The 60,948-nt window shown below is 38.7% G+C and overlaps 1 protein-coding gene across 1 annotated transcript; it reads left to right on the top strand.

Annotated features, from left to right (window-relative positions):
- Positions 1–2,980: 2,980 nt before the first annotated feature.
- kitlga (kit ligand a) lies at positions 2,981–29,820 on the top strand. The gene is made up of 10 exons (XM_085283023.1): positions 2,981–3,293; positions 18,488–18,598; positions 19,119–19,175; positions 19,976–20,128; positions 20,740–20,920; positions 22,826–22,870; positions 23,804–23,901; positions 24,098–24,204; positions 26,410–26,473; positions 26,557–29,820. The coding sequence occupies exons 1-9, from the start codon at positions 3,279–3,281 to the stop codon at positions 26,438–26,440; spliced, it is 798 nt and encodes a 265-aa protein (XP_085139149.1). The 5' UTR covers positions 2,981–3,278; the 3' UTR covers positions 26,441–26,473; positions 26,557–29,820.
- The last annotated feature ends 31,128 nt before the right edge of the window (positions 29,821–60,948 follow it).

Below are 60,948 nucleotides of genomic sequence, written 5' to 3'. Positions count from 1 at the left end.
TACTGATCCCATCGTATCCTTTTAATCCTCTCTGCTACTCAACATTCTGCATCTAAAAAAGATTTTGAAAGCTGACTGTGAAATATGTCTGCATTCAGTCAGTTCACAGAAGTCTCACACAGGCAGTGAAAGGGCTGAAAACTTTAAATGCGATTCTCAAGAACTGTCAGATTCTCCAGAACTGTCAAACCAGTTTGTTTATCCTTGAAGGCAGTCACCACACCTCCGACAGACTAACAGAAGTCTGTGTGCTTCAATTAGACCTTTCTCACTATGCACAATAAATATAATTTGTCACACCAGCTCGTTTAAAGATAAAATTGTCTTAACTTTTGCTTATCGTCAGAAGTGACCATATTTGGATGAAAGGGTAAAAGCAAAATTTTGGAGCTTGTATATGTGTTTATATGCTGTAAGAGTGCAGTACATGAACACTGATACTTGTTAGTTCCACCTAAAACTAGATTTGTTTTCTTCTGTTTTCTTTTGGTCCAGGAATAACCAACGGTAGCTTTTATAGACTGCAAACATTTATCGTATGAAGTAGGGCATTTTAAACATAGGAGTCTGTGGGACTTGATTCATTTTCTGGGCTCATCTTAAGTGGCCATTAGAGGAAGAGCAGTTTTTCACATGTCCACACTGGCTTAAAACATAGCTGCCTGGGCCTCCCTTTCCTCCAACAGAGCCCTTCCATGGGGCTAGCAAGGATTTTCCAGGCCAACCAGGAGACATAATCTCCCCAGGGTATCTTTTTTACATCCCATTTAAATCACAATTATTTTGGAAAAACGTTGTGCCTGCATTTGCCCCAGGGTCTTCCCTGTCTTTGTCATGCAGCATCTCTCCACATAGACATTCTGGCACACGTTTAGATGAACGTATTTAAGGAAAATGCAGTGCAACCTAAACAGACTGTTAGTGTTAGCCAAAATGTTAAGAATGAAGGCTCGAACTGATTTACCAGAGCACAGTTTTCCTCACCTCTCCAAATACCCTTCCTTTTCATTTGATTTTTTTTAAGCAATGCATTTCCACTGCAGAAAAAAACAACTGGGGAAATATTTTAAAATAAGAAGTACATATTTTTAACTGATATTTTCTTAAGTAAATTTCTCTGAAATGAGATGTCCTGGAGGGCACCACAGTGGACATGTGTCCAGTCTTTTTTTTAGAATACTTTTGTTTTTAATTAGGCAACTGATTTCAACTTTTAAAACAACCTGTGTCTTATTGTTTTATGTACTTTCTTGTCTGTCACCATGTAGGTCTAATTTTAATTACTCTGGTGTTTTTTTTTTAACTGGTTTTGGCACTTTACTTTTGGCAAGGACATAGCTCGACTGGCCATCGGGCATACCGAGCATTTGCCCGGTGGGCCGCTGGCAATTTTTTGTTTTTATGGGCCGATGATTTTAAGCAATCACGTGATTTTCGCGCATTGCATGCCGGGAACTAGTGGCAAAACAATCCAAGTACCGCATCAAATGCAAGCATTTGCAGCACCGCAAAACGTTCATTCTCCGGTTCCAATACCTTCTTGTTTTTCTTTGCCGCACAAAAAAGGAATGTACAAAACAAAAGGAGAACAATGCCGGTCCGTACAAAGACAGACTCGACGAAAAGACAAAGAAAAGATACGAGGAAAAATCAAAGGAGTGAAAGGGTCAGACCTTTACGAGCACACAGAGTGGACCAAAGACGTTAGCGTGCTGCCCAACTTTCACCACGCTCAGATTTATAATTATATGGTTCTTGGAGTGAGTGCATGCACTCATGAAGTTTAGTAACTTCAGGTCACTGCAACAAGCCCAGGTACAGTTTACCGACGGATGGGTACAGGACCTTGAAATGCACCGTGTAGAAAGTAAAGACCATCGTACGAACAAAGGTAAGTTTACCAGTCTAGTTCACCAGTCTACCAATTAGTGATACAAAACAACTGTTTTATCCTGTGAATAAAAGTATATGGTTTCTTTTTATCGCTGTGTAACTGAGTTCAATTGAAAGCCTGCGTGCGCTAGCTAGTACCTCTTGCCACAAGTTCCCAGAATCCTTTGCGGTTTTACCCCTGAATGGGTCGTTCTAAAATCACACTTAAAACAATGTAAGTAACTTTGCAAAAGATCCCACCCTTGCTAATTACACAACCAATTGTACACATAAGTTTCTTATCAGACAAATCTATGTAACAAAAGCTAGACTTTCAGTTTGACTCACTGATAAATCTCTACACAGCCATTTGGCTATTGACATTTTGATAGGCATGGCAGATAAAGAAACATACTCTAACAAAGCTTTGCTTTAAAGTACCAGCAGTAACTATTTAGAATTCCATCCTCAGTGTCATAAACATGTCATACTAAAACCAAGTGAAAGCTGCAATGCCCTAATTGCTCACTCTGTTGATTGCTTGAGAAAATACTTTTTTTTGGCACAGTCCAGTGACAATATTCCAGAGAACCCATGACAAACACTTTGACTCATTCTTGAACTGAGTCACTCCACTCATCACAGAAGGGAGAAGACTGAATTAATATGTCAAAGAGATTTTTTTTTGTTACAACGCCCATGCTTTCACTTTACAGTCTAACAGTCTGATTGATTAAACGTGTGTCTGCTACATATAACGATGCGACGTCTGCATAGCATATGACATAGTCGAGAGCAGGAGGTAGGCTTAAGTAATAAAACCGCATAGAAAAAAACGTATTAAAGCTTTCCAATAATAATTACTATTGCCATTATATTATCAACACTGAACAGGCCAAGCACGGCTTCAAGCGTAAAAATAATTGCCATTTAGTACTCAAGAAACGCACTATTAGGAAAACACCTTACAGAAGCGCCGAGACTGTTTTCATAGCAGATATGTTTAAAGTGGCAGTAGTGGTTTGGAGAGCACCTCTTCACACTGTAACTCGTCAGAGGGCGGCTCTTGGACTGTTTTTTTTACGTATCATTATAAAGGCTTAACTCCCTCCCTCTGCGCGTTGTCCCGCTCCTGTGCTGCAAGCGCTCAGTGTCTGGATCTATGTTGTAGATAGCTGGGCTATATGCCACACATTATTAGCCTAGAGGCTGCACATTTTAAAAGTTAAATATCACGTTTTTTTGCCGATCTTCTCCTTTTGGGCTTTTCCTTTTCTCCTCCACTTGGATACTGCTGACTTGGGCATTGGATATGTGCACACAGGATGATGACAACCCCTTTCCTCCCCGTAGAAGTAAAATAAAATAGGCTTTCGGACACACTGGATTTGCTCCTGTCATTCCATATGAAGAAGTCAAAAGTAAGTAGATGTTTTTGTTTGTCTGTTCGTTGGTTTTGCGGAATAAATAGTTTAATCTGCGGCTTACGCAGCGGGACTTGTTTCTCCTGCTCTCGAGTAACCGGAAAACCGTATAGATCGGGCACGATTTTTATTTTTAACAAGTTTGCGTTGTATTTGAATAAACCGACGGGACATGTTTCCGACTAATTACAGGATATAAGTGACAGCGGGATCAAGTCGTCTGGGTCCCGCTTCCTTTCTTCCTTTGACGCTGTGATGTGGCTTGATTTGGTTGCCAAATGGCAAACCTGATTTCCTCCTTAAAGTTATGTTTGCTAAAAATGTTCCACCTGTGCACACTGTATGATGACTGTGGCACATTTGCGTCTTCCTTATTTCGCTGGAGGAGCAGCGTCCTCACTGCACCCCGATTAGTAAGTTTAACCACGCCGCCCTGTCACTTCAGCCTTCACTTCTGAGAACGGTTTGCGCCGTGCGTAACTATTCAGCGCTAATTGTTAAAATGATTGCACTTATGCGTGAAGCGCATGGTGGTTAAGTAATTTTCAACCTGTAGGTTAGAGTTTATGATTGCTGCATGCACACCTTCGTAAATGGACGGTGTTTCCGTTTGAGTTGTAGTTTAAAGAGTAAAACTACTTTACTCAGTGAGAATGGTGATGCTTGCAGAATTACACGGCTTGATGTTGAGGCCATATTTTATCCACCTCGCCAGGCTGACACAAATCACTAGTAGGTAAATTAAGCCCAGGTTATTAAGGTGCAGTGTAGGACAGCGTGTCACTGTATTTCTTTATGTGTGCATATGTCAGTGGCTCTTTGTTTGTTTTCTGGTAATTGATATGCTCTTTTATCTGCCGTTTTTCCATGTACTGCAGGTTATTCATCAGCCTGCTTTATGTGCGCTGCAGGTCCACTTCGAGCTCCGTCTGTGAGCCTTGACACTGTAATCTCTGACCTATGACCTGGCTGATTGAAAACTGTAGGCTACAAGCAGAAGACTAAATGCACAGTTTAACATCACCATTACTTTTGGCAAATCAGTGAATTTCTATTTAATTTTGGCATTTTACCAATCTGTCATTTTTATTCCCGCCATGAAAGATTTGAGCCTCCAAATCTATACCGGCAGGTCCTCATCTGAGCACAAGCAACTGCTTTATACAAAATTTTAACATTTCATCTAAATTGAAGCCCGTTTACATTGTTAGAAACCATGACTATATCTTGATGTTAGGAAGTCTGCTGCATGAAATGGAAAGCATTTAGTTTGGGTATCTGCGTGCTGCGCCTGTTGGCTAAACTAAACATAGGAAGGTTTAAACTAAATCTCATCTCCAGGCTGTGTAACTGAACCCTGTGCATTTCAGGTTTTTGACTAATCTCAGCCTCACTCTGCTTGGCAGTTTAAGCCCATATTAATGACTAAATCAGATTAAAAAATAAATAAATCAAAGGACATGAAACATGTCAATATGGATATACCAGGGTGTGTACGTGTATGTCCATGCATAAGGGACGTCTTTGAAGTTTCGCAGACTAAGGCTGGGCATGTCTGCCACAGTTAATCTCATTCTGAGCAGTTTCCTTTATTCTTTTTTTTTAATGAAGTTATACAGTAAGTTGTGCTGTGTGGTTGGACACCTTCCATCTTTTCTTCATGCACTGATATTGCAGCAGTTTGAGGTGTGCTCCTCTGTTATCAGAAGTAGAAAATAAAATAAACATTTTATTTATTTTATTTATATGTATCAAATCTGTTGAAAAAACTGAAATATTTCTGGTATTCCTTGGCGATGGAGAGCTCCTTGTTTATTCCTCTCATAATTTTTACGAATGTTAGGGCATGTAGCAGTAGATTAGTATATGTTTCAAATGCACTTTAATAAAGGTGTCATTTGTCAGAGAGTTTTGAATAAACTCGAGCATTCATAAAAACAAGCTATGGCACACAAATGTGGGGAAACAAGCATGAGTACTGGCTTGTTGCATCACACCACAGAACATTTGGCACCAGTAGGGAGCGCTAGTTTTCTGATGCTAGCCACGCGGGGCTTTGAGCTGTGTGAGGTTTAGAGAGACATTGTGTATCTGGTCTCCTGTGCCCTTCCTGACACACTAAGGAATTTAGCTTTTTATTGTTAATTCAGCAGAAAGATTGAAAGATTAAAGCCAAATATTCAGACAGCTAACATTTCGACAAGTCATCTTGTCAGCTCCAGATAAGATAAGATAAGATAGAACTTTATTAATCCCTCGGGTGGGTTCCTCTGGGAAATTCGATTTCCAAAAAAGCACAGCACCGACAGAAGTTACAGAGTTATACACACACACATATATATAAATACAGAGACAATATAAATAAAATATACGAAGGGGATAAATAGAATAAATAGGAATAAAAATAAAAATACAAGTGAATTGCACATTTCAAGTATTGAGTCTATTGCACCGTTGACTATTTACAAAAGTATTGCACAAAAGGTATTGCACAGTAGCTCCCTGCTCCTCCAAAGATCCCTGCGATGTTTTACAGTCTCCTCCTGTATACTGACTGTGTTGTTTGCCCAGATTAAACATTTCAATCCAAATAAAGTGACACAAGGCAGGTGAAGAGGCACTGGAGTATTTCAGCACCAGGATAATTTAGACGCACACATGGTTTGGCTTTTGGAGCCAAGTCCAGCACAGGCTGTAAATCCAAAGGCCCACAGCTCACATAATCCAGGCTCAGTTTCCTTCTACTTTATTGTTGTGGCCTCTGGCCTGCTGAGGACCAGCATGCAATCGAATCCCTCAAGTAAACTAAATTTCTCTATCTCTATCTTTGTTTTTTTTTGTTTTTTTTGATGTGCAGGAAATATAAACTTGAAGGTTCTGACTTGAAGACAAATCACAAAATCGAATGACAGGCCTCTGAATAATTAGATTTACTGTGTCATGTTCCAGAAGGCATGCTGCAGGTAGGCGTTGTAGCAAAGTGGGTGTTAATGTGTCAGAATTACACTCTCCAGTAATCACAGCTGAATGAATTAGTTAACAATGAGATTATATTAGCAGCAGGAAAGGAAACACAAAGCATTAAATTAGAGCCCGCATGCTGGGCTGTGTGAAATCCATTCAATGCATAACGAGGTGTTGCTGCTGTTGCATGACATATTTAGTGCTTTGAGATGCTTATGGCTTTTTAGAAACCGCACCAGACTATATTAAAGTCAACACTAGTTTCCACTGGCTCTTTCACATTCATTAACATCAGCAGCCCAAGGGAATTTATGCCACCTATGAAGATAAAGCATTAAATCACTGAAATTCCCAGGTAGGCTGCCAGTTATGTTAGCTAATGTCTTGTTTAACACATGAGTAGCTCACGCTACTGATGAGTGTCTGTTTGTCAGTGCTGCATATCAAGTCGACCCTATGACTCACATTTTAATCACAGCCCATGCATCACTGCATATCTATCCACATATTATTTGCTTTGTTGTGAATGACACTCATCACTGCTGAACTTTTGTTTGGCATTTTAACTGAACGTATCTAAATGCTTGCATAGTTTTTCAGATAGTCGTCCTGTCAGGTTTATTTTTTAACTGTTGCGCCATTACATTGATTAGATTTATCGTCAATCATTTCCCACCTGCTCTTCTGTAACACAATCTGAATGCCTTTAAGTTTAGAATAAAGTTCTGTGTGCTGTGGTTTATTTGACAGCAAGAATTAACTAGTTTATGAGCACGCTGGTCTCTGCAGTAACTTGTGATGATTGAGCCACCTAACTCGAGGTTGCATGGGATTGGAGAGGTTTATTTATCTTAAGGATCACATGTTATTGATGAAAATGAAAATGAATCCGCTTTGGTTGTTATTTTGTTTTTAGGCCCTGTGGGAAATGCTTGAATAATTGACTCTGAGTATAACTGAAATTGCTTCATATCAGAGTATTAGTGGTTAAAGACTGATATTGCAAACATGTTTAATCTCATCATAGCCCAATGAAGTGAAACCTCAATCAGGGGACATTCATAGAACTGAAGGACCAATTTGAAGGTCTTTTGTGAAGAAGATGAAATAGCCAAAAGCAATGTTTTAGCAGACAAAGCTTGCACAGTTCAGCAACTGTGAAAATTAAAGAAGACAGAGCTGATGTTCAGTTGCAAAATGCTCACCCCATATGCACCATCCAGGTCCAAACAGGAGGAATTCAGTACTTCCTAGAATTTAAGCCTTTTTTCAAGAACCAAAAACTGCTGGAGCCAAAAAAGAAATGCTTGTTCTCTCAAAATGATTTTTTCCACCTATAAAAACCATTCAGAACATCAGCAATATTGAAGGGAATGTACAGGAGCTAAACCTACAGCTATTAGATGACTACCAAACCTATGTTTTATTAGCGTGTGAGTGTGTGTGATTTTTCTTTGTTTGCAAAGTGCTATATTTTGCTCTACAGCTCTGTGTAATTATGGTCTTAAATGGTGACTTTGCCCTTGTTGAAAAAGATTTGTAAAGCAACACCATAAAAGCAACGCTGCAAACCTGGATTGATTTACAGGATTTTCTTCTGTCACAGAGCCCAGGCCTCGTGTCTGAGCGTTTGATGTCTTATTTCTGCAGGAACAAGACGTCCTGTCCCAGATTCACCAAAGGCCTTGTTTTTATCCCCTGTCTAACCTAACGCTCCCATGAAGGGCACATGTCTTTGAGTGCAATATTTTGCTAGAAAGGTGCCTGTGTCTATACCTGCTTGAAAATCATTCTTGACTTCAGTGAGGTTTGGGATACAGAACCGCTGAGCTCCTCTCTTCCAGTCATCTTTTATGTGTCAGATGACCTTAAGTATGTTTGTCTTTATGCAAGAGTGTAGAAGACCTTTCACAAGGTGCTCATACAGCCAGCAAGGAGAAAGAAAACATGATTGAAGCAATTCCTGAGAGTTTAAAATCAATGTTTATAGAACTCTGATCCATTAACCACTTCATGCTGAGGTCTGTCAGTTAGGAATTCCTGCAGGCTTTTTCTAACTGATGTGCAAGCCTGAAATGACTGGTTGGATCAGTTCAACGATTTATCAAACCTGGGTTTGGTCTCTATACAAAAGGCGCCGTGACTTGATGTCATGTGAATGCAAACATTATTGGGGAAATTACCGTCACAAGGAAGAGGGTACATGACCAGAGCCAAGCAGATGGGTCTGTTCTGTAGATTGGCAAAATATTTTGAGCAGAAACCATAGGGATCTATTTGTCAGAAGCAATTAGTAGCAGCAATTAGTAGCAGCCCTTTTTCATTTTCCCTCTTTAAAAGTCCAAAAATCTGTCTCAAATGATCCCTTATTTGCTGTTTAGTATAATGTACTGGACTGGTAAGTGTAGACTTGATGCACTGTGTGTGGCCTTGCAGGATTTATTAGTCTCAGAACTTTATTTCTCAACGAGAAGTTGAGTTTAAACAACTGCTTGGAGAGACATTTCTGCATCTCATTTTCTTATTTTAATGACTGCATGACTAATTTATAAACACGACCAATAAAGAGCAAGACAAAAGGTAAACAGTTGCAGCTTCCCAAAGTGGATTTTATGGTTTTTGCTGTGCTTTATGTCATTAAATATGTCAAAGATTTGGTTTTGGAGTGTTTGGAGCAGAGAAATTGCAATTGAAATTTGAAAGTATTCCACAAAGTTTTAAAACAGCAATCGATTTCTTTTGAAATATTAATAAATGATGGAAGCTTCTGCTCTCACCACCACAGACTCTGTAATTCTGTTGAAATGTATGCCTGTTCCCACAGGGCAAAGTGTTTCAGAGTGGTTTCTTCTTTAGCCAAGAGACATATGTGCACAGTGTGAATCAGCTATGGACCCACAGTGCTTCTTAATAAAGGAACCTCTCCTTTCTTCACCTTCTTTAATCTGCTTGTTACAGTCTACAGTCAGGCAAAGTCAAAATCTGGTTGAGCTGGCGCTTTAAAGGTTTACATTTAGGGATTAAGGTTTCTCAAAGAGTATCTATAACATCATTTTAAGTACCTCCATGAGCTTTGGATTTAACTCTTGTGCAATTTCTTTTGAAAGTAGTGAACTCCTGCTGTCAGGTCACAACACCTCACAATTGTGAAGCTTATAATCTGTTGCCTTTAAACTAGAGTTTGTGTGTGGATTTAGTTGTTGCTGCGTCAAAGCAGGATTTTTAGTTAATATGGTTTCTGGGTTGTTTTTTTCTGTTTTGTTTGTTTTTTGTTGTTGTTTTTTTGGAAAAAGCTTTCGCAGAATAAGTGAAAACACATCATCTGTTTTGTGGATTAGTTCATCTTTTCTCTGAAGAAATATCTCATATAATTAACACACTATTCATACTGTGGTTGCACATGTGTGTCCATTCTCTTTTAAGGACCTTCTTTCTTCATTTGAGAATGGCATCTTGCCTTGAACTCTTATAATTCAGTGTCCCTTGTGAATACAGGCCCTTCAGATATTTTTACGAGCGCAAATTATCCCATCACTGAGCATCTGTGGTATACATCTGATTCAGAACAGTTGCTAGGGGGTATTAAGATGATGCTGCTTTTTTCCTCCCTCGTGTTTCCAATCTATTAGCTTGCAAGTTGAAGTTTCCACATGATCAGTTAGGACAACTGTCATAGAATTTAAAGTCAGTGTTAGTCATCTGGGCTGTTTAAGAAACATGAATGAAATGTGTGTGGGTTTTGTCATATCCATTTTACTTTAAGGCTGACATGTTCTGTGGTGAACTTAAATTGTGGTTCAGGGAATGTCACTTTCAATTGCTGTCAGCTTTAATGTGACTAGTTTTATGAATTTAATATTACATCCAGAACCCTTTTAAACCCCAAACTATTTGTAAAATTCCCACTTACCAAAGCTCAGTTTCTTTATTCTAAGGACTAAAATTAACAACCTTGAAAATATACAGTGACACCTAACATTTATACTTCTCCCATAAAATACTGTAAGTTGGAGAATAAAGAAATCTTTTGAAGTCAAAAACCAACTGTTACTGATCCTGCCCTAAAGATCTGCAACTTCAACTCTGTTGAATGTAATCTAACATAAATAAAGTATAAAAATGCTGATATCCATTAAGTGGTAGCTTAAATCTTTAATGAATTAATTTGTCCTATCCTTCCTATCCTATCCTTATCCTTCTCTCCTCATCCCATGGGAGATGGATTCTCCTCCCTTAGCCTAATTCTGCCTGTTTTTCCTGTTAAAAGGGAGTTTTTCCTTCTCACTGTCACCAAGTGCTTGCTCATAGAGGGCAATCTGATTGTTTGTTCTTTCTCTGTATTATTGTAGGATCTTTTCCTTACAATATAAGGCGCCTTGAGGCAACTGTTGTAGTGATTTTGGTTATATAAAATGAATTTAACCAAACTTAATACACCCTCAACGGGTTGCGATTTACCAATACATTCAGTCTGGACCAGGTTCAGCAGCCCCCAAGGAAAACAGTAGCAACAAGATATCGATATGGCAAATATTCTGTTTTGAAGTCCAATTTTTAACTTTAATCTTAACTTTAAAGTTGCATTTCTGGTCATTAAGCATGTAAATAAAAATATCTGGTTTCACCTCTTGTTTAGCAAAATGAGATACAGTTGTGCAATCTCCAAGAAAGTTTATAATTTTTCAAGTTTTTGCCGAAATTTATTTCTGCAATTTCTCTATTATCGGGAAATTCTATGTTCGTACAACACAGACCCTTGCCTCCAGCTCATTTGCATTTGTGGTATTTGCCACTAGATTGCCAGTGCGTTAACACTGAAAGATGCATGAGCAGCCCAATGCAGACGCCCAGCCACAAGGAGATCATTTTTTGGCACGTTGTGTTCAGTGGTTAGCAACAAAACCAAAAGCTAAACTACACTGGAATTTTTTTTAAAAAACAAAAGGAGGCAACATACTTTCCCACTTTCCCAAACAATAAAGTAAGAGTAAACTACAATTGGAAACCTAAATCTTTTGTTAAAAATCTATTTCTTTTAATTGAAGAATTGTATACTGTCTGTAATTCATACTGTCAGCTGAACATTTCTGTCTGTGCAGTTCAGTATGCAACAGAAAATGATTTTTGATGTCTGAGGAGAGAGCATTTGTTATCTTTTAGTCACTGGAAAATATGTCTGTACCTCTATCTCAGTCAGGGTTGAATTCTCTGCTTCACACTGTAATCAAATTATACTTCCTTGTTCCTGTTAGACTGCTTTTTAACAGCATCAAGTACAGGGCGCCCTTCAACGAAGCTGTTGATCTACTTGTCTGAAAGTATCTGAAAGTATATGAATCTGATAAACTGATCTACTATAAACCGGTTACCATAAAACTGACAACTATGGACCACCAATTCACATATTCGAGAATGAATCACAAGTTCAAAATATTATGATTGTTTTTGTTATGAGGAAAATGTTGTACAAATTTAGTCAAGCTTTTGGTGAGAAGGTGTAAAATATATCACCTACATCTGTAAGATGATCTGAAAAAATGCACAGTTGCACAACTCAAGATTCCTTGTTGGCCAGGAAAAATTCCCCTTCTTCAGTAAGTGCATATTAACCAGATCTGTCTAACCCCTTATTTGTTGATAAGCGGCTATATAAAGGGATTGTAAGAGTATCATAAAACACATTTTTTTCCCACTCTTTTCCTTTCCAACAAAAACATTGTAGAGTACACAGCACCATTTTATCCTTTTCCTCCCTTTTTGAATTTTTTTTCACAGTAGCAAGATGCGATTTCCTGCTGTACACAAACGGTGCACTATAATTGCAATTAAAAGTATGCATTGTTTAGTTCAACATCTCCTCTATTAAGGATGTAGCATTCAAGGGATGTCCTATTTGGTCAAATAACAAGCTTGTTTTGACATTTAAAATTATAGCTTTGACTGTAAAATAAATAAACAATAAATAAATTGTGTGCTCAGTAAGTTACCATAATGGGAGCCTTAATTCTTCATGCACATGCTCATATGTTTGGACAAGTCTTAGCGACAGTAGTCTGATTTGACCACTGCTCTGTCGTGTCATACAGCAATAAGTCTGGATTGACTTTTGCCCTAAAGATGACATTAACAGCAGACACTTCACTGTCTCCAAAAGACACCTGCAGATTGGCTTCTTCTCTGTATTACCCTTTAATTTCCTAGCAAGATCATTATTTGTGTTTTCATCATTAAAGCCTTTAATCTGCTCCAGATCAATCATACGTTGATGCTATTTGGTTAAAAGGACTGAAACATTTGGTGCTCTCTCATCTCTGAAACCTATTGTTTTACGCAGCAGGGGTTGTCTAACTTCTACCTAAATGTTGGCAAGGTCTGATCTCATTAGGTTTGTTTGTTTCCTGTTTTTCTCAACAACATATGCTTAATGGCACACACACAACAAAACGAATTGTTTTCATCATTTATTAAATGAGCGATTTCTCTGAAAATCTGTCATTAGCTATCACTACTTGTGGCCATAGTAGTTTAATTGATCTCAGCTGCTGGTAATAAATTGGCCTCTGGAGACCACCTTTCTGTGTGACGTTATTGTACGTTTTTAATTAAAAAGTAAGCCATCAGACCTAGTTAACAGATCAAGTAATTTTTATCTTCTAAGCCATTCAAAGTATTTAACTGTTAGCTGTTAGCTGTTTATTTGTAGGGCTACACCAGTCGGTTCAAGCCAACTGGGTTAATAGCCCCATATAACAAATTAGGTTTGTTATAGATCCACATTAAATCAACCTCAATGAAATTCACTGTTTACTCAACAAGTTATGTCTCTTCGTGTATAGGATACAGTTTAATTTTGTGACAAAATAGCTATACTTTTTTTAGCGGATTGTGCACTTGCTATAATCTTTGATATATTTTTCTTTTTCTCTTTTTCTTTTTAAATTTAATCTTTAAATCGTTCTGCTTCTCATTTCAACAGTGTAGCTGATATGTAATTATAGGAAAAGAGTTTATCTGAATGGGTACTGAGACAAAATTGTAGAGTACTTTGGGCTGTCAAGTTGAACAGGAAGCAAAATATTCCCCGAAACCCAGATGTCTGACAGTTATCATCTCAAGACAAATGTCGCTTGTAAATGTGTCAGACATAGTTGAGGAAATGGTTTTTACGGTTTATACCTTAAGGTAAATTTATAAAATTATTATTTCCATTTGTACAGCAGTTAGAATTTCTCAATCAGTCTCTAAAGTCTTATCTGTTTTTTGAGGTAAAAAAAAAAAAAAAAACAGAGCTCCAGAATAAAAATTTGACTACACTACTTCCTGATGAGTTGAATCAGGAAGAGAACGAGCTGGTAGTAATTAACATATTCTTTGACAAAAAGAAAAGAAAAGAAAAAAAACACAAAACACATTTAAAGGTTTTAAAAAAATTCCAGGGTATTCATTGGAAACCCTCGGATAACTTGAACCTGAATCAACTCAAGAACATCTAGACAGAAACGGCAGCCTGGTGTTTTCCCTCCCCATCTTTCATCATCTGGTCTGTTTTAATCCTCATTTCAAAACATGGGAACTAATGACTAATGGCAAAATTCAAAACAGTGATGTAGGCAAAAGATTATGAGAAATGTCCATCTATCTGACACAACAGGCTGCATGTTGCCATGGTAGACTAATGTCATGCAAGGTACTGTGCTCTGCTTTTATGAGATTACGTGGATAACAGGGCCACGAGCCCAGCAGTCTGGAGAGCCTGTTCAGCTAATTAGGCATCGGGTTCAAAGTGGTGATGGAAAATCAGACGGGATAATCATTATCTGCATCATTATAATGACTCAAGAACTGTGATGCACCTGATGATGGAGAACAGGGCTTTATTTTGGAGGCTTGTGAATTAATATTCAATGATTTTGGTTCTGATAATACTACTATTACTACTACTACTTCTGATACTGTTAAAACAAAAAGTGGTTGTAAAGTGTCCGACAGAAAAATGCAATTTTGTGCATGGGAGATACTTTCATCTCCTGTTAGTGCAGCTGTGTCTTCTGTCTGAAAGTCAATCAGAAAGCATCAGGGAAATGTTCAGATGACCGAGTTCAAGTAAGTCAAAGTGCTGTCGGTACTGAAGCCTTGTTGTTTATTGATATGTTTGGCCTGAGCTGTGTTGGGAATTCCGGAGCCTTTCTGGAACTTTTAGAAACAAGATCTGTTTGTTTTTTCGGTGTGTATTATTTTAACAAGATAGTTCCCATATATTTTTATTGTTGAAATTAGACCGCTCACGATAAGATACAGTTGTGTAAAAATATGGTGTATATGCTATGGACTACGTGACAATATGATACTATTACATTTTACATGGATGTCAGATTACACTGATAGTCTTAGGAATGGTTCCACTATCGTGCACTGTAAAAATAACTTTTGGTCAGAGTGCATAAATTACAGTCACTCTCTTTGCAAATTGTACATTTAGAGGACTTAGATTTCCATGACCGTACCGTCTTCAAGTAAAATAGAACTTATTGCAGCAGTATCGTGCACCAACTGATTTCTACACACAGCTTTACAAATTCCCAGTATCTTTATATTATTTTCTTCAAAGTAGCCACATAGTAGCAATAGTTGTTGCAATGTTGTCCCACACAGTTGCTACTTGGTGAAATAAATTGTTTTACAAAACAAGGTTTTAACAGTGAAAATTGTTGAAAAGTGAAGCTAAATCTCAGTGTTGTTCTTGTTGCACAGCATTTCTTCAACAGTGTTTTTTTTTTAACATTGTGTCCTTGCGTAAGTCTGTACCTCCTTCCTGTGTTGCCAACACACAAAAGTAAGTCAACAGCTGTTTTGATCCAACAGCAGAAATTTAAGCAGGTTTGCGTCCGTTGTTATTTTTTGTTTGAAATGTTTAATGGTAGGTCTGCTCTTAAACCTCTGCTGAATAAAAATCAAAATGATAGAGAGTTGTACTATAAATATGAATGGGAATTGTAAACTACAATTTGGGTTCTTTTTTTCTTCTGTCAGCACATAAGTAACACATGAATGGTTTTCCTAATCCAGGAAGACAGCTCAGCCTTGGAGCAAAGAAACAATTAATTATACTTTGGTAGTAATCCAGATCTAGGAGTCCTACCATTTGATTTTTTTCTTCTTTTTTTCTTTTTTCCTTTTAACCAATTACATAATCTGATTTTATTGACTCGGGCAATAAAAGAAAACGTTAAATTATGTTTTGTTTTAATACTTAAATTCTGTATTTTCTGGTCACTCTCAAAAGGCCATCATCATATTCTATTTCAAGTATTCAATTTCCATTTTAAGTAAACCTTTTCATAGAATAATATGATGTAAAACTAAAAACCTCTTGGATAGTGATAGGATCTGCATTAATTATACAGAAATGTCAGGTCTCTACCACCATCATAATTGAAGCAGTTGTCCTAGTCCCCTCATCAGCCCAATCTAACCATAAATCTTATGAAGATTTGTTTCAGAAAGACACTTAACTTTCCAGCACCAAGAGGTTAATCGAGTTCTTTAACATGTTACACCCAGTCTAACATTCGTTGATTGGTTGTGCTTAGCTAATTTATTTCATGGGTTATGAATCTGTCTCATAAGGATCCTGGAATGGTGACTACATCCCCACCTGATGTGTTTGCTGATGTTTTGTTTGTTTGTTTTCTTTTTTTTGTTGTTGTATTTATTTATTTATTATTATTTAGTTTTATTTGTTAGTATATTTACATTTGCAAACATTCAGAAATTATAATGTTGATAATAGCAAACCAGTCACAGGAGGTCCACATGTGCACAACAGTTAGCTGTTTACTAGCTTGATAGTGAAATGATAACATGTCTTCTGAATGTCCTTAATGACCAAACATAATTAGCAAATTTTTCTTAATAATCTTTTCACTGACTTAAATTTGATGGGATGCTTTCTAGTCTGTGTGAAGTTTTAGGGTTTTTTTTTTTTTTTTATTACAGCATGAGCAACAACTGCACACTTGACACACTGAATCATCTTTTAAAAAAAAATGTTTCTATATAGTGAGCATGTCCATTAAGCTATGTAAGCTTAAGCTATGTAAGAAATGTAAACAGATGGATATTGTGGCTTGAAGAGGAATTTTAAGGATTCTAGCCTGCTGAATTCACTATAAGCCTGTAACTCCATACACTCAGGTACTGTAGCAAGTTTCTGCATGTAATCCATACTAAAGAAATTACGGGCAGCCTGGACACTGGACATTAACCTAAAGGAGACAACAGATACACTTGTTTCTCGTTCATGAGCATCACTGTGCACACATTCTGTACAGACAGTATGTTAAAGACAAAAAACAAGAGTATTGGAGTGGTTTGAGATGTTGTGTGATAAACATCAGGTTTTGCTTTGCTGAAAAATCCCAACATTGTACTTTAGTTGTAGATAGGGAACTCTGTTTTTATTATCCCTCATTTGTTATACAAATATGGTTAGAGGTTAAAGATTGAGGCATAACTCATGAATTTAAGTGTCCAACAAACTTGCTTGTTTTTCAACCCCGACTTCCATTTAAAGACAATAGTTGGATGATACAAGCTACAAGGAATTGAATTACATTCCGTCTTTTCCTTTAGCATTTCCTGATGTAGATGGATCATTGTTCCACTGGCTTCCTGTTGTGGCTTATTGTGACTTACATATAGCAACAGGAGGAACACTGGTGGGTTTGAAGATTTGAAAATTACTGATCTCACCCCCAGGCTGGCAGGGAAATGTAGATGGTCCAGGTCTGTGCCGCAGTTAGTTGTTGCAAAATAGTATGATCATCATTAACAATAGAACAAAATCTTGTTATAAAGGTTGCCAGATTAGATGTGGCATAGTTCCCTTTGTGAAACACTTAAAATTTTATCCACCAAACAGCAAGTTCACATTGAAGGTTACTAATGTGTTTTTGGGCTCTCCTTCTTTTTGGCCCCATCTTTACTGAGAGGAGAATTAGGGATCCATTGCATAAGAAGCAGGTCAGCCAAAAGACTGCAAGCTGTCTCTTCATGAGCCTGAGAGTAACTTTAAGAAGCTATGTTTACATTATTGTTCTTACTGCGAGACATGTGTTTTTAAGAACAAATATCTCATTTAAATGGCAGCACTCTGTTTCCAATCACTTTAACACTTGGCAAGTAGCAATATTACAAAAAGGGATATTATCCAAAGGATGTAAATTTTAAAAGGTTAACGTTTGGCATCTGATATCTTCTATTTAAGTACACAAATTTAAAATAATTAATCACAGTCGGACCTGATATAAGTATGCTGATACTTGATGGGGTTTTTTGGGTTGTGTGTGTAAAACTTCAAGACTTTTAAAGTAGCTCTTTCTCTCTTTTCTGGCTACCCATATGATCTACCCCGACCTGACAAGACCATAAAAACATTAAAACATGTAAGACAATGACAACAAAAATCCCTTGTCATTGAAAAATAAAAATAACATCTAGTACTGTGTCATTACCCAACTCTGTTCCAGCATGGCAGAGAATCTATTTCTTTTTTCACTTCGCTAGAAGTTAAAGAAGAGCCAGGAACTAAAATACTATTATAACTAAAGCAACTGCCAGTTAAAACAGAAGGCAAGTGAAAATTGAAAGCAGTCCTCTGAGTAAGAATTCTGTTAGTCATCTTATCAGACTCTTTATTGCATTCTTTAAGACCTTTGCATAGATTTAAGACATAACTTGAATTGGTTTTCCAGAACAAAGACAGTAATTTATCCAACATTGCAGGTGTGACATTACACGTCCTTGTAAAATGCTTTGATGTGTCTCCACCATAAAGACTAGCCAGTAAGAATAGTACTCAACACAGCATTGGCAATACACATTTATTATATGGCTGTAAAATTGTCATATTTCATTGCCAATTGTATTTCTTGGTGACTTCTATAAGAGAAAACACATCTTTGTGCAAGTAATGGCCAAAGGCTTGGGAGGCCGAGTTGTTAAGCATGGAAACACCAACAACTCTAAATCTTGGAAAGTTGCAGGAACAGCTGCAAAACCCACTCTTTTTGTTCTTAATCTGATTTAGTGTGACTTTTTTTGCTTTTGCTTTTTAGGTACAGTGAAACTCTAATCTAATGTCTCACATGAGATTCTGATCATAAATGGCTTTTTATGTTGAAGATGTAACTAATTGCCAAAACATGTTTGTCCCTTCTGACCTGCAGAGTTGGATACACGTCTGTGTCCATTTCCTGCTGTTCATTACGCTTGGGGTGCATTCAGATAGACTTAACGTCAACCCAGTGACCAATGACATCGCTAAACTCTCCACTTTGGTAAGAGAAACACTCCAATTAAACTGTATTTGAGAAATTCTAAACTAAATGTCTATTCTGGTATGTTATACATGGCAGGCTACCACTGAACAATCTAAAGCTATTATAGCTATTAAAATATAGTCAAATGAACACACAAAGCACAATGCAAAGGCATTAGAACTGTATTCAAACCAGTGGCAGATCTTGAAAGTCTTTGGTCAAACAGCTGCAAACACTGTATTTCTCCAGAGAACCATATTTGATCACTGCCATCACTTAACCGTGTAATGTAAAAACTACCTGTTTATCTTTCTAGAATATATATTTTAAATAACTACTCGTCAACAGAGGAGAAAAAAGAAAGTTAGCACCTGAACAGGAACAGGAACAAAAAAGAAAGCTGTGTAGTTGTTTCACCAAGTCTTTGTGTTCATGGTTTCAATAATAGTAAATTCACAAATTTTCAAACTGAATGAAAATTCATGTTTTTATGATGTTGCCTGCAGTTTAATGTTAATGTACTTTCTTTTTTTTACAGAGACAAAATATTCCTAAAGATTACCTAATTCCTCTAGAGTACATTCCTAAAGAAGAGGTAAGATATTGTGACATCTTTCAATGAACAGGCAGTAACCAAACTTATGACAAATCTAGCAAATTGATAAGCACAAAAAAAATGCTTTAATTGTCCTTGCATTTGACGTTGTTACTTCAAAGAGGTGAACCAGGTTTATGGCCACTCTGAGTCATTTGGCATATTTGGATTGATTTGGGTGTGTCAGGATGGTAATAAATCAGCAATAAGATGAAACCAGTCTGCTACCAATTTGCAATTGGATTGGTTCAAATTGTTAATAACATAGAATCTGTTGTGATAATACAGCAATTAACTTTTATAGGTGAACAAAAGTGCAAAGTCAAGTCCCCTATTGCCACAGACTGCACTCAACGCCACACATAGACTCAGACTAATTGCAGTGCGTTAACAATCTGTGTTTATAAATTAGGCAGCAATTATTGGCAAACCTTCAACAGTCTGTCTGAGAATGATTCGAGTCAGTTGGACCACAAATGTTTTGACACTGGTTGCTTCTTACCTATGTAATTACCTTGCCTTTGAAAGTGGTTACTCAGAGATTGAACGTGACGCATGCTCAACCTCTGGGTGACCAGCTGGTCACCGCAACTGCCACTTTTCCCTAGTTCCAAGGCTGCCATTTACTCTAGTATGACTGAGCCATAAGACGATGAACTCACTGACAATGATTACCTTTTTTGAGCTACATCCCCATGTCAAACTATCAGTAAACACATCAGCTATGCTGCTATCTTATACCATGTATGTATCACACAGTTCATACATCTCATGTTACATATGTGTTCCTTTTTTTCCAGGCTGGGATGTGTTGGATGAAATTAAATATCTTCTATTTGGAGGAAAGCTTAGTAAGGTTATCAGAAAAGTTTGGAAACGTTTCATCCAATAAAGAGAACATTAGCATATTCATTCAGATTCTCCAAGAACAAAGGGTCCATATGCAGGATCTGGTAAGTTCATTGTTTACTGGTTATCTTTTACCACTTTTATTACAGATCCAGCATCCATGACAAACAGTGTTGAAATGTGCATTATATATAATTGGATAATGTATATGAAAAACACATAATCAAAATATATAGTGGCGTAATTATTTAAATTGAATGATTTTGGATGAAGTTTTTTTGGACTGCAAAAAAAAAAAGAACGAAAGCATGCAAGCTTCAGGTATGCATTTAGTCACATGATTTTCATTTAATATGGGTAGAAATGGGTTTTCAACATTTTGAAAGAGTTACCCATTCTCACAGGTATTACGCAGCATATAGTCTGTTTCAAATACATGGTCGCTACTGGTTTAGGTTCAGAAAGTAGGAGTCATGATGCTTACTCTGTTAATTCACAAGTTATTCTCACACCAGCTTTGCAAGCGAGACATGAAAGGCTGCAGAACACTGAATGTCTGAAATACATGAAGCATTTGCACAGTCATGCACTTTCATGTGATAATATGTAGAAAAGCGCAAGATTGCATGTGTGTAGAAAAATTAGAGATTTTTTTGGAAGGAAAAAAGAAATGAAATAAATGTATTTAATGAAAATTGTGTCTCTGTATTTCCAGAATGACATCATGCTTGATTTTGAGTGCCACTATAGGGAAGAGAGGTTTGACACCAACCAATACTTTGACTTCATCGAAGATTTACTCAGAGCTGCACAGAATAAAGAAGATGCACACGACTGTGATGTTCCTCCCTGTCCCACCTCACCATACCCACCATTAATAGACGAGTATTCAGAAGGTGAGTACTCTATATAACACTTTTATGTTGTTAGACATGTTTGTGTAATTTCATTAGTTTAATAAATGAAGAAAAACTAAATGGTTAATTGAGGTGTGAGATTTGTTGCTTTATTGCTGAATTCGTGTGCAAAGTTTGTATTGATTGCAGCATGTTTGTAGCTACTGTGCACTGGGTTTTGCAGAAAATTTACTATAAGGCCATTTGTGATATATAAATGTTTGCTCATTTGTGTTTGCCTTTAATTCATGTTACAAAAAAAGGGTAGATCTTTTTTTGAGCCAGTGGTCAAATGCTAAGTCAGCATTTCCTCTTACAGATTCTTATTGATTAAAATAAAACAAAGGATAAAAAAAAAAGCACTGGGTCGAACTATTTGAACTAATATATCTCAGGTGTTTCTGCAAAAGTTCAGTTGTAACGCCTCCACAACAAGCTGCATGTTGCACACTCGTGTTCACTCCATCTGGAGTGTGATGCTTTAAGCCAAAGCACACTACAATAAATGACAAGACTGGCAAAATATCTATCAGTCAGTCCAGCTTTTCTTGGACGAAGCTGATGTTTTTAAGGTAGTCTGGATTTCGCAATCTGAATTTGAATTCATCTTTTTTCATTCTGCATGAAAAGAGTCAGCAAGGAAACAAAAAACAAAAAAATGTCAGAAGAGGATAATCATATTTTTCACATTTTAGTTTCACAGTTAAGATCACTTTGTAATGCACCTGATATTCTACATGTGCCCTTAAAGATATGAATTTAAGATTTGCACAACATTTTTCATTTTATGAAGTTACCACTTTCTCTGTATCAACAATTTGCATTCATTAATGTTGAGAAAAATTGAAGAAGGTATAATCACTTGAAAGTAAAGAACACTGTTTAGTACTCATAAGTCAGATAACAATAATAAAGAATAACTGAATAGGATTACTTTTAATGATGATCAGTAACAAGCAGAAAGATTGTTTAATCACATTTTCATATGTGATATATTACAGTATATCATGATATAATTTGAAGTCAGTTTAATACTTAGCAACCAAAGGGCTACACAGCACGAGCGCGTCTAATACCTAATACCAGATTACCCAGAGAAGTTTGCACAAAATTAAAACTAAGCCTTGTCAAAACCACAGTTGGAAAGGAAACTTTAAAACTCAGAGAAATGTATAATCCCCCCAAAAAAATAATGTTATAACTATACTAACAAGAATATAAATTTGCAAAAGAATCTAAACTAAGGACTGAGAACAATAAAACACACAAACCCGAGGCATAAGTTAAAGGTGTGGGAAAGCAGGCAGCGTTCAGAAACTAACCTTAACTCTTGAAAACGCCCTCCCAAAAAATAAATTTAAACCCTGAACATTTCCGTCACAAGTTCATTCCTGCTTGTAAAACTACAGCCACCCTCTTAGGAATATAGTGAAAAGGCTTTATTTAGGACAGACCTCTTGTGGCTGTTTGGAGAAGCTTTTAATCCACAAACCATTATTTCTTCACAAGAACTTTGCAAGATAAGAGCTGAAAAATGTTCTCAGCGGTCAGATGGCCCATAGAGACACGGCTGAGTCACAGGACCGAGGGAAGATGTCCCAAGGTAGCACATGTGAAAAGGAAGAAAAGAGCCGAAACCTGATTGTCTACACGTTGAATACAGAGCAATCTTCCCAAGCGCTTGGCTTTTCTTTTGCGGAGTGGTTGGATGAGCTCTATTGTGCGTGTTTGAGGGGAGAGTAGAAAAAGTGGTGTTGAGGTGCCTTTTTAACACCTGACAATAAAATGTTGACACTCCTCTCTTCCCTTAATTTCCATCCCTTTATGTCACTTTTTCATTTGTCTTGTTGTGTTTTCTGGTAACTCTGAATCCATCTCTTTTGTGTTTTTCTGTTTATCCTTCAGAGTCCCCCACTACCAGCCCACCGTGTCCAAATGACTGCAACACAAGTAAGTCTGTGGATATTTGCAAGAAAAAAAAAAGAGCTGCAAAACCAGTCCAGCTGGTGTACCAAATGGGCAGCAGTGTTTTTCCACTTTTGATATCAAGTAAGCCAGTGCCCTCAGAATGCTGTCACTGATGAGCAGTGCTCTTCGGGGCAAATTCCTCATCATGTGCCTCGCCTTGTCCTTTTCAGAATCAGAATCAGAATCAGAATACTTTATTGATCCCTGGGGGAAATTATTTTTTGTTACAGTGCTCCATTTTAAACCAACATTAAGACAAGACAGACAATACGCTAACTAAGAATAGTACAATATATACATATATATACATACATACATACATAAGTCACTCATAAATACATTTTAAGTGTTTAAACTTTTAAGTGTTTACCTGCCTACTCAGTTAAAACCCCTGCAGGGCTTTGCATCTTCACAAGTTGTCAGTGTTTTGATTAACTGCACGTGGAAATGCAGACAGAATGTACATTTCATTAAATACTGATTCATAAACATTCGTTACAGTGTGAAGTGTAAGTGCGTTGCAGAGTGGTTGTAGTAACACAACAGAAACACTGAAGGGGGAGATCAAGAACATGGTGATATAATAAGTTTCTTTTTGTTTACTGTTGCTTTCCTGATAACCACATTAACCTCCAGAGAGATTAAATTTCAGTATTTTATTTGAATGGATGCCAAGAAAATCTTTGCACATTATCAGTAGTTTGTGCCGCAAAATGCTCTTTATGTTAAAGAGAGTAAGAACTAAGAAATAAGGTACGGTATAATATTTATTTGGTGATGCTCTTTACTTTTCACGGTAAAAACAAAGAAAATTTAATTATTAAAAAAACAGAAATCACTGAAGAAAAAGTTTATTTATTAATATTTAATCATAGTTTAAGTAATTTTTAAGAGAATTTGTCCTTTTAATCCTAGGTGAGCAACAAAGACTCCTGCCTGAGGTGGTGGAGAGAAGCCTTCTCTCCTTACTCTTCATTCCACTTTTAGCCATCGTGTTCTTGCTTGTATGGAAGGTGAGCCAACCTTTGACCTCAAACACTAAGCTGAAGTACCTAAGATATGAAAATGTCGAGAGATACAGTCGTGCTTTGTTCCATTGAATTTATGAGAGCTGGCGGCAGCCTTTCAACTTTGTGCCATTGTTCTACACACCTCGTTGATCCTTGTGGTGAACTTTGGAATTAAGAGGAATTTTCTAACCTGGCACAGGTCAGATCACGGAGGAACCAGGACGATGTTCAACAGAATCCTGCAGAAGAAGGACTCACAGGAACAGAAGGGACTGCACCTCCACTAGATACTGAAATATCAGAAAAGTGAGCTTTTTTTGTTTGTTTGTTTTTAATTTACAGGCAATGCAAATTTGCAGCAGTAAAATAATGCTCTGACTTCTTACTGCAGCTGGATTAGTTGCTTAAAACTGATTGAGCAAGCAGTCTGTTAATTATGTACTATTTATTCACAAAAAATATAAACAGAGATCAAAGGTATTACTTCAGGCATGAAAACTCTAAAATAGCAAATTTGCAGTGAAATATTGGAGGTGTGGGTTTTGTTAAAATTGTGAATTTAGTAGTAGAAAATGTTTTGTGTGTTTATTATTACACTATTTTTAGGCCTAGGCTTTGGACTCGTATCAAATTCTGCTGCTACTTTACTTTTTACATTTCCTTCATATTCACTCTTTTGTAAGTCCCCTGATTTCATAGAAATATTTCATAGAATATCATCACTGTGTAGTCAAGACTCTTTAAAGAAGGTCAATAGCCTAACTGTTGCACAATGGCAAGAAACAAAAAATAATAAGTCATTATTTTAAATTAAAAAGTATATGCACAAAATAAATAAAAAAATAAATAAAAAGGTAATTTTTCACCTAACTGTAGGGTGTCGCTCATATATATAACCCTCATATTGCCACCCATATTAAAAAGTTTAGGAGACACCTCTGTGCTAGTCCATCACAACAATGTACTAAACATTCCACAGAGATTTTGGCTGAAGATAGCACTGACATGACTGACACAGCACTGTTACTGCAAATATCCTGATTGCATTCCCATGATGAAAATCTCCACATCTCAAAGGTGCTCTATTGGATTGAGATCTGGTGGATATTGAGGCCATTTGAGTGCACTGAACTCAGTTTCATGTTCATGCAACCAGCTTGAGACAATCTGAGCTTTGTGACATGGCGCATTATCCTGTTGGAAGCAAGCATCACAAGATGGGCACACTGTGGTTATAAAGGGTTGAACATGGTCGCCAACAACACTCATTTAGGCCGTTGTGTTTGAACAATGCTTAGTTGATACTAAGGGGCTCAAAGTGTGACAAGGAAATATGCTCCACACCAGCAGTCCCCAACCTTTTTTGCGCGACGAACCGGTTTATGTCAATATTTTGGCGGCCTTTAAGGTATCAGGGATAAATACAACAAAATAAAACCAGTACCGGTACCAAAATAAAGATTTATTCATAATACACAGGAAAAGACCCAGGGAAACCGAGTTAACGATAAAAATGATTTTTAAAAAATCAATAAAAATTAATAAGACCCCCAAAAACCATAAATTTCACACCCAAGCCTCAACTCTTGCGACCCGGTTCAAACGACTCCGGTACGGGTCTGTGACCTGGGGTTTGGGGACCGCTCGCTGCTCCGCACCATTGCACCGACACTCTGAAATGCTCATACAAAGTCGGATGGATGCACACTTTTATGGTGATGAACCCAACTTCTGACTCTACCATCTGATTGTCTTATTGCCAAACCATCAGACAAGGAAACAATTTTCCTTGCGCTTTCCGGTTTCTGCCAGTGTGAATTGCAACAGTTTGTTGTTCTTATCTGACAGAAGATACGATCTTTGCGGGCCTCTACTGCTGTAGCCATCTTCTTCAAATATGATGCTTCCTTGTTGTAACCTACCAAGCAACTGAATGCAATCAGACCAATCTCCTCTGACTTCAACAAAACATTTTAACCAAGAGGACTGCCACTCACTGCATATTTTCTTTTCTCTTATTTTTGGACCATTTTCTGTAAACCCTAGAAGTGGTGGTTGTGTGGGGAAAATCCCAGCCAGCATGGCACCAACAAACATTCCACTTTCAAACTCATTTAAATCACCTTTTATTCTTATGCTTGGTTTAAATCTCAGCAGGTCACCGTGACTGTGTCTAAATGCTTAAATGCATTAATTTGCTTCCATGTGATTAATTAATTTCCATTAGTTAATTTTGCCTGATAAAGTAGCTAGGAGGGGTATATATTCACATCATAGAAAAAGGTTTGAAGATATATATTTACTGCCAGGACTAGTAAAAAAAAATGACAAAAGTAGTTTTCCTACACTTTTCAAGCGTCTTGACTGCATTGCTCACGTTGTCCTACTGTACCAACCTTGACTCCTGTCATGTGAAAGCCATCTCTGTTGTTCTTGATGTCTTTTCTTGTTTGTTCTTCTGCTGCTTCTTTTTCTTTCACTGAAAGATAATGTCTGTCTGTTCAACTGCAGGAACATGCTGAACGTCATTGAAATAGTGTAAGGCTTCTGCATTTGGTGTTCTTCGGTGTATTTGGTAAGATTTTTGACATTGCTGTAAATAAGAGCAAATACATTTCAAAAAGCTCTAAAACCTCATCTCACTCTCCTTTCTCACAGGGTTCTACCCTTTTCTTCTGTTGGTGTCTAAGGGTGAAAAGAAAACACGAAGCTGAATTCCATTGTGAGACCGTAGAGGCGAAAGGCCTGTTCATGACTGCTCTCCAGATTCACGATGGCATATTACATCACCGAGACTGTTCTGGTTTAATCACACACTTATATCATGCGGATAAGCTTGCCTTTCTTCTAAGACTGCATGCTTTTGAGAAAAAAAAGTGAGATATTTGCTGTTATAAACTCCTGTTCCACACTCATCCTGGGACTCTATGACTCCGACTAATCATTCATCAGAATCTGCTGGATCGACAGATCTTTGGGGGAAAGCTATGTCTTTTTACCAGCGTGTCATTCAGTCTGGCTGTTTTTGGGCCTGCCGCTTCATTTTCAAGGAACATACCACAAGGTGACCAGTGTTATGCTGGTTATGTCTTGTATGAACTTAAACCTGAATTACTACCTCCGGTGACCCTCATGTTAACCACACCTTCAGCAGCTCCACAGTTTCCTCTGCCTCCAAGGTTTCCTTAAGATTAATAATGTTAATCTTTGTTGTTCCAAGATGTAGTCACATTATCTGCTTTAAGTACAGTATGTACCCATGGGGATATATGATGTATTTATTTATTGGTGGCAGCACTCAGTGGCTGCTGTTCATGCAACTATAATGTCTGAAGTTAAGTCATTTAACAGCACCATTACTAAAGGGCCACACATTTTAAAAAAAAAAAAAAAGAAGAAGAAAAAAAGGTTCTGTATACTAACACATCGCAAACCCCAAAACATATTCCTCCTAAACAAGTGTCATTTTCTTATTGGTGTTGTTGTTGTTGTGCGTATATGTAATTCGGGTGATTTAGAATGTGTGAGAACACATGTATACAGAATATGCTGCTTTGACTAACTTAGATCTAGACTGTTAAAATCTGCAATGACATTCTGCTAACAAGTATCAGGGATGACGTCTGTGGATTCATATCTTTTTTATTTTATTTTATTTTATTTAAAGGTGAGTTTTTCAGAACATAGAAGACAGGCACATATAAGACAGCAACCGGCTTCCCTTAGCAAATGTTTTAGTTCGACAATGCCTTTATTTTTTACTTTACACACATCTATGTTTGCAAGGCAAAAACTGTTACATAAGAGATTTCTTGATGGCCATTCCTCAAAGGAAAAAACACTAAATTGTTTGAGACAGAAACAGAAATATTCAACAAAGACCTTAGCATTTAGATTTTTATGATAAACTATCTTTCTTTTAAACTGTTTGTTCAAAAACCAAATGTAATCGTAAATCAGGCTCATCAAGTGTAGACTGTTCACTCATAAGGTTTCGTCTGTTCTTGCTTACTTTGCCTTTCAATACTGCCAGAATTAGTGTTGCACAGGAAAAGCACTCGTAGAAAATCTGATGAAATAGTAAGTGCATTTATCAAAATTAAAATGCTAATAAAGGTCAACAGATGATATGAGTTTTTAAAAATTGACAAAAATGCCCCTTACCTTTATAATCCACAAAGTTCTCCACATATTGAATTTTTTGCCTTAAAGTTGCGCCAACTTATCACAGTATTGAGGAAACGGGCAGCAGGGTTAAACTATTTAAAAAGGAAACTAATCTTCACAGCCTTGCCCAAAGACAAAGTAGGGAATCCAATAAATTATGATGGGTTGTAGTCAAGTAATTATGAATATTTTTAATGACAATCAATAAAGAGGTAGCAGTGTGATTAGGACACACTGACTGTGACCTTTCCCATCAGACACATACCTGACAATGACATAACTGGCAGGACACAAACATCAGTATCTATATCTAGTTTGAGTGTTTCTCTTACATATGTGGTCTTACATTGTACCATGTCCATTCATGTTTTTGTGCCTTGTTTAGTTGGTGTGAGTGACTCGTGTGGAAATGTAAAAGCCCTTCCATGTTTCCGTGTTTTAGCAGAGTGGCGAGATCATTACAGGGCAGACAAAAATAACAGACAGGAGTTCCAGTCTCTCTTCTTCTTTTATTTTTAACTGAGAGTTAAGTTCGTTTGACTTGTGCCCAGTAAAGATTTGGATCTAGTAAAGCAGTGTTTCAGAATGTGAAAACTAAAATGGCTGAACAAACTGCAGTGGTTTTAACTTTTCTGTCCACGTTACATTTTCTCCTTTATATCCTATAGGAAACTTTTAATCTGGTAACTGCTTGTTTCCTGTGTATTTGGGACTATATGTTGGGAATTTTTTCATATAGGAGTAAAGAGTATATTGTGCAAAATTAAATATATGTTTTGTTTTGCTTTTTTTGTTTTTGTTTTTTTATGTATACCACATTGGTGTTCATATAGTTCAGATCAACTTTACCTTTCAGCATCAATAGCTGGAATTTTTTCGTGTGGTATTGTTTTTAGTGTTGAACTGCAAGAAAATGTTCAAAAATGCATTTTTGAGGAACGCTTTTGATCATGACAAATTTCCTGTGACATGTTCTTTATGGCGAGCCGAGTCTGTGTTAGGAAAAAGTATAACACTTTGGTGTCCGTGTAGTCTACACCAACAGTACTTTTAGAGGAAATATCTAAACGTGTGGTATGACAAAGTATTGCAATTTCAAAGTTTTCAGTCAGTTGCTTCCTTTCAAGGATGCATTTTTGAACCGTATTGAAGTATAATATCTATGGCAGTTAAGACCTGAGACTTTCTCTACAGTTACCTTTAGGTTGTGCTTCTCCACATGAAGACTATTACACGCAGTTTCCAATATTCTGACAGAGATACGGGCTTCTCTAGCCACAAATGAGCAAACAAGGTATACTATGTCAAAAGTTGCTTTTATACATGGTCTTTGAATATAATGAGCTGCAACAGGTCTAAGCTGTGAACAAAAAAATAGAAAAAAAAAACATGGTCTCCCATTTTCCTGTCTATGCAAGAGCCATAAGCAGCAGTATGTCTAATGCGGGGAAGCCAGAAAGTAAGCAATTTCTTGCATTAGTCAAGAGAATGACTGCCCTTTAATACTGTTCCTATGTGAGTCGTAATGTGTTCTGATGCATCCTGAACAGTGCTTTTGAGTGTGCGAGTCATTCAGTCCATCTATCTTCAGTGAGTGAGTCAAATGGCTCTAGGCAGGAAATAAGTCTGGGTGCCAAAAAGCAAATGTTATTAATGCCTGGTTGGTATTCTGGGTGAAAACTCTACTGTATTCTGTATTTTTGTATAATTGTAAACAAACATATATGAAATATGAATAAAGTACATGTACCCAGCTGTTATCTGTTGTTTGTTCAAGAATTTTAATTTAGAATCTGCTTGATTAGGAATCCACATGTCATGTGAATCCACACATCACATTTTGAGTACTTGCGTGAAAGAGCTTTAGGTACTTTGGAAGAAAGTACATTTTTCTAAAATTTCTAAAATATTCTTGAAGAAAAGCTTGGACAATTAGATTTTTATGGCAATTTTCTATACTTCCATACTGTTTGCATTTGTGTTATTATGCTGTAAAATGTTATTGTCTGATTTAAACTGTGTTCCAATGATAACTTGAGAAAAAGCCTACAATAATGTGTTATGAATCCAGCTGATAAGATAAAACAAACTATGTCCTCACTTAAAACCTAGTAAATCACCTCTCTTGTCTTGCAAGACATTTCTCCCAGAAGACTACAAGCATAAAATAGTTAAACACATTTTTTTCCTGCTCCTTTTCTCCATATTTTATTTCATTAACGCAATTACACAAGAGGGAGTACTTGGCCTTCAGCCTTCTGTCTATATATATGCTTCAGTGTTCCAATATCTCGTGGTTTAACATGGTCTTGAGAACATTCACTGTAGCACACTCCACAGAGACAAACATGACAGCTTTCCTTTGATAGTCTGTTTTCGCTATTAAAGAGAGATTATTTGTGTTGCACCCTCAGAGAGACATGACTCCATTCTCCTTTTTCTTGCAACTTTATTCTCCTCAGTTCAGGTTTGGAGTTTACAGGCAGAATAGCGTATCATCAGCAAAACATCGCTCCCTCACGTCTCAGACACTGTTTTTTTTCTGCCCTTACTGATGACATCACACATCTGAACTCTGACCTCCTGGAGCCAGTAAACTACAAAAATTAACTAGAAATGTGTCCAAAAACAAAACACAATTAAATAAGAATAGTCTTTAAAGATTTTCCCCACAATTCAGAAAAATTTAAGTTTTATAACTACTTTTAGAGCGCAACATTTGCACATTCATAAAAGTACAAATGTCAAAATGCTTTTCTAAGTCTAATCTACTTAAACCATGTGATTTGCAAAATTACTTCTCAATTAATTATAAAAAAAGAGTGCATATCAGGAAAAGAACTTCAGAAAGAATGATTCTACTTTCTGATATAAAGTGGTATTATTCAGTGTATCACACAGTGAAACATGATGATGGAAATATTTAAGTCTTAGAGTGTTTTACCAACTTCAGAGGTAGATGCCGTCATCAAATCAACATTTTCCTGGTGTTATGCAGGTTTTCTCCATCGTACCATGTGAGTTTAAGGTCTACCACTATAGCAAATGACTTGTTCACATAATACTTCGATTTCTGTGACTGCATTTTGTTTGCAAACTTCAAGTTTTTCCCATGTCTGATTGCTGATTCTGATTAGGATTTGAACTACTTTCAAGTACAGACAAGCAATGTTCCCTCTAATTTTTCATGTGTCTGAGCAAACACACAAACTCTCTGAGCGATCCCTTGGACCTCTGTGAGCGACAGCAGACGTGTGTACTGTGGTCACGCCGGCATCGAATCCATCCAAGTTACATGGTTTATTAAAATAATCAAATTACAGCATTTACATTTATCTCAGACTACTTTTAATTAACCGCTTTAGCCCACTTACAGTGAAAATTTAAAAAATCTTGTTCATGACCTGTGTAGTACGTTAACACTATTGGAAGTAAAAATAACTTGAACTCCAATTTTGGAAACACAACTTTCTTTTTTCTTTTTCTTCTTTTTTTTTATAAGGCTCTGACTGATATTATGAGTCTGTGGTCTGGGAGAGAGTCCTGTAACTCTCTGTCTGCAAAATACAGTATATAATGACCAATGTTGGGTAATTAATTATATAGTCACTTCTTCAAAAAAGTAACTAAGTTATGCAAACAACAAAGTTTTTTGCAGCTGTTTACCTAAAAATGCAGTCAAGGCAGTTTTTTAAATAAACATTTCAAATCAATCAGCTGTTCTGCATCAAATCTGATGCCACACAAATTATTTGTGCCACTCAAAAAATAAATTTCTATCCACTATGAGATAAAGGAGAACAACAGCCTGATACCTGCAGGCCTGACAACAGGAGATGTATCACTCCTGTAACACCTGTAACATTCAGCAGTTGCCTCATTGTTCTGACACACACGACTACACTACACACTAACTACACAAGATTTGTGCTAAACGTCGCAAATCTCTCACATCTCAAAACATCGCACTCACTCCTAAAACTTCCCCATTCCTAAACAACTAAATACCATGTTGCCATATCATTTTTTGATCGGTCGACATGGTACATTTTTCGGGGGGACAAGAATTTTTGATGACATTTGTGATTAAATGAATGTCGGTGTCCAGAATATGCTTGTGCAATATTTTAATACTTGGTACTACTGGGTTGACTTACCAGAATGCATGTTTCTTTTTTTCTTTTACTTTGAGGTGCTGTTTAGTCAACTTCCTGCATGTCTGACCAGGCATTATCTGACTATGCACTTTGCTCCCTCTGTCCTCTTTCACATCAACAATAAACATCATGCCAGTGAATGCACTATCAGATTCAAGATTCAAGAACTTTATTGTCAGTACAACAGTATTGTTAGGATGCCTGGGTCGTTGACCCAGGGTTTTTGAGTTTACGATATTATTTATACTGTCTAGTTTTTGGTTTCTTTGAGTTCTGTCTTATGGCTTATGTCTCTGTCTTCTTTAGTTGCTCTGTCTCCCCTATCACCTGCATCCCCTTGTCTAGTTCGCGTCTATGTGTATCTTAAGTTCCTATATCCCCGTGTTCAGTCAGTGTTTGTGTCTGCCCTGTTCCCACGTCTCTGTTCCCTCTGTAGTGCCTGCATGTGAGTCTGTCTTTGTTCAGTCTGTGTTATGTGTTTCCTGTTTTACTTTGAAGGTCTCTGTCTTTTCTCAGTGTGTTCAGGTTACGCTTCTTTGGTCTCGTCAGTTCTGATTTGTCCCAGCTGTGTTTCCCTCCTGTTACTCATTCCCTGATTGCTCCCTCTGTGTATTTAAGCCCTGTGTTTCTCTGTGTCCGTGTCGCGATCTACCGTTTTCTTAGCTGTGTGTTCTGTCATTCCTCTGGTTTAAGTTTGTTTTGAGTTTTTTCAGTTATGTTATATTTTTGAGTACCAAATTAAAGCCTTTTTGAGTTCACGTCTGTCTCCGGAGTCTGCACCTTGGGTCCTATTCCTGCCTGCACACAGCCACACCCAACAAGTATACACAGTATACAGAGTACCAAAATGCTGTTTCACCCCAGACCCCCATGGTGCATTTATAAGAATATAAAAGATATATCTCCAAGAGATATAAAACTAGGAGTTACAAATAAATAACTTTGGGTAAAATTAAGGGATAAAAAGGCACTAATTACTAACTATACAATACTATAATAATAACTATACAATACCAGCTGTACAATAAAGAAAGACAGGACAGAGACAATATGAAGTGGATTGTGTTGTAGGTATTGAATACCAGGTTAAAGTTGTGATCAGGATTTTGTGGACAAGACAGAACGAAGACATGTGCAAGATGCAAAATGTGCAAATATAGTATAAATACAGTATAATTTTGATGTGTGTTCAATAACTATGTGACTGAGTGTGCAAATAAGCATATTGTTCCCAGGTCTTTGTAGTGGGTTTGTGGACGTTTTTGTTGTTTTTGAGTCTTTTGGTGAGTATTGTAAGGTGCTAGTAAAAGTGTTTGTGCATATCAGCCTTTTATGTTGCACCCCAAAAACATGTGTTTTAGAGGTGGCATATTTCTGTGGTGTATTGCAAGTGATTTCAAGCCCATTTTACACATCTTTGTCATCATACCCCATTCTGGTGGCTCTTAGTTGAATCTGTCAGAGCAGACATATAAACATACTTTGTCTTATGAAGTTTTCACTTTATAGTAGATATAAGAATGTCTACCTGCTAAATGTGTTGAAAAGATATAAGGAGAGGAGCTCAAGTATGTAGAAATTAAAAGCAAGACTTTTTACTTGATTCATTGCTCAGTTCTGGTAAAAGAATTGCTCCAAGCAAATTAAATGTCCATGTAGATCTCGGAAGTCTTTGAGATCTTGACAGCCTCAAAAATTCATTTCATTTTTTATTAGACTAAGTTAGCTTCTCTAAAAAAAAGTAACCACAGTTTAATACTCTGAGTCTTGTCCTGACATAGAGCATAGAAACTGAACATTTAACAGTATTTCCTCTTTTGTCAGACTTTTTTATTACATTTAATTGTACGGTAGTTGATTACAGATCACTGATTACTGTAGGTCCTCTGAAACAGGAGGCAGCAAATTAGAGGCATAACGCTATGACATTTACTTCAAAGCAGATAGCATGTAATGAAAATAAAATGGCGGTGCAGCCATTAAGCAGATCTGCATTTGGTCTGGAAAGAGAGTTTGTTACTCTGTACAAAAAGCTCTTTGGAAATCTATGGCATCTTTCTACTGCATTCAGCACACACAAAGGAAAACAGGAACAACCCCAGATTTCTTTTCAGTACTGTAACCAGGCTTACAAAGAGTCAGAGCTCAGTTGAGACGTATTTCTTTAACCATAACTAATAATGACTTTGTGAATTTTTCACAAGTAAATTTCTAACTATTAGAGAAAAGAATAGCTACCCCAGTTAATCCCAAACATTGTCCAAGCTTTTCTTCTCAGCCCTCCCACAGATGTGCTATAGAGCACTGCAGCATCTCTGATCTTCAGTATTTTCTTCCTCCAAACCATTAATGTGCCTTTTAAACCCCATTCTAAGAATCCTTCACTTTTAAATGAGATTAAGCAATCTTTGCTGGTGGGCTATGTGAATTTTAAAAGTGGCACTATGTGACCTTAGGCAATGCATACATTTTTATTACTCTGCAGATGATGCCCAGTTTTATTCATCCAATTGACAGAAATCTGCAGGCATTTTGAAAAGATGTTAAGGCCTAAATAAACTCTAATTTTCTAGTTCTAAGTAAAAAAATAGGTTCCTAAAGTTGTAGAAACATGTCTAACTAGATAGTTACTCTATATTACATTACTCTGGCCTCACAGTAACACTGTGAGGAATATTTAAGTCCTTTTTGATCAGGGTATGTCATTCAGTTAGTACATTAAACAAATGTGTGGGATTACCTTTAGTCATTTGCGCAGTATCACTAAAATGAGAAACATCCTGTCTCAGAGTGCTGCTGAGTTCATGCATTTATTACTTCTAGGAGGTTTTTTACTGTGAAAAGCAAAATGTTCCTTCCCAGAGTCATCAAATGCTAGCTCATAGGGGGTTATGTTATTTGTTTCTTTCTAAAATGTAGCTTCTTTTCATTACAATTGAAAGCATCTTGTGACAACTGTTGTTGTAAATCAGTGCTATATAAATTGAATTGAACTGGACCACAGGCTTCTGTTACAGAATATACTTCCTCTTCACAATCATCCAATTTACTGACTCCTCTGCAACACTCACTAGTGAAGCTGCTTTGGCCTGCACAAGTCTGACTGGTTACAGGATGTTTGTTTTGAGAGTGTTGATAAAGAAGTACAGAGAAGGGCAAAAGGAGTTGCATTGTGTCTTTGTAGATTGAGAGAAAGCATACGATAGAGTGCCAAGAGAAGAACTGTGATGCTGCATGACGAAGCAAAGAGTGGCAGAGAAGTATGTGAGGCTTGTGCAGGACATGTACAAGAGCACCGAGACAGTGGTAGGTGTACAGTAGGAGTCACCCCTCCCTCAGCCAGGTGGGAGGGTGTCCATCTGCCAGGACTGGTTAGGGTTAGGGGAGGAAGACAGGACAAAAGACACACCATGGAACAGATAGTGGTGAAGAGGTAATGACTAATAAGCAAGATGGAAGAGTAAAAGGGAAAGTTTGCTAGATAGTTGTGAGACCGGCTACTGTGATGTATGGTATGGAATGGTGAGTCTGACAAAAAGGCAGACTGAGCTGTACAGAGGGCATATTGAATACAGAGCTGCCAGGCAGGAGGAAAATAGGAAGACAGCAGAGAATATTCCTGGATATAGTGACAGTGGACATGCAGATGGTTGGTGTGAGATTCCTAGGAATAGGCTGAGACGCAGGCAGATGATCTGTGGCAGCCACTTAAAGGGAGCAGCTGAAAGAAGAAGTGTCTACCTCCTGCAGAGTGTTCGGCACTTGGTTAGATATTGTGAAAGGATTTTCTCTAACATGGGAAGGGTTCTGCGAACATACACTATTTTGCCATCAATGGACTTGGCTGGGTCTTTCATTTTCACTTTTTCCCTTCCGAAGTCCATTGTGGTGGCTCACAGAGCCCAGTATATGAAAATTGTGTCACTGTTGGAATTTCTGGGTCGACTTGTAAAGACTGAGGCCAATGCTTCCATGAAGAAAATAAACTTATTCCACAGACGACTCCTGTGAAAATAGTTTTCCCATTTCTCAACACTAGCTTTCATAACCTCACTGATTTCTGCCTCACTGCCAGGAGCTTCCGCTTTCCCATCCTTCCACTTAGATGACTCCCAGATGCACGAATGGAAGAAGGAAGTGCATTTAGCAATGAGAACTTTTCTTTTTTTTTTTTCTTTTGTGACTGTAAGCCAGCTGAACTTGGACCACAGTGTGCTGGCTCTTTGTGTGAGCACACTTGATGGATCAGTCCCTTATGCACCCTTCAATGGGACTTGGATACATGTTCAATTTTTTTTTTTTTTTTTTTTTTTTGTCTTCGGTTGTGTTTGGTCTCAGGAAAAGATAGATGTGAGTCAGTGTTTCTCCACAAGTTCTGGTTTAATAACAGTTCTGAAAAACAACTGAGCGCAAATGACTATGACGAACAGCGTTTAAGTGGATGCACTTTGGAGAGGGCTATAGCTGTGGGACTTATCCAAAAATAACAGTGCTTGCAACTGTACTGTGGTAGCAACAGCTTGAAACCCTTCACAGCCAACACTCTGAGCCAGTGCAGAGTAAACACAATAAAAACATCATGCTGTTCAGCTTCGGCTCAAATACACAGTAGATGTGTTCCTGGAATACTCACATGATATCAAAGTGATTACTGAGTAAAAGGATTTATATGAAAAAATGACAAAATCTGGGATAATATGTTACAGTCTGTCAGTATTTGTCTGTGTGATTTTTATATTGAGTGGCTATGAAAGTCACATGAGTCTTTTTCAGACTTGAAAACTTGTCACTTAAATCCAGAGTCTAGCACAATTGGATGGGTAATCATTCAAAACTGAACAAAACAAACCCACATGGGTTTAGCAAAGAATTCATTCAGTGTAAATAAATTTTTTGTTTAAGAGCAATTATTCCCATTTAGCCATGAAATAGCCATGATGTGAGGACAAAGTTATATATTTCAAGTATTTTTTTCCCAGGACTTTAAGATTTGTGCCACAATGCAGTAACAGTACAATCCTACAAATTATTATGCTTCTTTTGAACAGTATAAAAGTTCATTAAATTCTACCAAAGAAAACAAATCTAACTTACACTTAGTAAGTTAGATTTTTTTTCTTTGCACTAAATAGTTCTTGCTTGGTATAAATCTTTCTGGATATCTGCCACCTAAAGTAAATTCATTTGACAAGGTAAGGTTAAAAATATTTAAACAAGCTTGACAGGCTACGACATGCCACTAAAAGGAACTTGTGATGCGGTTACAGGTTTAACATGTTCACTTTTGGGAACGCTTTTTCAAAAGTCACACAAAAGATATAGCTTTCTTTTTGATTAGGAACAAACATGATTATCATCAATCTTTCTGTGTAAGGTCACCAAACAGACAAATCTGATATGAGTAAATATCAGGCATACCGACCGCCGAGCCTCACCAAAATCTCCCTGACAGGATTATTCAAAGTTATTTGATGTAAGACAGTGTGATTTGTCATATGTGTTCTTCAGTCGAGAAAAAATGCAAAGTAAATATGTGAAGAGCTAGGAAGGTTTTCTTTTATTCTGATTGCATGTTGGCTTCCTGGCATTTTCTTTCTATTTTCCAACATGTACATTTTTGTCCCCATGAAGCATTCTGGTGAGGGTGGTATGTGTGTTTGTGTGTGAGTCCAGGTATGTGGAGGCACAGGAAAGAGCATGGGTGGGAGGACACAACTGAATCCCTGTAGTCATTAAGGTAATTTTGTGAATGCTTTGCCCATAGCTCTCCATATATTTGTGAAAATAAAGCATATTTTTTCAAAATAAAGCATGTTTTCTGTGCATGTCCTCTCCCTGTGAGTGTGTGTGTGGGAATCAGCACAGGCCTCTAGTCACAAGTCAGACGCTCTAATGTTACTAATAACCCACACCAATAGACTTGTGATTCACATCTTGCCCTTTATGGCGCTCTTCCCTGTGGCCAGAGCAGAATGCCTTCCCCCCAGGTGGGAAGCACAGGCCTGGCAAGCCCCGTCCCGAGAGGACGTAACACGAGGCTTATCAGAGTGCTGGGCTGTGCTGTAATACTCCTGTGAAAGGTCTTTCAGACCGCCTCCCAATATTGATTTTTTCTGGGCAGGAGGGAAACTGAGAAGGCCCCCCTCAGTCGCGCTGGACCTGGGGAGGAGGAAGAGGAGACAGGTAGAGATAGAAGGTTAGGAATGGCAGGGTCAGCACACCCATGCATCACCTATGCTAATGTGTCATTCACATCCGTTTACATAAAGGAAGTACTTACATAACCTTTTCACCACAGACTGTGTTGAACTAGTTGCAGGTGGCAGATTAAAAAACAGTCTCATCAGTTTCATGATTTACAAACACTGAGTAGTTACTGCTCGTGTGGTCTGAATTTTTTTATGTCTATTTTTTTGTCCAGGCAACACCCGCTGTGTTTTAAACTTCAGTGTCCTGAAACTGGATCTTATTGTTCCCATAAATGAACCAGACTGAAATGTTTCCTCACTACCTCAGACAGAGTTCTTTATAGCTGGAATGTTATTTGGAAAAAACATATGAAAATAGAAAAATATATACAACGAATAGATAGAAAATATATAAATTGCATATGAATGAAAAAAGGGAAAACGTGATTTTTTTCACCAAAGACTTTTTGAAAAGGGCTGCAAGCCACTCTTTCAAAAAGTTTTGTGTGTTTTGCAACCAGTCAGGAAAAAAGTATATTTTTATGTAGCACTAACCCACCCAAATCAGTGAGCTGTGACATTGACGATTCAGGTTAACTACCCTATGGCCTACACACCACACACCAACATTAGTGACTTGTTTCGAGTAAGTGTAATGAATTCAAAAGCAGGAAACGACATATTTGCCAGTCGGTCAGGTCATGCACACTTTGTCTTATTTATCTGTCATCTTCTTCTTTTTGGCTAGTTCCTTTAGAGGCAGACACAGCGGCCACACCAAGCCTCTGCATCTCCTCCTTCAGTGCAACCATGAATCTAATCCTAGTTTCCTCTCCTCCCCCTTTCCTCGTGTCAGACAGCTCCATATTCGGCATCTCTTGCCCAGTATATCCTCTTCGCATGTCCAAACCCTCTAAACTGTGCCTCTCTGACTTCTCCAAAAATGACTGTCCCTTTGATATTTTTATTTTTATTCTTGTCCATCCAGGTCAATTACAATGAAAATCTTAACATCTTGACCTCTACCACCTCCAGCTTTGCCTCCTGTCACAGGGGCACCACAGGGGACTGTCCTCTCCCCCTTCCTCTTCACCCTCTACACCACAGACTTCAGCCACTGCACAGAGACCTGCCATCTTCAGAAGTTTTCTGATGACTCTGCGGTGGTTGGATGCATCAGCAGGGATGATGAGACAGAGTACCGGGCTGTGGTCGACTCCTTTGTCACGTGGTGTGAGCAGAATCATCTGCAGCTCAACGTGGCAAAGACCAAGGAACTGATCGTGGACTTCAGGAAGACCAGGAAACACTTGACCCCTGTTTCAATCCAGGGGGTCAGTGTTGACATTGTGGAGGACTATAAATACCTTGGAGTACACATTGACAATAAACTGGACTGGGCTAAAAACACCACAGCACTTTACAAGAAGGGCCAGAGTCGTCTCTATTTTTTGAGGCGACTGAGGTCCTTCAACATCTGCCAGAAAATACTGAGGATTTTCTATGAGTCTGTTGTGGCCAGTGCGATCCTCTATGCTGTTGCATGCTGGGGGAGCAGGCTGAGGGTCGCAGATGCCAACAGACTTAATAAACTGATCCGTAAGGCCAGCAATGTTGTGGGGATGGAGCTGGACTCCCTCAAGGTGGTGTCGGAGAGGCGGATGCTGTCCAAGATAAAGACAATGTTGGATAACACCTCCCACCCACTCCATGACATGTTGGTCAGTCACAGGAGCTCGTTCAGTGAGAGACTGAGATTACCGAAAAGCACCACTGAACGACACAGGAAATCATTCCTGCCTGTGGCCATCTCCCTGTACAACGCATCCACTTAACACACTGTTTGCTGCTACAACTACACATGTTTCTTTTCCAAATATTTATTTATAAGTGACTTATGTATGTATGTATGTATATATATGTATATATTGTACTATTCTTAGTTAGCGTATTGTCTGTCTTGTCTTAATGTTGGTTTAAAATGGAGCACTGTAACAAAAAATAATTTCCCCCAGGGATCAATAAAGTATTCTGATTCTGATTCTGATTCTGTCTTTTTGTTAGTCACACCATCTTGTGAACATTCCCTTTCATTCCTGCTACATTCAGACTAGCATACAAACAGATCACAATGTCCTCTGCGGACATCACATAGTACACTGGTGTGTGATCCCCTTGTGTTAGATTTATATTTGACAAGCTAAAATATAGTTTCGTCAAAACTGGTTATACCGGACCAAGTAAGCTTCTGTTGGAAAACCCCTTTGACCTAACTGAACTGGGGGAAGGTAATTTTAATTAAATGTGACTTTAATGTTTTTGTTTGTGTCTGTGTTATTCATTAAGGTATAAAGGAAGTTATAAAGTTTCTTATATAAGTATATAAGCAGCTCCCGTGTCTTGTTGAAGTATTAAAGCCATGCAAAAGTGACACTGCCAATGTACTTTCTATTTGGCATCAGCCAACAGAATGTCTTTGTCTTAGTTTCTATTGTAAATAGGGGTAGCTGCCATTCAATCCTAAGATTTGATTCAGAAAGAGATGCTGGTAAACAAAGGGCGGGCCACAATTTCACATGGAAATTTAAAACTTAAATTTAGAAGAAAAAAAACAGCTTTATGTTGAAATTTAATGGAATAAGTGTGCCGTTTTAGTCTTAAAGCCGTAGGTAAGGGTACAAAAAAGGGTTTTTTTTTGTTTTTAATATTGACCACATGATAACAAGGGATAAGAAGTCAAAAAATTAGCCTGCAGTGTCTGATCATGATGTTCATTCTATCTGTGGCTGTCTATTGATTTTGTGTCAGAAACATTTGACCCCATCCTCTTTGTGTTGTTCCAGTGCTCCCCAACAGTTGATGTTTTTGTGGTGTTATTGTTTATTCATAGTCTAGGTCTTCTGTAGTTTGGATTGTCCCAACTCTTTATGACCTAATGATTTATTTAAGCTGGATGTGTCTGAAAACTGACAGAATTATTTGTTCAGTTATTTGTTATTGTTGTATGAAGACTGCATAACAGTGGAGAGCGATTTGCAACACATTGTATGTCTAAGAGTACAGTGATGCCAGAAAAATGTCAGTTAAATGTAAGCTGAATGAATCTAATGACAGGACAGAGAGAGCAAGAGCAAAAGGTGAGCCCGACAGTGATGAAGGGAGCTGGATCACCTCTGTGGGACGAAGCATCAGAGGAGAGACAAGGGCATGCATGCAGATGAATCGGAGACCTTGAGAGCACTTGTTCAGTGTCACCTTAGTGCAGAGTGAGGGTGTGCAACAACTCAAACCCTTGTCATCTGATCTAAGATTACCTCTCCGCACACTGTGACTCAGTGGCTCCTGAATGCTTCTTTCAGGCCTGCTTTCAGGGCCAGCTCTCACTTGATGATGAATCACTTAACTTCAGCCTTTTATTTCTGGAGAGGATCTCGTTACTAGGCACCCATGTTTCCACTCCACAGAGAACATTGGTCAGCATCTCACCCCCACACGAGAGCTGCTGTAGGTTTCATCAGACCATCTGGAGAGCAGTTATTTTAATCAGAGTCAGATAAATGAACCATGCTGTGCTACAATATGCTGTGAGCTGGCTTTTTCCTGTTTCCCCTTATAAAAGCATCTTTGGTATGTTATGTCAGTCTATTTAAAAAAAACACACACGCACAACTCTATTTTCTAAGTAATTAATTAATACTGGCAAGTCTCCCTTGAGGCTGTTTATTTGCAAATGCATCAACAAAAGAAGTTGAATGGGTGTTGCCTTATTGTCTACACCTGAATAACGCACCGCTTCCCTATTGAGTCTTCCTTTTGACTGATTTCAAAGGGGAAACATGATAATTTTGAAAGCTAGCTGACATTAAATGCAAACAAAAGCCGTCTCCCACTTTTAGTATTATGACATGAAATACACCTGTTCTTTCTCTGATGTGGCACAGAAAATATGTAATGAATACTCCAGATAGGTACGTTTCCTGGCAGATGGACGTAGACATGTTAACGTCTACAATACAGAACATTCAGCCTCTATAGGATCCAAGGCAATACAACATTTGTTATCAACCAATTCAACTTAACCCTTTCTAACCCACATAAAGAGTGGGTCCTCGTCTGTTTCTCATGTCCCAAGCTGCATACTTTTAATTCCATATTGGAGCATCATTTTAAAGCAATGTCAGTTGAATGACCTACAGCACACCTAAAACAAGTGGATCAACACATGAATGCAAAGAATGTTATCTCAAGAGTTCTCCACTTGCCACGATTCATATATTCCAGCTGTGTCACATTCTCTTTTATAAACTTAAGGTAAAAACATTTCTGCAAAGGAGCACTTGATTACAACTCCTTCAGGTCTCTTCTCATGTCTGTCCTCCATGCATTTTCGGAACTGAGACATCCTTTCTTCATAGTATGCTGAGCACATTTCTAGGTCACAGGCAGGAGTACATGGTCCTCACAGCCTGGGTTTGTTTTTCTTCCTCTCTCTTTTCTGTCTCTCGCTCTATCCTCTGAGGTGGAGCAGTGAATTGTTCTTGAGGCATGCTTGCCTGCAGTTTCCTGAACCCTGTACTACAAAGCAGGTTCAACATACTTGGGGTATCTTTTCATTATCTGCATTCGCTTACCCCAATACTGACAATCAGGATAAGCCACTGCATATGAAACTGGCAACATCTGGGTGTACCAGCAGCTGAGCAACAAATTTTAGCAAATTTTAGCAACATAATACAGAATGGAAGTAAATTAGTAATATAACAGGAAATGCTCTGTATAGTAGATTAATGTTAAAAAGTGCCATATGCCACTTGTTTTGCACATATTCAACTCTGTATATTTTATATATTTTATTATTATTATTATTATTATTATTATTATTATTATTATTATTATTATATTTTTTTTTTTTTACTATTTAATTTGTAAAAATGTGTATACACACACACACACACACACACACACACGTAGGAAAATATTTAGTATACACATCCAGAAATGCATACACTATTATATATTGTACATATATTTATTAGTTTCAGGTTGGCCATTCTTGTATTTTGCTCGTTTGTGTTGTTGTGTTTGCACATCTCTGTTGCTTGTGGGGCTCGCACACAAGAATTTCACTCGCATGTGCTGTGCCAGTGTGCCTGCACATGTGATGTGACAATAAAAAGTGATTTGATTTGATTTGATTTGAACATGTGTACACTGTAAATATTTTGGTCAGTAAGACATGAAAAGAGCTATATACATCAAGTGTAGCCTATTTAAGAGCAGGAAGAAAAGCTGCAAAAAAAATGCTGATTGTGTAAATGTGACTTAGCACTGTCATTAAGACACTGGACAATATAATGGATCGAGCTTCCATGGTGTTTAGTAGCCTGAGAGATTTTCCAGAGAACTGATTGGTCAATAAGTGGTGATTATACACTTGCAGATCTCTAATCTAATCTGCTCCGATGCAGGTTCGGTTACCAGTTACATTAACAATTTTACAAGGGTAAGAGATCAACCACCTTTTTAGTACAGGAAAACCCAGGTTAACCCTAAAGCTACCTAGAATGAAATCCTGCTTGACAGTTCAAGTCTGTGGGCTCTAGTCATCATACCTGTTTTTTATCAGCTCATCAAACCTCCATCCATCTATAGCCTTCCGCTTACCCGGGATCGGGTCGCGGGGCAGCAGCCCAAGCAGAGAGGCCCAGACCTCCCTTTCCCCAGCCACCTCCTCCAGCTTGTCCGGGGTAACACCCAGGCGTTCCCAGGCCAGCCGGGAGATATAATCTCTCCAGCGTGTCTTGGGTCAGTCCCAGGGCCTCCTCCCGGTGGGACATGCCCGAACCACCTCAACTGGCTCCTTTCAATGTGGAGGAGCAGCAGCTCTACTCTGAGTCCCTCCCGAATGGCAGTACTTCTCACCCATCTCTAAGGGAGAGGCCAGCCACCCTTACTTAAATTCCTCCACTCCTCCAGAGACTTAAACTCCTCCACTTGGGGCAGGAACTCGTCTCTGACCCAGAGTGGGCACTCCACCCTTTTCCGGCTAAGGACCATGGCCTCAGATTTGGAGGTGATGATTCTCATTCCCACCGCTTAACACTCGGCTCTAAACTGTTCCAAGGTTAGCTGGAGGCCATCACCCGATGAAGCCAACAGAACCACATCATCCACAAAAAGCAGACATGAGATCCTGAGACCCCAAGTGAAAGCCTTCCACCACTTGGCTAGACCTAGAAATTCTGTCCATAAAAATTATGAACAAAATCGTTGACAAAGGGCAGCCCTGTTCCCATCACCCACCGGGAAGTAGTCCAACTTATTGTCGGCTATCCGGATCAAGCTCTTGCAACGGTGGTATAGGGACTGAATGACCAGTAGCAATGGGCCAGACACCCCATAATCCCAGAGCACCCCGACAGGACCCCCTGAGGGACACGGTCGAATGCCTTTTCCAAGTCCACAAAACACATGTAGACTGGTTGGGCAAACTCCCATGCACCCTTGAGTATCCTTGAGAGGATGAAGAGCTGATCCAGTGTTCCACGACTAGGACGAAAACCAAATTGTTCCTCCTGTATTCGAATTTCGACTAACGGACGGACTCTCCTCTCCAGCACCCTGGACTTTCATTGACTTTCCCAGGGAGGCTGAGGAGTGTGATTCCCCTGTGGCTGGAACACACCCTCCGGTCCCCTTTCTTAAAGATGGGAACCACCCCCCTGGTCTGCCAATCCAGGGGTACTGCCCCTGATCTCCACGCAACATTGTAGAGGCGTGTCAACCAAGACAGCTCTACAACATCCAGAGCCTTCAGGAACTCAGGGCGGACCTCATCCACCCCAGGGGCTCTGCCACCAAGGAGCCGTTTATTGCCTCGGTGACCGTGGCCCCTCCGAACACCTCCCACACCCGAGTTTTTTCTTCAGCCACCGGCCGCGCTGCCTGTCGGTAGCTATCAGCTGCCTCTGGAGTCCCATAGGATAACCAAGCCCGGTAGGACTCCTTCTTCAGCTTGGTGGCTCCTCTCACCTCTGGTGTCCACCATTTGGTTCGGGGATCACCACCACAACAGGCACCAACTACCTTGCGGCCACAGCTCAGTGCAGCGGCTTCGGCAATGGAGATGCTGAACATGGTCCATTTAGACTCAGTGTCCCCAGTCTCCCTCGGGAAAGCTCTGCCGGAGGAGTGAGTTGAAGATCTCGCGGACCAGGGGCCTGGCTAGACGTCCCCAGCATACCCTCACTGTATGTTTAGGTGGGTCAGGTCTGTCCAGCGTCCTCCCAGGTGGTGATCAATTGACAGCTCAGCCCCTTTCTTTACCCGAGTGGCCAAAACATATGGTCTGGTGATATGATTACAAAATCGATCATCAACCTGTGGCCTAGAGTGTCCTGGTGGACACTCTTATGTTCGAATGTGGTGTTCATTATGGCCAAACTGTGGTTTGCACATGTAACGCTTCCAGCTCTTCATAAATCACAGACGCTCAGAAAGGTTGGCTTTTCACGGTTTCTTATGAAGATGGCGCCGGTGAGGTCGGCTGCCGTCACAACTGCTCCGACCACTTTTTCTTTGTCTTTGTTTTTTAAGTTAGTTTTCAGCATTTCTAAATCGGCAAAATCATCACCATTGGGTACATTAGGTATGACAGTGACACTCTTGTTTCTATTAGTATACAATGTACTCACAATTCGAAGTTTTTAACTCCGGATCCGAGCTGGCCGAGTGAGATCTTGAGGGAGAACAAAGGGAAGCGGCGGCGGCCTAGAGGGAAGCGAGCCTCCGGCATCAGGAACAGGCTGAGAGCTCGTGAACACCGCACACCTCTGCCTAGCATCCTGCTCGCCAATGTCCAGTCACTGGAGAACAAGCTTGATGACCTCAGGGCCAGGATAAAGTTCCAGAGAGACATTCGGACCACGCCATCCAGCCGGCCGAGTTCTTCTCGGTTCACTGCATGGACAGGACACGAGACTCGGGGAAGTCAAGGGGACGCGGCGTGTGTTTAATGGTGAACAACAACTGGTGCAACAGTGCGAACATTGTTCCTCTCACACGCTCCTGCACACCAAATCTGGAACTACTGTCCATCATGTGTCGTCCTTTTTATCTACCTCGGGAATTTACATCGGTCATTATAAGTGCCGTTTATATTCCACCACAAGCGGACACGGTCACCGCCTTATGCGAGCTGCATGAGGCACTCACACAGCACCAGACACGACACCGGGACGCTGCGCTTATTGTGACGGGGGACTTTAATAGTGCCAACCTCAAACGCGCAGCGCCAAACTTTTATCAACACATCACCTGCCCCACCAGAGGTGAAAGGACACTGGACCACTGCTACACTACGGTCAAGGACGGCTACAAGGCACAATCTCGCCCTCCGTTTGGCAAATCTGATCACGCCGCCATCTTCCTCATGCCAAAATACAAACAAAGGCTGAAACAGGAAGTTCCGGTTCAGAGGAAGGTCGCGCGCTGGACGGATCAATCGGTGGCCGTGTTACAGGACGCACTCGATGACGCAGACTGGGACATGTTCAGAAACATCTCCGATGATGATGTCAACGTGTTTACGGATGCGGTTGTGGGATTCATCGGAAAACTAGCGGATGATACCGTGGAGACAAAGACTATCACAACGTTTCCCAACCAGAAGCCGTAGGTGGATAAAACCATCCGCGACGCTCTGAGATCCCGCACCGCTGCCTACAACACGGGACTCACGACGGGGGACATGGACCCGTACAAAGCCGCGTCATATAACGTGCGGAGGGCGGTGAAAGAGGCGAAGCAGCGCTACGGGAGGAAACTAGAGTCACAACTCCAACAGAGTGACTCTAGGAGCCTGTGGCGGGGACTAAGGAAGATAACGGACTATAAAGCACCAACAACCGGTATGACGAACGCGGCCGTGACTCTGGCAGACGAGCTGAACACTTTCTATGCTCGCTTCGAGGCTGCAGCTAAGGACTCCAACAATGCTAGTGCTAGCGGCGCTAACGGCTGCAGACAGGAAGATACTGCCAGCACCGGGAAAGGTTCTCGTCATCTCCGAGCATGAAGTAAGGAGAGCCTTCAAGTGAGTGAACACCAGGAAAGCAGCAGGACCAGACGGCATCCCAGGTCGTATCCTCAGAGACTGCGCATACCAGCTAGCTCCTGTGTTCACTGAGATATTCAACATCTCTTTATCTCAGTCGGTGATCCCCACATGCTTCAAAGAGTCCATCATTGTTCCTGTCCCGAAGAAACCCCACCCTGCTTCTCTCAATGACTACCGCCCTGTAGCCCTCACCTCAGTAGTGATGAAGTGCTTTGAACGCCTGGTCAGAGACTTCATCATTTCTTCACTACCAGACACACTGGACCCACTACAGTTCACTTACCGTCCAAATCGTTCCACAGACGATGCCATCTCTCATCTCCTCCACACATCACTCACTCACTTGGACACTAGAAGGGGGAATTATGTTAAAATGCTCCTCATAGACTACAGCTCTGCATTTAACACCATAATTCCCTCCACACTCACCACCAAGCTGGAGCATCTGGGACTCAGCTCATCTATGTGTCAGTGGATCTCCAACTTCCTAACTGGCAGACCACAGGCAGTAAGGATGGGCGGACATGTCTCAGCCTCCACCACTCTCAGCACTGGAGCCCCCCAGGGGCGTGTTCTGAGCCCCCCCTGCTGTACTCTTTGTACACATATGACTGTGTGGCCACTACCAGCTCCACCACCATCATCAAGTTTGCTGACGACACCGTCGTGGTGGGCCTGATCTCTGATAACAACGAGATGGCCTACCTGAAGGAGATTAGGAATCTGGAGAACTGGTGCCAGAGGAACAACTTCCTTCTAAACGTCAGTAAGACAAAGGAGCTGATAGTGGACTTCAGCACTAAGCAGGAGAGGAACTACCAGACCCTGTCATCAACGAGTGCCCAGTGGAGAGAGTGGACAGCTTCAAATACCTCGGAGTTCACATCACGCAGGAACTGTCATGGTCCTGTCACATCAACACCGTGGTGAAAAAGGCCCGTCAGCGTCTCTACCACCTCAGACGCTTGAGAGACTTCCAACTGCCCTCCAAGGTGGTCAGGAACTTTTACTCGTGCACCATAGAGAGCATCCTGGCGGGAAACATCTTAACCTGGTTCGGGAACAGCACCATGCAGGACAGACGAGCTCTACAGAGGGTTGTGCGATCAGCTGAGCGCACCATCTGCTCCGAGCTCCCTGACCTGCACTCAATCTACAGCAGGCGATGCTGGACCAAGGCCAGGAAGATCGTGAAGGACCTCAGCCATCCCAACAACAGACTGTTCTCTCTGTTGAGGTCAGGAAAGCGATTCCACTCCCTGAAGACCAACACAGAGAGACTGAGGAGGAGCTTCTTCCCGCAGGCGATACGGTCTCTCAATCACACCACCACACAGTACTGACCCACATATAGTTCTTACACACACACTGGACATTCTGGACATTGTTTTCACTTCATCACTTAAATCACTTTAAGCATATTTGCACTGCACAAGACATAATGTGGATTGCACAACACTGGTCACTATAGTCTTCATTTCCAGTTAATACTTGTACAGCTGTTGTTATTGTGTATATATTTATTTATTTATATTTCTTCATACATTCTTATATAGTTCTATACTGTGTATTGTGTATTTTGTTGTACAGTTATTTTATTTTCAACTTTAATTTATATATTTTATCTTATTCTTTCTCAGTTAAATTTACCCTTCATTCTAAATTGTGTTGTACAGTTATTTCTTTTTTAACCTTAATTTATATTTTATTCTTTCCTAGTTAAATTTACCCTTTTTAATTTTTCATATTTATTTCCTATCTTATTCATAGCCTTTTTTTTTAGGTCACGAGCAGTTGTCTAAGCATTTCACTGCATATCGTACTGTGTATGACTGTGTACGTGACAAATAAAATTTGAATTTGAATTTATTCCGCAGAAGACATAAAACACACTCAACAGGTGTATTCTGGTGGTACCTGCAATTGTAGATCTCTCAAATTGCAAGCGCGCCTTGTCTTGACAGACTTACAATCTACTTCTTAACAAAGAAATGATGGAAAATAATCATTAGTTCAATTTTACAGTCTGTCACACTGAACTTGTATACAAAGAGAAATCTTATGACTTATAAAAATACATTTCACAACCGTATAAAACAAAATAACAGGGTACAGAAGTCTCAGTAAACAGTATCACCGGCTAAACATTGCCCTCTATTGGACAAATTAACGGAAGCGCACTACATTTTCACTTGCTTGTGCTTTACAGACAAAATGACTGTTAACAAGCTCGCGTACCTGCAGAAGACATAAAACACACTCAACAGGTGTCTTCTGGTGGTACCCGCAATTGTAGCTCCTACAATGTAAAACAACGTCACAAAAAGCACAGAAAAACAGTAAGTCCAAACACATTTCCTGCTATGCGCAGCAACCACTAGGGGGCCGACAAAAGCTTACTGTCAAAGAGCATAAGTACGGCAGAAACACTGTTTAACAGCAACCAGCCTTTGTTTCGGTTACACGGTAACATTCTAACATCAATACAAACCTGTATACATCGACATGTACAACTTATGTAACAACATTCACACCAGAAACCATAAAAATGCCAGAGCCTTTCATTACAGAACTTAGCCCACAGTGCAAGCGTGCCTTGTGAGGAGCGGAAGCCTTAGCAGCTTCTAAACGCTAGAGTGAGATCCGGTTTCTGGGTTTTCAAAATAAAATACAACAAAAATGATAAAATTCACACTTAAAATAATAATTAAGACCAGGTGAGTGCATGTTTTTCAGATGTATTTTTAACTCCGTTACACACAGAAGTCCAATAACAAAACACCACTTGGGTTCAGATCCAGGAGGCCGTTCCTTCCAATCACGCCCCTCCAGGTCTCGCTGTCATTGCCCACGTGAGCATTGCAGTCTCCCAGTAGGACAACAGAGTCACCAGGAGGAGCACCCTCCAGTACCCCACCCAGGGAGTCCAAGAAGGCTGGGTACTCTGAACTGGCGCTCGGCACATAAGCACAGACGAAAGTCAGGACCCATTCCCAGAGTCAGAGGTGAAGGGAACAAACCTCTCGCCCATTGAGAGAAAGCCCAACATACCAGCAGCAAGCCGAGGGGATACCAAAATATCCACCCGGTCGGAGTGGGTACACTCTGTTTTGCGTAATTATTTTTAAATCTCTGTAGAACTGGAACCACGTAAGGTAGTGCAATAATTTCTTTTGCATATGAAACCAGAGGAGTTGTACTTACATGTTATGCTATTAGCTTGTCCTAGGTCATGGTTTTCTTCCACATAAAGCTTTGCAAAAATTGTATAAAAAGCGCTTACAGCAACAAAAACATTATATTCCAGAAACACACTTTGCCGATCTGATCAGCTGTTCGCAACACTTCCTACGTTGGAATAGACGTCAGCACAAACTATTGTATGTCCGCCATTGCCTGGCGGAACCAGAAGTGATGTCATTTTCGCGGAAAATGTAGTTTTTTACCTTCAGGGCCTTATAAGCCTATACTGGTGTTTTTAAAAGTCATATTTGGCTTTATGCTTTTCTGTATAGTTTCTAGGATGCTTAGAACTCAAATTACACTGCTGGAAATAGTTTATTTTGATGCACATGCTGGGTTTTTTGGCAAATTTGCATTATAATATTTATTTTTGTTTTTCGTGCAGTATATAAAAATTGGTGTATCTCAAAAATGAAACTATGAAGACACTCAAAATAAATTTCCTGTGGTTGGAAACTATTTTGTGCAACTTTTTTTATATTTACAGTTTTGAGCAATAAAGGTCTTAAATTTCTCTAACTAGAAATATATGTAAAAAAAAATAAATAAATAAATTTTCTTTTGTAGTTTATTGCACTTTTTTGCAATTTATGTAGTTTCTATGGACTTAATGCATACATATTGTTAAAATTTGGGCTATAACGGTTGTATTGATGTATAGTAACTTGAAATTATCCCAAAAGTGGCACTACAGCATGTAGAAATATAAAGATAAGCTTTGGCGGACTTGGTTCTATGGTAGGTCTTAAAGGGTTAAAGACCAGCTTGAGACTCACAACACTCCACTAGATTTTGGCCTGCTCAGTGGTGATAATTGTCAGGGTTTCTGGGTCGTTGACCCAGTATTTTCAGTTCACGTTCACTGTTTATCTACTGCCTGTTCCACTTCCTGTTTTATTGTGTTAGCCTTGGTCTGTGTGCATTATGTTCAGTCCTCTTCCCATTTATCATTAGTTCATTATGTTCAGCTGTTCACTCACCTGTCTCCAATCGTTGTCATTGTTAGTCATTTATTTAAGCCCTCTCTTCCCTTCAAATAGATGCAAGTAAAACACAGCAGAAAATAAATAAAGTCAAAGACTCAGCGGTCCTGTTACTCTATTTTCACCTGTAAAGCAGGACTGCGGTAGGCGGAGGTTTACCCTGGTGCAGGTGTGCCACGATCAGTTGAAGAATCCGCGAGTTTCTCTGTGAGTTTCCCATTACGTCGTTGCGCACTCGGTGCTTGCTTGGAAGTTTAGGGGTTTTTTTGCTGTAAAAAGAAGTTTTCTTCCCACGCACAACGGACGCTAATGTTTTTGTCACTTTTTATGGAATCAAACTCAAAGTAAGGTCAATCCTTCCACGCTTTAAACGCTGCACGCTCATACTCTCTCTCACAATCGATATGTGATCCATTGTTGATCTGCACACAGCTGTTGTCACTAACGGCGCACTCGCTTACGTCACTGTCGTGAGACATTCTCGCAAAAAATCACGGTTTTAGTAACGCAGTAACACAGCGTTCCTAACAGTAATCTAATTACCGTTTTTGCAATAGTAATCCCTTACTCACCTACCTGCGAGTCCTGCGTTTGGGTTCCTTCTTCCTCGCCTCCACACAACGCCTGACAATAATTAGGTTACTACTCATCTTTCAACTCTTCTAACTCTGATTTCTTGAGTGTTCCCTCGCTGCAAATGCTTGCCTGGAAAAAGGCTCAGTTTGACTCCTTAAGTCCAACTCATCTATATCCTTGAGCCAATCTACTTCTGCTTAAGTAAAGAAACACCAATGCTCACCTACCCAATTAGTCTTTACTTGAACTTCCACTCTTGATTTCTCCAGCCTGTGTGCCTTCCTCCCTACAGCCTGATAAAACAAAGTAAACGGGTAAGGAACCAAACAAAAACTCAAAACGATCTCAAATAGTAAGGTTGGGCGATTGGATGAATATATTGACTATCAATGATAGGCTGAGGCTTACACTGATTGTTTTTACAAGAGTGATTTATTTATGTATTTATTTATTTGCCCATGAAAACATTTGCTAATAATATTGGTCGAAGCAGTCAAATGAATAATAATAGTGCTATTTTAATTGCACCCTTTTCCAGCTGTTAACAAATGCAGCCTCCTCAGAGTGCACCTGCGATAGGAGATATATTCATGCAGGCGCAGGATTTTTTATGGGCGGAGCAATGTAATCATGCTTGGGCAGATTTGCGCATTTAGAGTATATATGTTTTGATTGACGATTGTCGGTTGGAAAGTTTTTACATATCGCCCACCTTATCAAATAGTCCCACTTATCCTGCCACCCTGCCTGTTTCAGTTTTCTTTTCAGTGTAGAAGATAAGATAAGATAAGATAAGATAGCTCTTTATTGTCACTGTTAGAACAATGAAACGCAGTTTGTCATCTCTTCATTTGCAGCTGTAGGTTTTTACATTCAACGTTCTTTGGACAAGATGGTAATGCACTTGTTATATACAGAAACAAAATATCTAAATATATCTACAGGTACAGTGTAAGGAGTAGGATGCAGTGCAGTATAAGGTGCAATGTGATTGGTACTGCACATTAAGTAAGGGGTAGGAATGCTGGTTGCTACTGTACAGTTATATAAATAGAGGTAGGAATGTTGGTTGTATTGTACTGTACTGAGTACTGTTTACAAATAAATACTGTAATGAATACCGTTTATAGATAAGTACAGTGCAAGTGTCCATGAGTGTTAGCAGCACAGTTAACCTTCAATCAGCTACATTGATAGATAATATATTCACAAATAAAATTGACCATGAAATAGTAGGTGGACTTCTTATAACTGATATAAGCGATCATCTTCCTGTTTTTGCAATTTTTCAAAATTATTTTGGGATTAAAACTAAACAAAAGAATCAAATATTTGATATGATACGACATAAAACAACAAGAGCCATTGCTGCCCTCCAGGTGGACTTAAAGGAACACAGAACACAATTGGAATGAGGTTTTTGCAAATGAAGATTCAAATAGTGCATATGATGCATTCTTATCAACTGTAATTTCACTATATGAAAAACATTGTCCTTTAATGAAGGTCACTAGAAAGCATCACAGGTCAAATAAGCCATGGATAAAAGGGGATAGAAGATGCATGTAAAAAGAAAAATAATCTATATAAGAGATTCATAAAACAGAGGACAAAAGATGCTGAAATAAATTATATAAAAATAGATTAGTAAATATTATAAGAACAAGTAAGAAAGAATATTACCACAAATTATTGGAGCAACGTAGAAGTAACACACAAGAAACATGGAGGATATTAAACAGTATAATCAAAAAGGGCTCAAAAAATAAGAATTATCCAGATTATTTTAAAAAAGATAAAGATATTGTGCTTGATAAAACTAAAGACATTGCAAATGAATTTAATGATTTCTTTGTAAATGTTGGCTTTAATTTAGCAAAAGAAATTCCAGAGTCAAGAAATAATAACGACCTAAATAAACATATTACTCAGAATGTGTCCTCCATGTTTATTGGTGCTGTAACTCATAGAGAAATAATTAACATTGTGAAGACATTTAAAAATAAAAAGTCCACTGACTGTTTTGGTATTGACATGATATTAGTCAAAAGTATTATAGAATATATAGTGCAACCTTTTGCATACATTTGTAATCTGTCCTTTCAAACTGGTGTGTTTCCCTCACAAATGAAAATAGCAAAAGTTATTCCAATCCATAAAAACGGAGAGAGATGTCAGTTTACCAATTATAGGCCAATATCACTACTCCCACAGTTCTCAAAAATCTTAGAGAAGTTATTTGTTAATAGACTTGATAAATATATTGATAATCTCCTAAGTGATAACCAATATGGCTTTAGAGTGAAAAGGTCCACTTCGATGGCAGTGATGGAACTTGTTGAAGGGATATCTAATGCTATAGATAATAAGGAATATACTGTTGGTGTTTTTATAGACTTAAAAAAGGCGTTTGATACAATTGATCATTCTATATTAATGAATAAACTAGAGAGATATGGCATAAGAGGGTTAGCATACAAGTGGATGAAAAGTTACCTGGATGAAAGATATCAATATGTCGAATTCAATAATGTAAAATCTAAGCAGTTGGAGGTAACTTGTGGTGTTCCTCAGGGCTCTGTGCTGGGCCCTAAATTATTTATATTATATATAAATGACATATGTAATGTTTCCAAACTGTTAAAATGTGTATTGTTTGCTGATGATACCACTCTGTACTGCTCAGGTAAAAACCTAGAACAGCTTCTGACTACAGCGGAAAAGGAGTTAAATATATTAAAAAACTGGTTTGATGTAAATAAGTTATCATTAAATATAAAGAAAACAAAATTGATTATTTTTGGCACTAGACAAATGAAAAATGTATCTAAAATAAGGGTTAATGGAATTGAAATTGAAAGAGTGTACGAAAATGAATTTCTTGGAGTGATAATTGATGATAAGCTGAGTTGGAAGTGTCATATAAACCATGTGAAGACAAAAATGTCAAAAACCATTGCTATTCTCTATAAAACAAAGCATGTCCTGAACAAAAAATCATTATACACACTTTATTGTTCTCTGTTGCTTCCTATTTTCAAGTTACAAAAAAGAGCTATAAGAATTATAAACCAATCAAACTATATAGAACCAACTAACATTTTGTTTATTAATCTGAATACACTGAAATTTTATGATTTAGTTGAATATAAAATGGCACAGATAATGTATAAAGCACAAAATAACTTGCTTTGCTCCAGTACTCAGAAGCTGTTCAAAGTCAGAGAGAGTCAATATGACTTAAGGGGAACAGATTTCTTTAAAAAAAAAAAAAGATGAGGACAAATATAAAGCAGAGATGTGTTTCTGTTAGAGGAGTTAACCTGTGGAATAGTTATGACAGTGATTTAAAAAGGCGTAGTTCATTTTCCTTGTTTAAAAATATGTTTAAAAATAGAGTATTAGAAAAATATATAAATCAAGAATGAAAAGAGCAAAAAAAAAAACCCTCTTGATTCTTTTGCTTTGATGTAGTTACTTATCTAAGGTGGAAAGTTTTTTTTCTTGTTTGTTTGTTTGTTTGTTTGTTTGTTTGTTTGGTTGGTTGGTTGGTTGGTTGGTTGGTTGGTTGGTTGGTTTTTGCTTTGTTTTATTATTTGCTTCGAGCACTGTGTACAGGAGCTGCATGCAAAAAAATATTTTGTGAAAAGGGTTGGCGTAATAAGCAAATGCTTCAGCCAATACCTTTTGATTAGCCTTGTCTCATGCTTTCTTGCTTTGTGGTAGATCTTTGTTCTGTTTTCACTGAGATACTTGAATGCTAATCAATAAAAATAAAAATCAAAATCAATCAGGGTGGAGGTAGGGCATGTTTGACAGCCTGTGGGTAAAAGCTTCTATTGAGTCTGTTTGTCTTTGACCTGATGGACCTGTTACCAGAGAATCAGACTGTAAATAAACTGTTAAACTGCTCTCTGAGTCCTACATTTATTCTCTAACAATATAACAAGAACAGAGAAGACAAGCACATAAAAATTTAGAGAAATGAGAAAAAATTCTATCTGCTTTTCTATCCCAGCGTTCTCACTCTAAGAAATTATTCTAAAGTCAGTTAAATATAAGCCCCTGTTCACAGACCTCATGTCTTGTTTGTTCCCTTTATCAGTTTAGCTCATGTCACAGCCTCTTGGTAGATATGCTGCGAATTGTGCTTTAATTTGTTTTGTAGTTGTAAATTAGCAATAGATTTTTTTTTTCAGGCATTTCCTGAACTAAAGGTTCATTTTTTCCCCCACGCAAAATGTGTTTTGTGGTACAGATGGAAACAAAACTCCAACACCAATGGTACAAGTTTGTGTACAATAAGGCTATTGAATGGCAACTGTTGAGTTATGACAAGAAAAGTTACACAACTTGTGTTAACACATCAAAAATACTTTTATTACATATGTTGCCACAGACTTCATAAGATTATCAATTAATGAGTTTGACAAAGCCTTCTTTCAGTTCTGTGACAACTATTTCTTGAGATCTTCAAAACTGAATTGTTTGCTGTGCACATGTAGAGATGCTTTCTAAAGTCGCACCGTGGCCGCAGGATTTGTTAGTTAATCTTGATACTGCAGGACGCAGTTAAAGTTCAAAGCTCTTATACTTAATATAAGAAGACATAAAATGCTGCTTTTTGATGTCTTACCTACTCCATTATTTATTTTTTCCAATAATTATTTTTTATTGAAGTGCTTGAAATCTTGTCCCAGAGCATAGATGGCATTGGGGGAAAAATCCCACTCAACAAGAAGTTTCCCTCAGATACAGTTTTCATTTAATAGTATGTATGCTCACGCTTGTTTAAGAATGAATCTCCACTTCTTAAGTTCTTAAACCAAGGGCACACTAAACAATAAAATTCCTCTGGTGAAATGTTGATGGAAAAACAACCTATCATCCTATTAAAATACCCCAAAGTAATTTACTTCTTTGCAGGATGCCACAGAAGCTCTTTTACTTCTCTTTTCTTCTTTTATTCTCAGAAGATCAGCCCAAATGTCAGCTATTATTGGAGCTACTAATACTGAGTGAACCTTTACCTAAAAGGGAGGGGTATTCTGCATTGTGAAACAGGCTAATTCAAATCAAATCAAATCACTTTTATTGTCACATCACATGTGCAACACATGCGAGTGAAATTCTTGTGTGCGAGCTTCACAAGCAACAGAGTTGTGCAAAATACAATAACATAAACAGGCAAAATATACGAATGGCTAAATCTGAAACTAATAAATATATGTACAATATATAATAGTATATGCAAAAAAAAAAATTTCTGGATGTGTATACTAAATGTTTTTCTGTGTGTGTGTGTGTGTGTGTGTGTGTATACACATATTTTACAAATTAAATAGAGTCAACAATAAATAAAATATATAAAAATATACAGAGTTGAGACATGTGCAAAACAGTGGCGTTACTGTACAGTATGGAGTGCATAATGTTAAAGTTCCAGTAGTGAAGCTGAGGTGTCTATGACGTGTTCAGCAGTCTGATGGCCTGGTGGAAGAAGCTGTCTCTCAGTCTGCTGGTACGGGACCGGATGCTGCAGAACCTCCTTCCTGATGGAAGTAGTCTGAACAGTTTATGGCTGGGGTGACTGGAGTCCTTGATGATCCTCCCCGCTTTCCTCAGGCAGCGCTTCCTGTAGATGTCTTGGAGGGAGGGAAGCTCACCTCCAATTATCCGTTCAGAGCACCGCACTACTCGCTGGAGAGCTTTGCGGTTGTAGGCGGTGCTGTTGCCGTGCCAGGTGGTGATGCATCCAGTGAGGATGCTCTCAATGGCACAGTGATAGAAGGTCCTGAGGATGTGGGGGTTCATGCCAAATCTTTTCAGTCTCCTGAGAAAGAAGAGGCGCTGCTGCGCCTTCTTCACTGTTTTGTTTATGTGTACTGACCACGTAAGATCCTCAGCCAGATGTACACCAAGGAACCAGAAGCTGCTCACTCTCTCCACAGCAGCGCCGTTGATGGGGGTGTGTACTTCTCTGCAGATACGACATCAGCAAGGTAGAAAAATCTGTTTTGGTTTGTGGTTACAAGAGGAAATCTCCAGCAAACCCAGAAGCTGCAGGACTGTTAATCCTCTTGGTCTCATGTTGTGGTTAGCTCAGCACTAAAGGCTGGGGAGAGGGGAGGGGGTTGTTTTTTGTTTTCTTTTTTAATCCAATGGCAGTAATTCTAAAATATGCAATTTTGGCAAGGTCATGGTAAGTGAAACCATGAAATCTTTTAAAGTATCATTAGGCAGCAATTGCATCAGGAAAAAGAAACACTGCAACCCTGTGATGGGAACCAAACTTACCACATAAAAGAAGGCATGGTACATGTCCAACACCAACACATGGTCTGCATTCTCATCTTCTGTTTATTGCATAAAGGCACCAAATTCCCGAGGTGCAGAGTCACTTAGTATTAATAAATATGACATTTCAAAGTTTCTGCATCATTCTGTGGAAATATTTTTGCCCCTGTTTTTCTGGAATATTGTTTGCAAAGCTCTACCTTTAATCTCTACCTTTAAAAATTAATAGAAATTGATTTATATGTTGGCCAGAATCCTCAGTCATGGTCTTTGTTTATATATATTTCTGTTATTTTTGGTACAAAGAGTCCTGTGATCTCTCCCTGTGTGTAACACAGACAGAGAAAGACATGCAGGCACAGAAATCTACATAAAGCATTATCCTGTGATTTGCAGGCTTTCAAGTGTTTAAGTGCTAATGATTTTCTACAATCAGAAAGGGGCTTCTGGGAAAACTGGTATTCATGTCAGAGTATCAAGGCTGGAATTTCTGCTCCCAAATAAAAATATGTCAGTGCTTATCTAACCCAACCCTTAGCAAAAATGCTCAACAAGGTGTGGAGTTAATGAGAATTTGTGAAGGGAAAAGTCTGGAATTCAAAAAGAAATTGCAGGTGTCTTTAAAGATTCATTGTTGACATTGCTGCTTTTACATAATATCAAAGCTATGGATTTATTGTAACATATTACAAGTAATGGTCAGCTTCTAGCACTGCCAGTCATCCATGTCCAATCTTAAAACAATACACTTAATACGCTCTAACTTAATTGCAGAGAAAAGCCGGATTCATGACAAAAAAACAAATGCTGGGAAACTACCCTTTTAATACCAGCAATACTACTTGTGTTCTTACTGCTGTGAACATGAAAAATGAAAAAATGAAGTGAAAATAATAAAAAAAAATCCACAGTGCAAAAGTGCAACATGTTGATACTGGAAGGAGGGCTGATTGAAATCAGTAATTGATTATAAGCACTTTTTTAAAGGCTTGCCCTCTTGACATGTTTCCTCCTAACAAATTCTTCAGATTTTCTATGTTTACACATTTTCATGCCTGACATATAAAGCACACAGACTGTGGCAAAGAAAGCTTTTTCACAAAATATGAAGTAGAAAACGCCCTAATCAGGGCAGATCCAGGGATGCAGGGATCCAAAATAATAAAGCATTCTGATGGGCCTGCTTGTCTAAGGAAACACAAGACAAACTGCAGAATGATAACTCCATTTATTAAAAAGCAGAGTGGACACTGACAAAGACTAGAAAGCATCTTTCATAAGAACAGATTTAGTCATTTCATAAGGAAGAAGACACGTCCATCTACAGAGTTTTACGAAATCTCAATCACATTGTATCCAAACACTGCAAAGTCTGCCTTTCTGTTTGCCTCTTCATTCAGTGTAGGTATAATATTAAAAATTTGACAGCACTGAACTATTCAATTATTGCATAGATGCAATAATAATTAGTTGTTCAAACCTGTGAGGAAACTGTGCCATGTAGTTCCATATGCTTTACTGCTAAACTGTAGCATTTAATATTTGACATTCACTTTGTCTTCACCTTATTTCCAGGATTTAAAAAAATTAAACATCAACAGTGTAATTTACATTCCTGTAGAGATGCGTGATGAACAGTAACCCATTTTCTGTGACACTGTTCAACCCCGTATTTCATCTGTGTTGAGATGAAAAATATGACTGATGTTCAGAAAGCTCCATTAAAGCTTCAATTGTTCCATTAGAGCATTGTCACTCAAGTAACTAAGAGCCTAATGGTCAGTAAAGCTAAAAAGGTTCTAGTAGAGATGGGAGACCCTGCTAGATAGACTGTCGTTTCAGCAGAGCAGAATAGAAACCACTCACACACAGTAAAAGAAACATGGCAGCTCACTTGAACTTTGTCATAAAACATTTAAAGGAGTGCAATTTACTCTATAAAACAGCCTTTAGGTGCACCACTAAAAATGTATATGCACACAAAAGCTAATTTGTACACATTTGCAGACAGTGTTCTCTTTGTAATTCCGATAATATGTGGGGGTGGATTGGCCTTAAATCACACTCTCCACGCACTCTTATTCAACTATTAATGTTCATTGCCAAGCACCTGAACTGATGCATAAAGATGTGCTGATGAGTAGGCTTTTATTTTAAATGATTGCATCAGCCTGGAGACATGCGCCATGCCTCAGCGCTTCCAGTGGGGGACAAGGGTACACCTGCACTGTCATCACTGCTGAAAGCCAAACGAATGCATCAGTGTACTCCAACTGTTCAGGACTAAACTGGTGTCTTAACATACAGGGCTTTAGCTTTGG

The sequence above is a fragment of the Mchenga conophoros genome, linkage group LG7 (genome assembly GCF_057382185.1).
Source record: "Mchenga conophoros isolate Kocher_MC1m ecotype Shallow Benthic linkage group LG7, M_conophoros_male_GT1.1, whole genome shotgun sequence".
Classification (NCBI taxonomy): Eukaryota; Metazoa; Chordata; class Actinopteri; order Cichliformes; family Cichlidae; genus Mchenga; species Mchenga conophoros.
This window is presented reverse-complemented; position numbering and strand designations above follow the sequence as displayed.

Excerpts from the sequence above, each read along its gene's own strand:
- kitlga (XM_085283023.1), top strand. Across the intron at positions 18,599-19,118 it reads TCGCTAAACTCTCCACTTTG|AGACAAAATATTCCTAAAGA; the intron begins GTAAGAGAAACA and ends TTTTTTTTACAG. Across the intron at positions 19,176-19,975 it reads AGTACATTCCTAAAGAAGAG|GCTGGGATGTGTTGGATGAA; the intron begins GTAAGATATTGT and ends CTTTTTTTCCAG.